Source organism: Semicossyphus pulcher, unplaced genomic scaffold (genome assembly GCF_022749685.1).
Source record: "Semicossyphus pulcher isolate SPU_LCO1_2020_fin unplaced genomic scaffold, fSemPul1.0.p SCAF_5, whole genome shotgun sequence".
NCBI lineage: Eukaryota > Metazoa > Chordata > Actinopteri > Labriformes > Labridae > Semicossyphus > Semicossyphus pulcher.
The window spans coordinates 21,738,048-21,810,136 of record NW_027211726.1 but is presented as its reverse complement, the minus strand read 5'-3'; the positions used below and the strand labels follow the sequence as shown (position 1 = coordinate 21,810,136).

Below are 72,089 nucleotides of genomic sequence, written 5' to 3'. Positions count from 1 at the left end.
GGCACAGACTTTATATGTGTGTGTGTGCGTGTGCGTGTGTGTGTGTGTGACACACATATATTTCCACAAGTAGTTAAACTCCCCCTGCTGATGTAGCCATTTCCTCTTCACATCGGCCGCCCAACAAGCCATAAGCAAAACTACACGTTCTACTTACCTTACCTCTCTCTCTTCCTCTCTCTGCCTCCTTTCCTTTTCCTTTCCTACCTCCTTCCTTTCCCTACCTCCATCTGCCACTTTCTCCTTCTCACTCCTTCATGCACAAGTTCCCTGTTCCCTCTCCATCTCTCTCCTCCTGCCTTCAATAATTCAGGCGGCCTTTCTTTCCGTGTACAGTAGTATGTGAGGTAAGAGTCCCTTCAGAGACACAGATCGAGAGCTTGAGAGCTCCAGCATCACTGATGGAAGAGCGAGTGTGCTCGGACGAGCGTGTGTGTGTGTGTGTGCTGCATGTTTAATAAAGATGGAGAAATGGATTGCAGGGCCTCTGATGCATGTATTTAAAAATACGTGTGGTCAGTGTGCAGATACTGCAGGCTGATGTGCTGCATTTTTGATGTTTTTGTGTGTGTTGGGATGGCAGCATGTGTGTGTGTGTGTGTGTATGCATGCGTGTGTGTGGTAACTTTGGATGTCGCTGGAGGTTGTAGAATTCATTTGGAAATATATTTTTATGCTGGACAAAAATTGGACTAAGATGACCTGTTTTATGTTTGAGCATGTGCAGCTAGATAGATAGATCATGCTTTATTGATCCCCAGGGGGGAAATTCAGGATAGCTAGATAGCTAGATAGCTAGATAGCTAAATAGATAGCTAGATAACTAGATAGATAGATAGATAGATAGATAGATAGATAGATAGATACTAAGCAGATTGAGTCATGCTGTGTTTGAATAAATCAGGTAAATCCGTTAAATCTTCCATATCTGTCTCCAAGCTTCTAAAGAGAGCGAAGGAAAGAGGAGGCATTCGAACGGAATGATGCAAAAAGATGAAGCCGAGGAACAAGAAAGGCTAGCATAATTTTCCTTTCATTTAAAGAGGGAATTTTAGGTCAAGTAGGAAAGCAGCGATGGAGTGCGCTTGTACCAGCCTCCAGATAATTCAAACGGGAAACCATTCGACTTGACAAGGACATTAAAATCCAATATATTCACATGATGAGGCCCGAGTGTTTCTGGGGTTATTTTGGACAGCTCTTATTCGTGCAGCACATACACACACATACACACACACACACACACACACACACACACGCACACTTAGCTTGATGGGCTGAAGACAGCTCTTCTGGAGTGTCATCAGTAATATTATTCGGGATTTGTCACTTTGGGCACTTCACTGCGATCTCAGTGACACTGTAAGCCCGATCACTCTTCATGACTGCTCGGCACATGTCGGTGTCTATAAAGGCAGACGGATCTGAGAGCTGGGAATGGATGTGACTGCACACACACACACACACACACAGAGAGAGAGAGAGAGGAATAAGTGTAGGTGTGAGATAGTACATCATGCAGGCTGTGACACAAACACAATCATTACCATGAAGAAGTCGATGACCGTTGTTTACAGCCGGCTTAGCGAGCCTTACGCCTGTAATGAATGGCATTAAGGTGCATGTTGGAGTCTCCGCACTAATGGGAGGGTGAATCTGACATTTCACCAGTCGGAGTATTACTCCTTCAATTACCTCTTGACATTTCTGCATCAGACTCATATTTAGGCCTCTCTCTCGCTGTGTGTGTGTCTGTGTGTGTCCAAAGTGGACGATTAATCCTCTTATTTACCGCCACTGCAAACATTTACAGCTGTAATTTCCCTGTCTTTGATAGAGTGGGCTGTCGGTGTATCTGCGTGGACTCAGGCTCCAAATCCCCACAACGGCCACAAACACGACTCAGACGGGCCTTAATCGAGTTTATTCCTCTATCACCTTGCTTTCATTTAAATGAGGGATGGGAGTCGTTTTTTAAGGGGGGTTTTTTGTGCTAAAGGCGAGAGAGTGATCACATAACGGCCGCCTGAGAAGCATTGATATTCCCTCACTTTACTAGGCTATAAGGAAGAAGCTGCTCTCAGTGTGTGTGTGTGTGTGTGTGTGTGTGTGTGAAGCCGCTGCTTCTTTTACATTGCCCAACTTCAAAAGCAGCGTCTCCACTTTAATCTTCTCTTCTCCTGCACTGCGGACCAGAGGAAAGACAGAAGAGAGAGACCCGGGCTCTTTCTGCCACTCCCATCCTCCCATCGCTTCCCTAAAGATGCCTCCTTTTCTCTCTCGGCTCTTCTCCCTCACTCTCTCTCACACGCACTCTCCCTAACCCGCAAACTCACATCCTCAGTGTCTAAACACACAGCTCTCCCAGGCTGGACTCTCCGTGACTTACAGTAATAGCCTCATCTTTCTTCCCCCCCCCCCCGCTCACACAAACACACACACACACAGTCACACTGCATCGCAAAGTGTTGGCGCAGTGAGGTGAATGTATCAGGCATATTAAGTCATACGAGGAGGGCGCAGAGCGGCGGGGTGGGGGTGGGAGAGAAGCTGGCACCGGCTCCTTGTGATTTCCACCACTGCAGTGTCAAAAATTGAAAAGCCAATTCCAATTGGACCCCAGTAATTAGAAGTGACCTGAATGGCTGCACTGAATATGGAATGAGATAGAGGGAGAGAGAGAGAGAGGGAGAGAGAAGGGCAGAGTGGAAACAAGGACAAATGACCTACTCCCTGAAAAGTATTGTTGCAATGGATGTTATAAATGAACCCAGTGGAAGCTAACTGTCATCCTAATGACCACATGATTATGTCTGACAGTCATATGGGTTACGCTCTCGACGATCTTAAAGGGATAGTACAACATTGTGGGGAAAACAACATATTTCCCAGAGTGAGATCAGACGATCGATGTTTATGCTAACCATGCTCACCATAAAGTCTGCAGGCAGGAAACAGCTGGCCTGGCTCTGTAGTAAGTTAAACTTCTTGTTGTCATAGAAACAAAACCAGCGTGCAACGTTTTTTCTCTCACTGCACAAACGCTTCATCCCAGCACTACCCCAGCGCCCTGCCAGCACTTTTCTGCCAGAAAAAGGCGCTCTGTGGACACAGGGCCTTAAACACAACACAGCCTCTCACACTCACACTCATACCTACGAGCAATTTGGAGTGTGGGAGCAAGCCGGAGTACCTGGAGGAATCCCATGCATGCACGGGGAGAACATACAAACTCTGCACACTACGTCCAGAAGTAATATATATTGAGTGTTATAATATAAGTTAGCAGACAAAATGTGTACAAAATTAATAACCATTTATCCATCCACACAATACTCTCAGGCATCGAAGGTTGCCAGGCACCAGGCACGACACGCAGCCAAAACTATCAACCTCTCTATGAAGACAAGAGTTTGAAAAGCTGCAGAGTCGCCAAGAAATCCATCTCATAACTGCCCCTAAACCCATAAATAAATCATAGTGTGAGGCAGTTAACTGAAGTCTGCTGCTATATTACATTACATACACACACACAAAATATGCATCATTTCCATCATGAGCCTGATCAGAAGCTGTCAGTGCTCTTCTAATTATTTTGCTGCAGTCCAGCCACCACATTGATAATCTAAAAGCTAGCTGTGCTAAGTCACTTGCTACTACTGCTGTCATCAGATAGCATTACAAAAGGCCCGCCTCCACCTCTGCATCCACCTGTCGGATTTGTCTCTACCTTCTCCAAGTTAGTATCATCATGCCCAACTCCCTGCAGTTCCGTGCTCAGGTTTTCTTTTGGAAAAGGACAGGGTAAATTCAGTGTGTTTTGGTTAGCGGAAGTGGCTACGGCTTTGTGCTAAGCTAGGCTAAAGAAGTCCTGAATCATCCTGCTGACCTAATAACTACATATGAGGTTGCTATTGATCTTCTTATCCTTTATTCCCCAAAAATGTTGAAGTATTCCTTTAAAAGCATCTCATTCTCAAATGTGGTTGTGTTTTTCATAAAGCAAAGACATTATCCCTCTTGTTTCTCAGGCAAATCAACCTTGTGTCATCAAAACAGGCATCTGTTTGGAAGATCACTTAGCTTCTATCAAACTTATGACACTCAATTTAGAAAAACCCTTCAAACTATCGTATCAGTGTTGCTGAAGTGGATTGATCCCTCTCTGTTGGGAAGTTAAACAGCTGCTTTCCAATAAAAATCATTTTAGAAACAGCACCACGGAAGATATTGGACTGAAAATTGTTGGGCTTAAAGGGAACATTGTCCTGCTATTACACCATCACCCAATCTTCTTCCCCCCTTCATTCCTCCCTCTCTTACCCTTTAATCATACCCCCTGCTTCACCATCCTCCTCTTCCTTGATTCATTCCGTTTCTCCACCGTCATCCAACCTCTCCCCGCCGACCTCGTCCCTCATCTCCCCAGCCCTCCATCACTGCTGACCCTTACATCTTCTCTCATTCTCCCTCTCATAAACTCCCTGATGGCTTCACCTTGACCCCTGACCTTGTCCATATACCTCCAACCCCCCCCCAAGACGGACAAACTGAAGCACAGACCCTGAAACCAGAGTCTGGACACGGGGAGAAAGAAGAGGGATCGGAAGAAATGGGTGAGCTAAGGAGGGAGGGGAGTTAGAAAATGTCAGGAGTGACTGACGGGGGAAATCACAGAGGTTGGAGGGGCAGCTATGTATAGATAGGAGCTGTGGGGTTGATTTTCAGGGTGCACACACACACACATAAACACACTTGAACCATCACAAACATACACACCATGCTACAGGAGCTGTCAAAGGAAGTGGTCACACTATGTCGACCAGGGTATAGCCACAAAAAACAACCTTATCGCTCTCTCAATACCCTGACGCGTTCACAAAAGCCTAACTCCATCAAAGAGAACAAACACTATTTAACGTCTGCACCACTAATAATTTGGTGGCTGCTAAATTACCTGCCTTTTGAAACGGACCTGAATCATTACAGAGAAAGTTGTGGCTCCAAACCTGCCAATGAATTATGTGAATAAATCACATTAGTCCACTGATTTGTGGTTTCACAGCTTGTAACAAGAGAAAATAATCAGTGTTATCCAATCAGTGTTGGTGTTATTGGCTCAGGTGGATTAATGCTTTGAGGAATAACACTATCCTCTTTAGTACTTAAGATCAGTGGTTTTCAGTTGGTCTTAATGGTCCTAATGGAAAAATGGTGTAGTTTGGACTTGAGATGAAACGAAACATCGCAGTATTTCAACTTCACAGAACACGACGAAATGACCAGCAGGTGGCAGTACACCAGAGGAAAATATTCCCTCTACAATTACTTTAATTAGCCGCCGTTTTTTAACAGAAATACACTGAAAAAGTGCAACATGAATGCAACTACTGTGTGGCTCATCACTTTTAAACAATGTAAATGTAGCTGTAGCTCGGATTACCCAATCAGTGGATACATAGAGTGTGAATGAACTACATTACTATTGCACACAGGTCATAGGGTCACACATCTGCGACCCACTGAAAACAGCTCAGCGACCCACTTTTGGGCCCCGACCCACCTGTTGAGAACCATGGCTTTAGATAATTTTATTTCCATGACTGATCAACTGACATCTTCAAAAAGCCTGTTTGGTCCTACCAACAGTGTAAATACCATAGACATTAAGTCTTGTATAGCATCATGCATTTACAAGTGCCCATCCCACATGGACCTATAAGACAGCAGAATACCATTGCGCTGAAAAATATTCAGAGGAATAAACATCTTTTATAGGCAATGCATTCCAAACAAAGAACTCTCTTTTTCTTTCTGCCTAAATCTCAACAAACACATCTGCCATCGAAAAGTTTCCCTCCCTAAAACACAGCTCAAGTTTTTGACACTCATTGTACCAGAAGAATTAATCAGAAACAGACATTTTACTCAAAAATGTAACCCTAAAATCATTGTGAAATAGACAATAAAATCCTCAATCTCTCCGACATCATATTGCAAAAGTCTTTCTCTATGGGAGGCCAGGAAACCTACCAGATTGTACAAACGATGTGTAGTGTAAATGTGCACAAATATATCTTGACTTTTGGTTAAAGACCAGCTCCAGTCATGTTTTAAGACATTAAAAATTACGATGACGGTTACAGCTGGCTCGCGCATCGCGAAAGTGGTTGCCAAAGGTAGCACATAATGATATGCATAGCGTCAACCCGTCCGTTAATGGGATTGGCTCCTTAGGTTTGTGACGTCTCAAACCTGCCAGTCTGAAAACGTGTTGTTCAGCCTGTCCTTGGTACACTGCAGTTTAAAAGCAGACAGGCCCAACCATGGAGATGACTGCTTATGTTGTCCCTGATATGTCTTGCAGCACATGAAAAACACCACATGGAGATGTTTACAAGGTTAAACACTTGATTTTCACTGGAGGGGGTCTAATTATGTTTCCCATGAGGCTCTTGAGTCATTTATTATCAGACAACACATTTGTAATTTTGTTGTTTGTACTAAATATCCGTCCATCTTCCAGGAACAGTTTGTGCTTAGCATCATGCATATTACACTGTGTACAGTTTAAATAAGAAAAATAAATCAATCATACAAAATAATGATTTAATCTCTCTAATCTGAGGACTTCCATGCTAAATGCCTCCATTACAAATGTTTCTAATGAGTCACCAGCTGTTCTGGCATATTTACAAGTCTGTTCCAAATTCAGTTCATCTCACATTTATGTCTTTCACATTTCCAGTGATGGCAAAAATGAATTAGAAAGTCCCTAAACCGTTTTAATCGCTCTGTAATGGACTGTGTTACAATTCAGATGTTCAAATATGAGGAGAAAAATGCAGCCCTCTTCAGCTGTTTATGACGGGGTGATCCCAGAGTCCAAAAAAGCAGCCAATCCCGTCATTTGAGAGGCTGTAACAATTTGTTCCTGATAAATCATTTTAATGATCCATCGCTTATCAAAATCGATTAACAGCCTTGCCAATGGTTTTGGCACCAATCTCCTTAACAAGATGGCTACAGGCAATCATCTCGACCACTGTACGCACATTCCTGCAGTGATCATTTGGAGAGAGTGCAGAAAAGTAAATGGATGATGAGCGCAGCCAACACCGAGGACGAGCTGGAAACCAGTCGCATGATACGGGCAATGATGTGGGAATACATGCATTCATGCATTACAGGCGAGGCCTTATTACTAACTGCACACACACATACATTCACTGAATGTGTAGCTGTATGCTATCTGCACACTAATGCTGAAATATACACACACACTCAGAGGGGTGTGAATGTATTCCATTAGTGGATGCTGTAGGTACCTGAACTCTGGCTGTGCTCGCTCTCTAATGGTCTCGGTCCTGCAGCCCTCCGGTGATCCAAGCAATGCAACCGAGTGTCACACAGGCAGGAGTTTGTGTGTGTGAGTGTGTGAACCTTGCTCGTGTATCTCCCCTGTGGAGCCTGTCTCTTGCCTGTTTATTCGCCTGCTGGTGTCACTGCATTTGCCCCCAATTTTTAAACAGTGAAGGGTCAGATACAGTGTTAGAACCCATAATCACAACATGAACTGTAAGTGTTAGTACTGCTTGAAAAACATATTACTTCTGCCGCCACTTATTCTGTTATCATTATCTCAGTAATAAAAGCAGAAATTAGTTTATCACTGCATTCAATTCTGTTCTCTTCTCGCTGAATTATTATTCCTATTCGAGTGGTCATTAGCCGTGGCTGTCGCATCGCAGACAGAGGTCAAAGTCCCTGAAGTATCATGTCGGGCTGCTGGACCTCTGTCCCCCCTGTACGTGGTCAGGTCAGAGCTGCGTGACAGCTGTGGATCCCTCCTGCTTCCCTCCTGGCAGCCGCTGCCGCCTCTGGCCATCCTCCAGACGAGCCTCATTTGACCCAAACTGGCCCCTACTAGAAATTAGCTTCCCTGTTATAATGACAAACTTGCAATTTTATGTGCTTTGTGCAAATCTGTTTTCATTCAGCTGTCAAGTTATTTGTCTAAATAATGAATTCCAACAGTTGGAAATGTAGCAAATAACTGCATTTATCTTTGTTTAGACAAATCAAAGAATGACAAGTAAATGGAGTAAGTCTGCCATGATTGATTAGCAAGTTCTCGTTGGAATGACAATGACACAATGGAAATCTATTTGGCAACATTATAGTGTCAGAAAAGTCCACCATTCGATTCATCGGTCTAGAAGACCGAGAGTCGACCTGCGTAACGTCAGTCTAATCTCTGCACTATTGTTTTTTTGCTGCGTTTTAAGAGCTATGCGGAAGCCACAGAATAGCCAAATTATCTACATATGTCTCCTTCTTTTCAACACAAATGGTGAATAAAACAAATAAAAAGCTAACTAAAACGGTCTCATGTAAAAATATGTATCTCTTCAACGCTCTAGGGAACACAGGAGTCAGGAAGGGCGAGCTGAGCTAGCTGCTAGCTTCTAGGTATAAGCTTGTAGCTAGGTTAGGATACGTTCACTGTTCGTTGTTCACAAGGTTCAAAACTGGAGCTAGCCACAGAGGTCTCCTTCTCTTCAACACAAATGGACATGGTAATTAATACAAATAAAGCTAAATAAATCTGTCTCATGTAAAAATCTGTGTCTCTACGGCACTCTTAAGCGATCACAGGTGGCAGGAGGGGCGAGCAGAGCGACTGCTAGCTTGTTTGCTATAAGCTCGTAAGTTACGTTAGGATTCCTTTGCTGTTCATTGCTTACAAGGTTTTTAACGGGAGCTGAATTATCCTCAGATGTCTCCTCTTCTCCAAAACAAACGACCAAGTGATTTAAAACGGTAAAAAATACTGAATAAAGCAGTTAAAGTTAAAAGTCAATATCGGTCTGTCACTCTTAATTCATGCTAATGGGTCTGCGAGCAGTGCTGCCGCTAACTTTAGCTCACTAGCTAGCTAAACTCCTTCATATTGGTAAATTATATAGGCTAGAAATAAAGGTGATGAGTCATTAAATAGACAAAATAGTCCGCTGGAAATTTTTCAACGTGGCTCTGGCAAATGTTGTTTTTTTAGGTAAAACATAGCAGGTATAGAAGTTGGGTGTGGCGCTGAACTAAAACAAAGAAGGAAAAATAATGCCAGAGCATTTTTACACGTATTTCTGGTAAAATGCACTGTGACTACATGTGACGCAGTAATAGATCCCACTTCAACACTTTCACAACACCATCCGAGTGGAGGCTCAGCATTGTCGGAGGTGTAAAATGGCAGCTTTTAGGGGCCTGTATTTGTCAGCTCTGGCGAGAACACCGCTGTCAGCCAACGCTCCCTCACACGCTGTACCACACCTCAGATAGATGGCAAAATATATGACAGGATTTTTGCTTCATCTACCTCACAGATTACACTCAGACTCACAGACAGACCCCCGTAGAGACAGAGAGGGGGGAGAGGAGTAAAAGACAGAGAGAAGATGTGTGATTGTGGATTGTGCATGTGTCTGCACATGTTTTTTTCTGTCAAAGACTTTTTGAAGGAGGAAAGAAAAACTCTCAAAACTCTCATTTAGTTTAGTCTCTTTGTCGTCCTCTCTCTGTTCCCTCGCCTCCGTCGCAAAGCACCAATCTCTCCATCACATCCCGGTGTGACTCAGCACCCCGCTGATCAAACACCGTCTCGTCCTTCCTCTCCTCCGTCTCCTCCACCTCCCTTCTCTTCTCTCCCTCTCAGACAGACAGTCGGAGGGAGCCACACGCAAACAGCTCCCTAAAATGCCCCCCTGAGGGACCAGCCCAGTATTCTTGAAAAGTGAGAAGCGCCCTCCAGGAGAAGGCTTTAAAGAAAAAAGTAGTGAATAACTAGCGAGAGAGAAAATAACAAGATAAGATCACAGTAACAACTCGCTCTATCTTCTTTTTCCTCTTCTTTCCTCAAGCACCAGTGCACAGCTCGCAGCCAGGAGACCAGGAGACAATGGGCCGTACTTTTCTTTCTTACAGCTCCACTTATTTCTCCTTTTATAATGTTTTCCTGCGACTTTTTTCTGCCAGACTGTCCCTAAAACTTTGAAAAGACTAAAAAGCACAAAAAGTCACAGTTTAGTCCTAAATGACATTCAGTCACATAAATCTGCATTTTAAAAAGAACCTGTTTTCTTTCCCTTTTTCGACTTGAGGTGTTACAAATCATGGCTCTTCTGGTAGACCAATTTTAGATGAGTGGCCCGACAGTCCAGAAGATTAGTGATCATGACAGAATGGATAACAATTATTATTAGTGCAGTGGATGCGGGAAAGTGAAACAATCACCCCTCTGATTATGTCTCATACGAGCATGACACAATCAGATGAAAATGAGAAGATAATGTGCATTAAATATATCCTGATTACTTTTAAGTGGATAAGGACTACATTTGTAGTCTTCTGGACACTTATGACACCTATCACTCATCATAGTGTAGATCATTGTGTAGATCATCAACGTGTTTCTGGTCCAATTTGGTCCAATGCTTCAATCTAAAACGTTAGCATGAAAACAGTTGCAGCTAGCATCACCTTTTTAGTTTTCAGCTCATAGTTTTTAATGACCTGTTTCAAACTACAATGTAATTTATATCCACGTGATGTTTTGCTCTAAACTATCCCAGTCTATTTTCCCTGTTTGAAATGATTCAAAGGTTTATTATGACAATCAATGTACTCCAATAAATGACTCTGCTGTGTTTTGTCATTTTCATTATTCCAAAAATGAATCTGGCTGCAGCAGCTATCAAGCAGGTGATGAATGACTTTTAAAATTGAGTAATTACAACCTTTCACCCACTTTTCACAGAGGATGAACTGGGTGTTTATATCCTTGGCTGTTAGACGGTAAGTTCACAGTGCTTGATTTCAGATTTGACTGAGCCCCAACATGCTTATTAGGTAACGTGTTGCCGGTACAGTTGACAATACTCATAACAGTGCAAAACAGGCACCTACAACCCACTGGACTCTTGAGACAGAAGATTTTGCACACATCTAAGCTCCTACCCGGCAGCTTTCTAACTAAATCAAACCACACCTTGTCCTTGTTCTTAATGATTTGACGTACCCGTATAAAATACAGTTTTGCCATCAAAGTCATCAGAAGGTTTTATGTCCACAATTAGTGAAATTCAGTCCAGGACTGCGGGAAACCACTTTGAGTGCTTCAGCGATCCCTGGCCTCATGTCAGTCCTCATAAAAATGACTCCAATTAGTTCTACGCAGTAAAGTTTTCAGATTTAAATTGAGGGGGAAATAAAGCAGGGGTTTTACTACCCTGAGTTGAGGTTTCATAATCAGTCTTCAGGGAGAAAAAGTTGGATCTCTCCATCTCTACTGACAATCTTATGTACCAAATGTTAGAGTCGTAAAGAAAGGCAAAAATGTAACATGCAGGAAGTCTCTTAGTACCTTCAATGTCTAAATATGTGTTCCTTTGTTTTGTCTATTTTGTAATGAACCAAATACACCATGGGCCTCATCAATATGTTGATACGGTTAAACAAGTCCTTCTAATTACAGTAAACAACAAAATAAGTAGTTTGTTACTGCTCTCACAATGACACTTCAGTCCTCTTTTGTCACTGACTTCTAAAACCATTACAAATTAATGTTGCCAAAATGAAACCAAGTTTTGGAAAGGACACACTGAAAGCTTTTGACTTGGTTAAGGTTATGAAAAGGTCATGGATTTGTTTGGAATAAATACTTTTTGAAGGTAAGGTGACCTTTACGGTGACTTCTAAAATAATCAAGAGGGAATGAGATGCTTGGATTAAAGCATCTACGGGTAGGCAATGGGAAGAGAAGAGGTGTTTCATGTATCAATGACCAATGTTTAGCTAAAGCTGAAACCATGCCGATAGTCCCGACCACCTCCCTCTGCAGAGTGTGTGGCTCTGTCACCATGGGGAAAACAGAAGCTTTGTGACACCCTTTTGTGTCTCATTTATACACACAACTTATTATTTGGCATCATAGATGCAAAATGTCTGTTTTCTTCCTGTTTCACACATGGTTAACGTCAAATGGCCTTTTTGGTTACTTGCCGGGAAAATAAATTACATGTTTCAGGTCAAGAAAACATCATGCGGTAGGTCAAACAATACCAACATGTTTCCTCTTCCTCTCAAAAAAAGGTCTCCTGGGTGAAGGCCTGATCAAAACCCCAAGTGGACATTATTCTATTATGTCTTTCTATTATGTCATTAACAGCTTTTAGTTAAAAGCGCGGTGCCTCTCAAGCCTGAAAAGTATCGTGTGTGTCTTTATGAGATGCTGAGTGCCGTGAAAAATTGTCGGTATTTGGCGACTTGGGAATGAGAACGTGCTGCCGTCACGCTTCTTCCCCCTTCGCTCCCGACGGACAACAGTCATAATTCCTACAGCTGCTGGAAAGCTTTGTCATATGATGTTCGACGACATGATGTCGTTTTTCTTTGAAGACATTCTCTTCAGCTTAAGAGTCAACTTTAAGTCTAAAGAACAAAGCTGGCATATATGGGGGGGGGAATAAAAATAACTACCACTGAGTCCCTTCCTCTCTCTTGATATCAATATTGCAGGCTGGGGAGCTGGCATATGCATGTCACCATCAGTGAGGCCTGGCAACAATGCCTTCAGGATCTCCTGCATTATTCAGAGAGCCCAACAAGCGCTCGGGCTCTGCCATTATCTATTTAAATCTGAGCGCAGGCATGTCCCACTGAAAGCATGTACTTGCACCGCCACCTGCCCCGCTTACAAGAGACAGAGGGGGCTGAAGAGAGGAGGCAAGGGACTGTTTGATGTAAAAGAGGAAGGGAAACATGAGGGAGAGAGGCAGGAAGGCCGGAACGTTATTGTTAAGAGGGTGGGGTGACAACGAGGTAGAAAGATAGAGGTCGCAGCGAGATGAGGACGCAGGAGGGGGAGGAATTACGCACGACAGCTATTAGAGTGAGGCAGAGGTTAGACAAATGTCGTGAAATAAAGATGGGAGGCATAGATGAGAAAATGGAGGCAGGGTAAGAAGCGAAAGGAGGCAGATATTAAGAAGGCATTAGGGAAATAGGCAGAAGATGAGATGGAGGAGGAGAGGAGAGAATGAGATGATGAATGAAGAGAAGGGGAAAAGGAAGAAAGAGGAAGGAAGGAGGAAGCATGAAAGAGGAGGGATGCAAAGTGAGAAATAAAAGCTGAAAGACAGGGAATAGGGAAGGCAGGAAGGGAGCAAGAAAAGAAGGAGAGAGGAGATGAAGGAAGGAATTTGTAACTGTGAAAAAAAGAAGAAAAGGCACAAAGAAATGTAGGAAAATGGCGCACCTTGAGGAGAGAAGGGAGGTAAATGAAATGAATAGCTACCACATGATGTAGCATTTAAAGACTACTCCTCTCTATCACATCACATCCATCTCCCTCCCACCTCGCTCCCCTCCATCATCCATTCATCAAATGAGTGCCATCCCTTCATCCTGAGTCATCGACGCAATTGCTCATCCACTCCATTAGGCCATCATCCGGCCCTCTTTTATTCCCGCTCTCCCCCTCCTGCCTCTCCATCCTCTGATCATCTTCAGGTAGAAAAACATCCCTCTTATAGTGCCGGCATGCCTCGACCATAAAAACATCCACTTTAACAAGTCATTTAATCTAGCATCAAGTCTGCTAATGTCATTCCCATTTAGTTGCCACAGGGGAGAAATCATTTCCAATCAATCATCTTGTTTGAATGATTTTCCATGAATCAGGCTACATGCTCTTGAGTTAGGGATCTATCTTATTCAGCCATGTTTTTTACAGTATAACTCCAGCGCCTGTGTCTTTCTTTTTGCGGAGAACCAAAAACGCTACAGTAAAGCTGAGATTTGATTTGTAAAGTGTGTTTATCTGCTCTTATACAAGCTGTAAACGTTGCATGCCTTTACAATTATCTCAGTAACTGCAGTAGTAACCCAGTAGCCTCCTACTGTTAAAGCCAAGGAGCAATGAGCTAACTATTTGAATATTCAAATAGTTAGCTCATATGTTGCTGTAAATGTTAGCACGCCTTGACAACTAGGCTCTCTCAGTAACTACAGTAACACAGTGCTACTTTTAAAGCCAAGGAGCAATACATTAGCTAGCCTAACTATGAATCATTTTCAAATTGTTAGCTGTTATATAAGCTGCAAATGTTACCATGGTTGCTAACCAGAAGAAGTGACCCTGTGCTACTTTTAATCCTAAGGGTCAATACAGTTGCTATGGATACTCTTCAAATAGTTAGCATACCTTGCGCCAAGCCAACAATTTTAATATTCTTCAAATGGTCGACTAACTTTTCACAAAACAGGGAGACAAGCCTGGTTGCTATTAGCCTAGAGTTATGTAGCTTAAATGATAGCCGCCAGTGTTGCCAACTCCTCAGTAAGGGAAGTAGCTATTGGCTGTCTTTAAAGTCACTAGAAGTCGCTAAATGACATCATCGCCTAATTTGCATAATTGTCCATTTGCATGTAATTGTAATGGACGCTGTAGAAGAGAGGAATAATGTCGTGGGAGAGACAAAAATTGAGTAAAAACCACCCTAAATATGTTTAGAACTATAAATGAACTTTCTTCTTTTGATTCTTTGTTTGTTTTTTTATTTTGCCATTGAAATAGGCAATCACTTCTCAAAATAACTTCATGACTAATGCTTTGTCTAGACCCACATTACATAAATCAATTTTGTCCTGTATTGTTAATTGTTAGAATATAAAATTTTTAAAAATCATTTACATTTACATCCCACTCTGTAAGCCAGGGCGGGATCAGCGGCGGCTTTGCGCACGCGCGATTCATTTGCAGTGTGGACGTGGAGTGGTGTGGGTCTCCTCGGCGCTCTGAGGTTTGGGACGGGGGAGGTGCTCACGGCAGCACCTGCTGATCGTTGAGGACAGTAACTGCAGAACGATACGTGCTTTCACATCAGAGTCTCCAAAACACAAGAAAAGTCTCCAATAACACCAGAAAAAGTCTTTAGATTTGTCGCCAGGCGCTTTTGACAAAAAAAGTCGCCAAGAGGATTTGGAAAGTCGCCAGATTTAGCGAGAAAGTCGCCAAGTTGGCAACATTGATATCTGTCCTGCTTTTAATTTGGTTTACACTTCAGCTATGTTAAAAAAAACATTACTGAATTTTTATCTAATTATTTAAATGTTAATTTGTTAACCTATAGTAAAGTACTTGGAAATTGTCTTGTAATGTAATGTAAATGTTCTGCCCTTAAAACAAACACAACACTGCTCCTTATGTCATCTACCTGGATAGTCAACAGAAGATGATGCTAACTTTTCCTTTAGAACATGTAGCTTTAGCCTATCCTCAACTTTTTAGCAATATACTATGTGTTTACCCATCATGTGCCTTTGTGAGGGTTTCTGTTTTAAAGTGAAGTGTAAATATTACAATATTAAATATTACATTCGAAGGTAACTCATGGAGCTAGCATTAAAACAATTTAGCTAATGCTAGCTAACACCTAGTGACAGCTGTCTTCTCTGCCAACAGAAATGAGTAATTTAGAGTTGAAGACTCATTCTTTCGGAAATTACTATAAGAACTTAAATTGGAGTGACGGGAGAAGAGTAAATTTAATTCAGAAAGACATTTAAATGACATTTAAAAAAAACAGGTTTAGCATTCTAATGCAATGACACCATGTGATCATGCTCACAAAGATAAACTCAATAAAGATGTTTCTTTTTTGTGTTTTCATGCATTTCATGACATTTTCATTGAAACGGCAGGCCTTATCAACGCAGCCATGCAGAAAAAGAATGTGTTTTTCTCAACTGGGTGCCAACTGCTAATATTATTTCTCCTGCACAGAACTGTCATGGGAAACGCTGCAGAACGCGTGTATTCCCCTTGACGATTTCTATAGAATATACAGAATATGTGGAGCAAACACACATCCCCTGGGTAGACTTTATCAAGCACAGCAGGAAGCATGTGTTACGCTATTAAGGGTTTCTATACGCACACAGAAACACACACAGGACTGGAGACATATTTTGAATAGTATATGACTTAATGGATGACTGTGGCTCGAGTTCATCAATCAGGAGATTCGTCAATTCATCAATCGCGACAGAAGGCAATATTGAAAACACACACCCATCCACGCACAAACACCCTGTCAATATATGAATGAACATATGCTAATATGATTCCTTTCCAGATCCACTTGTGCCACAGTCCTCAAATCAGCTTCTCTCATTCTCTGCGTTCCCTCTCTCTCTGATTTTAGCGTTAAATGCTCTGTGATCATTCTGCCGCAGTTCTCCATGCAGCCCATAATCATTGCAGTGCTCGCTCACTTATTCTGTCAGTCAGAGAGAAATGGAGAGGGCCAGCTGACACCCAACACCCACCCCATCCTCCTCTTCTCCCCCTGCAAACACACAACAAGCACTCAAATAAACACTCACACAGGCAAAGCAAACAGACAACCCGGGCGTACAAAGACACACATGCGGAAAGGCCAACTCGCCTGGCTGGGGATAGGCAATGGACATGGGCTCGGGGCTTGCTAGGGTGGAAAGGGGAACAATTTCATGCCCAAGTGCATCAGAGTACAGAGTACACGAGTACACTGGGAACACGAGCAAACATTTTTCCACCCAGATAGGTTACAGCAATTACCCGTGCCTCTTTAACCTCGCCGCTCGCCTGCGAGCTCTGTTTCAGGTCCCATCCACGAGAAGATCCGAACGCAGAGTTCGCATTGAACTGCTAGGAGGATTTATGTGTGTCTTTCTCTCCATTACATCATTTCGAGCTTGACGAGTCGTCCGTAGATCTATTGTGAGCGTGTACCACACGGATAGCGATGTTGGGTTGACCCTGCAATAACAGCTGTGATTAAATTCTCATCATTCGCGAGGAAATGTGTCAAAACAAGGTGCCAGGAAGAGCAGCTCGATTAAAGCGACAATGGGGGTTGGCATGAATACGAGGGGCAGTGCCGACAATTAAATAAGAAGTGTGAAGGTTATGAAAAAGCATCCATATAAGTGTGTGCATATGTGTGTGACACCCTCACTCCAACAAACCTGGATTAACAATACAGGCCTCGCAGTTTTATGAGTGTTTGTCCTGTCGCCAACACTGTGAGCCTGCCAACAGGGAGAAGGGAATAGAAAACCCGTGAGACAGAGAAGGAAAAATCAGCATTAATGTAACCAAAAACGCACTAAGTAAAGTCAAGGAGGCATTTAAGGACAATTGGAAAGGACATTACCTTTTTTTATAGAGACCAAATGCTTGCATTCATTGTTTTGCTTGTTAACTATGGATGTAGATGCATTATGAACCTTCAATAGTGTTGAAATACCCTAAGCGCTTCTAGCAATTTTAAGCCTTAAAGGGCCAGTTCGCCAATTTTCAACCTCAGTCCTGTCATGCTATTATGGGGAGCTAATGCCATAATGGAAGAATTTTTTTTTTACAAAGTTTCAAAAAAAATTGGCTCTGTGCCTTTGGAGGACACTATCCACTTCTCCAATGGGCCCTGGAAAACCTCAGACTACGTAAAACGCGTCATCTGTTGGAGGCCAGGGAGCTCGCTAAACTGCAGACCTGAAGGTTTTTTAGTCGACCCACCGGTATATTCTCTTCGTATTTCGGAACGCTCTGAGCCATTGTCTGCAGCGTTCAATGTCCTTGACTGGAAAACGGTAGTATTTCACTCCAGCGTCTCTCGCTGGGCCATTCCTTTCAGAGGGAGGGGCGCAATGCATGCTGGGTGTTGTAGGAATGTAGAATGGGCGAAACCGCAAGCTGTTTTTACAACTTTCTCCACAGCCATGGCGCCGATTTACAGCGAACACCAGCTTTGACTGACAGTGGCTTTTTCCAGGGGCGAATTGGTCCTTTAAAAATGGTTGGCTCACTTTATGCAATTGTATGCAATTTGCAATAATTGCCACGATTCATTCACCTTTGGATATAAGAACGGAACTGCTTCAGATTGGCTTTAGATCGTGGTCATGACTTACATTTGTCTCCACCAAGCTTGAAGGTTTTCATTCATTGCTTTAACCCAATACTGACTCCACTCTGTAGTCAACAAACTATGAATGTACCTGGTTATTTAAGCGTCAATAATGTCTGCAGTATCTCATCTTTGCAGGCCTGCGTTCACAAGGACAGTAATCTCCCTGCGTTCTCTCTGTGTGGCTCTGTGAGGAGAATTCAGCTGCAGGACGGGCAACATTTTAAATGACTATTGTTACACCCACTGATTAACTCAAAGGTAAATGTTGTACAGTTAATTACTGCAGGGATACTAGAAAGAAAGTCAAACTAGACCATGAATCAGTCAGGGTGGCCCCTGCAGAACCTGAGCGGAATAAATATTACACTGACAAAAAGATCGCCATACTGATTATTCAAATCATAAACCATTCCTCTTATCACTCCTTATTTGATCCTCCGAGCTGAACATTTGTCATTGTTATCGTACTTTGATTTGTCTCAACTCGGGTTTAATGACATGCTGCTCCTGTATTTCTTTGACGTCTTGATCAACCAGACGACATCTTTAAACCTCGCCTCGGTACAGCACATGGATGACAGACCGTGTTGTCCTTATACTGTGCATGAACGGCCACCAGTCTGCTGGTTGTGTCTGCACAAGTCCAATAAAAGCACCAGCTTAAGAGCTGAATGCTTTTTATTGATATGCAATATGCAAAATGGCCTCTTTATGGCTTAACACTCGGCGTGGTTTGCAAGAGTCGGGGCTGAGGGGCAAAGAGGGGTTGAGTGGTGAGCGGAAAACATGAGGGGAGAGAGAGATGCAGGGAGGGAAACATGTTTTCTGCATATGTTCAAAGCCACTACTGCCTTCAACGGTTCACATACATTAAGAATTTATATGAATACACGCTGAAAACATGGAGATATTTTCTTCTCCTCTGCCCCGCGTTTTCATGCAGCAGCTGGCTTTAGAGGCCAATCCAAAGCAATACAAAAACAATCTGAAAACAAAGCCTTTCACCTTGTCATCCACGCCACTACCACGTCCCAACTACTGCAGTATTTCAGCCCAGAGCTTTGATTTACTGCACAGACAAAGACAAAGTGCTTTGTTGCAAAGGGATACCCGATCAGTGCCAGCGTGCACGGGGGGAGATGAAGTAATGGGGAATCTAAAAAATGATCATGGCAGGGAAATCTGATGTTTAATATTTAAAAGATGCTCCACAAACTATTATTTATCTCAATAATGCTCAGTGTGTTCCAGTAAGCTAGAGCTTATCTTGGGTCAAGTCCAAATGAAGTTTTCCTTTTAAGTCTGGAATCATTTCATACAGAGAAGTAATGGTAGAAAATCGTGGCACTCTATTTTTTAGCATCACTTTAGTTTGGAAGGGATAGTGATTTTAATGTGTCAAACTGAGCTGCTTGTTTTTGCCGTTTTAGCAGCATGGCTAAAAAGCTATTATACAACAGTTATTGATGGACTGCCATTAAATCCTGTGACATGCATGGTCTTGTACTGACTTTTGGTTGTCCATCAGCAGGTCAAAATGTCCACTTATTTTGTTAAATATTATCTATATATTTTATTAATATACCTATTGGATGGATTGGCATGAAATATGCCACACCTCCAACCTCCCCTCCACTCAAGGATGAATTGTTAGAAAGTTTGACCTTCATCCATCTAGTTAAATTCTAAATTGGTCCTATACACCTGACCTATGACCTCATCCCTGCAAAACGTGGACTATAAGTATGCAGACGATCTTAACTAAGATGGAGAAAACCAAAGTTGCGTGATGTCAGCATGTTAGCATCATCGATGCGAGCACTTCAACCTGTTGACACTAGCATTTAGTAGAGATATAAGATAAAATGTTAACAGTATCGGCCATTTTGAGGGGACATATTTCAGCCATGCAATCAATGTTCTATTATTCTAACGTGTTTTGCTCTTCAAAGGTCAGACCGACTGGCCGACAGTATTTGGAGTGACCGCTTAGCCCCTCCTCCACGCGTGCAATCCCACATGGGGGATCGGCCGCACTGTACTGTCACTCCAAAGTTGTAGAGAACATGGCTGCTCTAGAATTGGTTATTCGGCCTTATATGTACAAGCCAGAATCACCAGGAGGTATCGGAATGGTAAGTTGAAATCTTGACTACAAGCTAGTGCAAGAAGGCAGCCTGACGTGAATGATGGTGAATGACGATTGGTCGATTTCAGTGAAAGCAAGGTTCTACATGGAAACCTGCAGCTGTTCTGAACGGCCCATTTCAGAGGAGTCCCCAAATGAATATTAGCTTATAAAACAGGCCACTAAGATATTTAATTATGTTCATGCAATGCGAACTATTGACTTTTCAAATGGATTAATTCCCTTTACTACACTCTTATGATGTGGAAGATCCCCCCTCATATTTACAGAATAAGTCTAATAAGTTCCTTATATCCAACAGCCAACGTTTGCAGAAAATAAGTATACATTTACCAGTAATGGAGTTGACAATCTGCTAAAATGAGTTGGAAAATATTGGAATATCAGAGAAATTCCAATATCCTGCATCTCGCCTCAGCTGAAATTGAGCCTCCAGGTGCCGTGAGCACTGTTGACTCTTGTTATTAGGTACATATGAGCAATGACTGAATCAATAAGGAGCACTGTCAGTTGATATTATAAGGTGTTTGACTTTGGCCAAATCCTAAATTACTGTCCGATACGAGACATTGTGCCACTTTTTGCCAAGAAACTGTGTCATCTCTCTGCTATAACGGTTCTACAAGAGAGATCCGACTGCAGGAACCTTAAAGGAGCAGTTCACCCCTGGAAAAAAACACTTTCAGTCAAAGCTGGTGTTCTCTGTAATCGATAGAAGCAATAATATTTGAAATTGGCGCCATAGCTGTGGAGAAAGTTGTACAAACAGCTCGTGGTTTCGCCCATTCTACATTCCTACAACACCCAGCGTGCATTGCGCCCCTCCCTCTGAAAGGAACGGCCCAGTGAGAGACGCTGGAGTGAAATACGACCGTTTTCCAGTCAAGGACATTGATCGCTGCAGGCAATGGCTCAGAGCGGTACAGAATCGGAAACATGACGAGCATATACCGGTGGATCGTCTAAAAAATCTTTAGGTCTGCAGTCTACATTTCAGACTTGACGATTTTGAATGAGACATGACATCACAGACGGGCGTCCTAGATTGAGGAAGTCTAGCGAGCTCCCTGCCTCCACCAGATGACGCGTTTTACGTAGTCTGGCGGAGGTTTTCCAGGGCCCATTGGAGAAGCGGATATAAACTGCCCCTTTAAAGACAACACTTCATCTTTATACATGGAGAATCATTACCTTGTCTCTCATGTGTTGGTGATAGGTCTATTGATGTAACAAATAGAGCCCTGCTAAATTCAACCCCACACACTGCAAGAGATCCCACGTAGCATATTCCTTTTTTTTTTTTTTGGCTCAGTTCAAGAAAGGAAAATCAATTTTAAGGTTGAATGAGACTCCATAAGTCACAGTGAACTGTTTGCGTTTTGATATCATATTGCTGACTTAATGCTCTGTATTTTCGGGTAAATGAAAAAGAGACAGTTTAATAAGCCGGAGGAGGGTTGGGATTCCTCCAAAAAGTTTGCAGGGGTTTTGTTTGTTGTTTGAAGTTTTTATTTACGCCCACAGCAAAAGGAGATGCAATTAAAAATGGAAATTTGATATAAATCGGTTATTTTCTTCAATGTGTATTGTATATTCTGAAGCTGTATGCTGTGACAATGTATTTAAGCTAACAAACTGTGTTAAAGTGACCCCTGATTACCATTTAAAGGACTCAATGAGCAGCAGTTCCGACTGTTTCCTGCTTTTTCATCACAGCATTCAAAACTGGAGCTGACGAAGGGGGCCTTCACCACTAACCAGCAGGACAGACTGAAGAGGATGCAGAAGGGACTTAAGCTCACACATTCACTCAGCATACCAAAAAATATCAGCTGGTTTGAAACATTCGGGGGAAGTTGGGTTTGAGCATTTGGGGCCAATGTGCTTCCTACAAAGCTGAGATGGTGATGCCCTGCTGTAGCATTAATAATGAATCACCCTGACACTGAAAGCTACAGTATCTGGTCAGTCAGTGAACACACCACTTTGTTATCCAATGATATTTTGTTCATGCCCTTAGGTTTTGGAGGCACACGGTGTTGGATGCAAGGATATTAGGTCAATGTACATCACACACAACATTAGAGCTCCACAGGCAACCTCCGCCTACACACACACACACACACACACACACACACACATGCACACACATTGGATTCCCAGTAATCAGGCAAATCAAGCTCATAATTAACTTAATATGCATTAGGTAAACACAACTCAAGTGTATACAATCTGTGGTTAACACATAATTTCCCACAATCATCCTTTAGATCCAGATCAATACAGCACACAGCATGAAAAGAAGCATCACACCACACCTGGCTGGCGTGGATGAGCCATGTTCTGTGCCTGATCCGTTTATCTTTCACACATTATCCAAATAATCCAACTAAAGCCAGGGGATGTAGTGAGGCGGTGCCAGAAGAGGGACTAGGTTGCAGCGGCGTGGCTGTATCATGCGGGGAAAGGGGCGGTGACTAACTGAGGTAATTCATGTGAAACCAGATGTTAGGAGGAAGAATAGTCAGCATCTTTTAAAGCAGCGCCAAACGCTTTGAAACCTCGCCTCCTGTAACCATCCCTGCTAGAGTAATAAATGTGCAGCATCCTAAACGACCCCCACCGCGCCATCCTCCTTGGAGGATTCCTGGACCGGGGTGGTCCTGGCTGAGGAATCATCTCCCTCCTGTCCCGAGCGCCATGCTCGCTGTGCGCGGCTCTCCTGTGATTAATCAGGCTGTTATGTGCACCTCTGCTGCACAGTGTAAACGCGATACTTCTGCAGCCAGCGCGAATTCCTCTCCGGGACATACACACTTGCACATTTAACACACACACACGTCACACACACGCAGATCACACGCGCGCTTTCACGGTCAGCGAACATTTACGCACGGATGAAACTCGGCGATCGCGAACATCTCCGAGTCTTTTGCATGTGTGTTATAAATTTGCCAGCCGACGACAAATTGGCTCTTGTGTGTGCGAGTCTCTGTGTGTGTTGGTCTATGTGTGTGTATGTGTGAGGGGGGTCGTCCTGCGTTCGCAAATGGCGCAACTTCCCATGTTTTTCCTGTCAAGTTGACACAGCTGGCAGCCCCGCTGACAGCCAACCGACCAGTCCGATGCTTACTGTCCGGCTGCAGCAGAACAAACCTGCACATAGTCGTCCTCTTCTCCACAGAAAGACAAAAAGCCACATGACACTGCTCGCGCTGCATGCACGGAGCGTTCAAAGAACAAGGTTTGCACAGGAGCACCTGCATTTTCAGCCTTTTCACCCCCACACAGCTTCATGAGTATCCTTACCTTAGAGTCTTAGAGTCGAGGTTTTCTCTGCGTCGTTTTCACGGGACGTATAATCTTCTCTGGAGGGACGGAAACAGAGACGCACGCCTATTCCGCAGCTCCGCGGTCGCTGTGTGGAGGAGAACGGAGTCTGGAGAAACAGCAGTGAAACCCAGCGGTGCTTCATCCGCTCGCTCTCTCTCTCTCTCTCTCTCCCTCTCTCTCTCTCTCTCTCTCTGGTTCACAGGCAGGGCTCCCCACTGAAATATTACCGCCAACCGATTGGTCCACGCGATCCTCGGCGGCCCCTCTGCGCTGCGAGGAGGGGCCAATTAAAACCAGTGGGGACTGTGAGAAGACCAACACACCACAAATTAATCAGTCACAAAGGCCATTCAGCTTTAATTTATTTATTTTGACAATATATATTTCCTCTGTAGGCATTCTAAATGCCACGTGTTTCCAATTTGCAGTTTGTGCACTGCAATGCAACACAAAAACCGCTCTAGGCGATCATATGGCTCATCATTGGTTCCCTGCAAAACTCATGACTTAGTTCTAAAAATGTTACCTCATCTTTACAACTTGCAACGTGGTTACACATTACAAATGACTTTTTTGCCCTACAATGATATAGAATAATGGAAGTCTTGTCATCTCAGTCATGAAGCTCAACTTCGCTGAGTTATGAGCTCTAGTTACTCTGAAGTAAAGATTTTTTCAGCTGCCAGTTCTGAATGTGGCATCCCGTCAAGCACTTAACTCAGGCGGCCGCGACTGTAAATGGGTCAGAGCAGAGAGAGAGAGAGAGAGAGAGAGAGAAAATAGAGTCGTTTTCAATGGGCCTGAAGGCCATTTCACGATTGCATGAGTGTTTTCATTGCTCGAGTGAACGGGCCGGCACCGGCTTATATGTTTGTTTTAATTATTATTTTGGCTGCTTTTCTGCTGAAACTTGACGTGCACGCGTCGCACGACAGCATCCTAAAGGAACAGAGGTCTGGCTCATGCGCGTCGACTCGACAGCCTCAGATTAGCTTTTTTTATCAGTCTCTACCGGGATCCGTCGTTTTCACACGCGCTGCTCGGCGCCTTCGGTGTTAATTTCTCATGATGCTGCGTAAATAAATTCAGCGCCGCTTCCACAGAGACAGACGCAGAGGCTCATCAGGAGTCAGAGGAGCAGGACCCACCCTGTGAGAAAAACGAATCTGTAAAAGTGAAGGTCATGTAGCCTACACATACAACTTAGGCTCTAACTTCAATAACACAGAGAGCTCCTCCACGCTCACTTTACTGCCTTTCAGGAAATCATGATATATTATAGTGCATTAAACTGCATATAAAGTTCTAGTATAAAAAATTATCTTCTGACAATGTAATTACTTTCTAACTGTTGGCCTACAGCTTGTTTTTCTTTCTGATTTTAACGCAGCCTTCATACAGTATTTCACTACAGCAGCACTTTTGATGAGGATCCTTCAGCTCTCCTTAAGGACTTTGTTATCATGAAAAGTGATATGCAAATGTATTACAGTTATGCCTAGTATTTTAATATGTGAAAGTCTGTATTAAATAGTCCTGTAGTAGCAGTGGCAGCGTGGAGCAGTATCAGCTTGGTTAGGTGCAGCCTTTAGCTTCAGCACCACGGTCAGTGACACTGCTGCAGGCCAGTGTGGGTATCTGTTTCTAACATACTGAAAGCAGAAATATGTGTGCTGTCAGTCAGGATGAAAAGTTTTCCAAGATCAGAGTTGAGAAAATATCCTCTTGCTTGGAATCAGAGTTTAATTTTTCAAGCTACGTGTCACGATCTGCCATTTCCAAGACAGTGAGAACACAACTGCCTTTGAGTTGGTGATCGTGTGCATCAAGGAGGCTGCTGGGAGCTGCCTACATGGGAAAAATATGGTTATGCGTGCTGTTATACACACATGCTTCCACACTCCAACCTCGACTGTAAGAAGGGCTTTAAGATATGTATTAAACATGCGTATTAAACATCCCAATACTGACACTGACATTTAGAACATCAACATGTAACTCTGCGCTCCAAGCTTTGCCATAGGCCGTGTGTTTTACTCAATCAGTGCATTACTGCTCATGGGAACTATAGGAGAGAAACTCCTGCTTTATTAGCCTCATTATATTTGTGGCGTCTCTTACTCTCCCACTCATTTGCACTCTACCTCAGCCGTGGCACACCATTTTCCTACATAACAAGGCCACTGAGATGTAGCCATACACTCTTTCTGTCGCGGTGCAAAGCAGCCTAATGAATATTTATCGTCTCACTGGGTCAAGGTGTAATATCCGCGCTTTCACCCCGACGCAAGACGCGTCCTCACCCCTCATGTATGTGGCAGGGCATTCGTCACCCAGGCTACAATCGTTTACAGCTCGGCCTTGCAGCACCTGCTTCACAACCTGCCGGCAGATCTGTTTGTATCTTCATTAGCGCTCGTCAGAGCTACGTTAAAACCACATGTCAGAGGGCCCTGACCTCGCCTCACTTTGAATAAAGTCAAGCCTTTGTTGCAGCATTATGCCATGATAGATTTTTTCCCCCTTCAGAGCTGCTACCTTTCTTCACATCTTAAGATTGAAATCCTGAATTGCCACGGTTACAAATAAATTGGAAATGCTATTTTCTGCTCTTCAAACATGGGCTGGATTGTTATTAAGAAAACCCACAGCCCCTTTAGAGTGATTTCACAGTCCAAGTGTAGGCAAAAACAAATATTAATCTTTCTCTCATAGAATAAGCTAAATTTAACTTCTCATTTCCTTAAGAAAGCAAATTAAATATACCACAAATAAGCAGGTATCCTGTGTTTTTATTTAGAGTAAAAGGTTATTAAATCATCAAAGTTCAAAATCTGCGAGTGAATTTCTGCCAATTACAGAACCACATGAAGGCCCAACGAAGGGTTCTCCTCCTGCAATGACTCATGGGTACCTGTGGTTGGAGTGCATAATCTCCACACATTGATCACCTTTGAAAAAAACGGCCGCTCGATTGATCCCCAAACAAATGTGATGAGCTCTGTCCATGGTTCATCCCCTTTGGGCCTTTTGATGTGGGGAAACTTGCTGATCCGCCGTGTCCTCCTTTTCTAATAAAGCTGTCATCAGCTGCCAATGTGCACTTTCATGGCGTCGCTCCAAGCTGGCTGAGATCAATAGCGGCTGTCAGGGAGCGCTCCCTCGGCGTAATAAGGCTGGGGGACACATGGTAAGTCGACCACAGGGGGGATCAAGGCTACGCTGTGACTGGATATGCACTCCGATTTCAACAGGGAGAAGTGACGCTGTGTTTACACATGGGGAGGGATGAGAAAGAAGAGTTGTGCATACAAAGATATAAGCTAATGGGAATTCTACTACAGATTACACGCCTGTGGTGACACTGAATTATCCACTAAAAGAAGAGAAACCTGATATATGAGATGCAGGAAAAGCTGTATTTAGTTTCTGTTGGCACCGCAGTGATGTCACACACCCTGTTACTGTAGTGTGATATCACTCTTCTCCCACCGGCCTGCCAGGCTTCAACACGTACTATATATATATATACATCCATCACATCAGAAGATCTACAGCTCTGCTAGCGTCATGCATATTTCATCAAACAACATGCAAGGCTGTGGAGCCCATAGCTCATGTAGCTTTGACATCTTTACTAACCAGGCAGCACTGATAGACACACAGCGCTTTCTGTGCTGCAGATTTACTGTTAATGTGACAGACTGAGAGAAAGAGACATTCTTTCAGGTCCCATGCAAACACACAGCACAGTGGTACAACACACGGTATTATGTCACGTGATGCGACCCCAGAATAACTAGGGATATTTATTCTTAGTCTTGCAGATTAATTTTGCATGATAAAACATGTCACAAGAACTCTCGTGTTCCTCAGAGACTTCTTTGTGTGCACAATCTGCAACGCAGCGCGGTTTAGAGATACACAGCCAAATGTGTTCCTGTTTCTAAGAGCACATCTTTTTATTTTAGAAAGAACATCACTGCAAACACAGTGCAATGTATGACTGTAATCCTTACAGGTGGTTAATCATCTGGGATATGATAAACAATACTAAAAGCCAAGGTTAGCATCTTTGCAGGGCTGTAATTGGGCACAGCTTTGCCTTAAGCTAAATGCTCTTATCAGCATGCTAATGTGCTCCCATTGTCAATGCTAACATGCTGATGTTTAGCAGGTGTAACGTCTTAGTTTGAGTGTGCTAGCAGTTACTGCTCACCTGATGCTGACAGGAGTGTCTTTCATTTGGCAGGTATTTGGTCACGAACCATAAAGTGAAGGTTTGTATTTAGTGGAAATTCATGCAAAATGGTAAGCAGTTGTTGGGATAGTTCAGTTAAACAGAAAATATAGGCTGAATATTATGGCGGTGTGGAGGCCCCCTTCTCTGGGAACCATGGGTGAAAATCTGGTGCCAGTCCATCAAGTACAAGATGTTGGGATATGTCATGTTTGAGCTGCTTGAGGCACTGGAGGCGAAGCCAGGGGATCATCAGTGAGGATTCATCCTCTGTGAACAATGAATGTCTGAGGGAAACTTAAAGACAATCCATCCATATTTTTCTACAAATTTAATAGAAAAACACAACCTCATGATGGTGCTAAAGGAACAATCAGCTGATTATCAAAGTAATAAGGATTCATCTTCTGGTGACTACTAATCTCTGAGGATGAACTGCATGGTAATCTATCCAAAAGCTGTCAACATGTTTCACAAAAACACCCCATGTATTTTACCTCATGATTGTGCTGAAGGAAAAATGATCTGATAATCTAAGTCGTTCGGATTGATCCCCTGGGAACCAGGAACATCTGTAGAAAATCTAATGGCAATCCATCCAAAAGGTGTCAACACTTTTCAAGTTCATACATATCAACGGTATGACGGCGCTGGAGGAAAAGTTGGAAGAGCACCAAATTCTGTACAATTCATCCTCTTGGGACAATGACCGTCTGGACAGAATTTTATGGCAATACCATGTTGAGATGTTTCAGTCTGGAGTGTTGGACCGACCAGTAGACACCCTACAGCCATGCTGCTAGCATAGCTAAAACTAGCAGTATTTTCTAGAACTCCCTAAATGGAGTGTTTTCTAGTTTTTCCACCACTCAAAGCATTTTGACACTACATATCACATTCACCTATTCACACACTGATGGCAAAAGCTACTATGCCAATCTCCAATAAGGAGATATGCCCATTCATACACCAATCGCTATGCCTTCAGGAGCTCCATCGTAGACTGTAGCAGTCAGGGATTGAACCCCTAACCTTCCAACTGAGAGATGACCGACTCTACCACTGAGCCACAGCTGCTCCTAATGTTAGCAAATTAAGGAAGGCTGTGGAGAAGGTGTTCTTGCCTCTTCGTCTGCCGGTGATGGTTGCAGTTAATCATTTAGCAAAGCGAGCCACGGTTGATTTAACATTTCCTGCATTACTTATTCATGTAAAAAACAGAAAACAATCACAAACATGGGCATGATTTGTTGGCTGTCACTATTTTCTTTTTTCCAAAGGGACCCAAGCTGTCAAGTTAATGGATCGGGCATCCGGTTTAAATTTAACCCATGAGGATACACCTGCCTGTGCGCTCATGATTTGAAGGTTTTACCAGATAAAACTAAGATTTTTCATCCTCTAACTCATAACTTGATGTTCCAGCAAATCTCTGCATAAATGTTCCCATTCCACAGTCAGACCTGCATTATTGAGTTCACCGATGTGTACCCAGGACTGAATCAGTCATAAAATACAATTGTGCATGTTTGAATGTGTCCAACAGTGAGGAATTGATTGAAGTTGAAGCTGACAATTAGTTTCATTGATAACTGTAGCGGCGGGGAGGAACACAGCGAACACAGGAAGACGTTAACACGTCCCCTGAATGGAAACAGTCCCATTACTCTGTGTCTGCCGTCCTCACTTCCCTCCTCGCCATTCATCTGCTGATATAATGACCAAAGAAAGAGCAAGACGCTGATCTGTCAGGATGATTCACTGTCAATTTAGCGGGCTTTTTACAAAGGTCCGCTCTGTGCAGCAGCCGGGTGGATGGGCCCAGCCTCCTTACTCTTCTTATAATCTACATATTGACACGTATGATGGTTCGGCGCTGATTGGGAACGACTGTGAGGAGATGACTTCTCAGAAAGAGTTTAATTTGACTGAGTGTGCTGTCAGAGGGTGAGATCTGGAATGGCCGTGATGACAAGTGTGGCTGTGTTTAAATTTGTGTTATCATGCAGAAAATGTATTTGAATAAAATTATTCTTGGTTTAGTCTCGCCTCTGCCAAAATAGATGTAAGGTATTGCATCTACAGTCCTCCAGCAACCTCTTACTTACATATTCTGTTTGCATCTACCAAAGAAGAAGAGCTTGTTTTTTTCTATCCGGTATATCGCCGAGACGTGCCTCAAGGTTTCGCATTACCCCTATATGCACCTGCAAGGAGCTGCATCTGAATTACATCAGCATCAGGGTCTTGCTTGGCCTAGCTGTACCCACACACCAGCTAACAAAGCCTGAGCACAGCCAGCCAGATGTCTGTCTGGGCCTTGACTAAAAGACTGGTGGCAGACTTTCAAACACACACAACAACAAGGTGAGATCCTGCTGCGTAGTTTGCATCGGCAAACAGAGCTCATTCTGACAAGTGAACTATCATCGACAGGAAAAGATAAAGTCCTCATAATAGGTAACTGCCCTGTCAGTAATACAATCACCCTTAAGCACACACACAATCACATACACAATAGAGCTGTAATCATTTGTTCTGACTCACGTTATTTAATTGTGCCCCACACGACTGAATTATATTTATATTGTAAACCTTAATGGGAGGTAGTTTCATCTATGTACAATACGTTTTACTGAGCAGCAACATAATAAATAACTTCATCCCAGAGGGGAAAGTGTTCAGATGATTTACTAAAGTAAAATGATAGAAAAAAAAACATTACGATCTAAGACATACTTTAATGTCATAGTTACAGTAAGTGAAGGTAATTTAATGCTTCTTATATAGCCAATGTTTTGATGTTTAAAGTTTGCTAAAGAGTTTGGACAAATCATGCAGATGTATTAAAGTTCGATGTTAAAGCTCCAACAGTGGACATAAAGGCTCAATTCTCAGGCTTCATTAATCGGCGCGTCATGTGCTTCCTGGAAATAAGGTGACTGGCGCCATTGCGTGGCGTAATGGAAAATTACAGTAGTCTGCATGGCAGCCACATAGTCCCGTTTATCATCATCTGGTAAGTGGAAAAAAAACCCCGAAGTTATGGAATTGTTAAACTGTTAAACTGCTGCAGAAAAATACAGGGGAAAATCTGGTTTAAGTTAATAAAGATTCATAAGCGTTTTTTTTAAATAAAAAAACACTTCTAAATTAAATGTACTTAACGTTTTCCAAAACGGACTTTTTAATTACATGATTTATTATAATGGTGCTGCACCGACTGAGAATGAACACGCATGTTTTTTCCTTTTAAAACATGACATTGAAGACCTCTTTCCATCAGTAGCCTATTGTCCATTCTTCCTCCATTTCTTAAGCCTTTCACCTCTAACCTTTAAATAACTGGAGTCAGGCGATATTCCCGCGTGATTAATGCAAACCACTGCTCTTTAAACAAAGTTAGACCCGGAGCAGCGCGCATTAAACCAGAAGTAGCTACTTAGAGTTCATCCATCCCATTTCCTGGACCCAAGTTCCTGAGGGAGGGACGCTGCAGCAGCGGCCATGGGAAAGTTCTCCCCACTTTTTCCGATTACATCGATTCTTTTTAAAGAAGGCAAACACGAGCCGACCCGAGCAGAAGACCTGAGAGCTACTGTGAGGAGCGGAGGGTGACGCGGAGAGGACACGGAGCGCTGAGGCCAGTACATCAATAAGGAGACGAAGAAGAGTTCACGAGAGAGAAAGGTAAGAATCTCCTTCAATTAGGGAAAATATCATTATTCATGTGAAAAAAACAACAAGAAACCAAATATTTGTTTATTATTCTTGTAAGGTGTCAGTATGTTATGTGTACATCTCCTAGGACATTTTTAATTGACGTTTTGTAGCTTTATTATTTTATAACTTTCTGTTTCTGTTTAGTGAATTACAAGGTGCCTGAACTTTTAAAGTCTATTATTTTGGTGTTTCAAAAGTAATAGTGAATCTAGTCCTCAATAATTGAGTTTTATGATTCTTTTTATACTTAGTTTGCCACATTGTACATATTTTTTAAAAGTTCATATAGTTTGCTGAACAAAATAAGAAGTTAGCGGTTAGCTAACAATATGGCTATTAAGTTAAAAATGAGTTTAAAAGTAGACTTGTCAATACTTCTTTGAAAAGATTGTGAGTTGTAGTTTTGTGGCACAAATGTCATCTTGATTGTAGTTTTAATTCTATTTCTATAGCAATATGTTTAGATTTAGAGTCCTATTTTAAGTGTTTTTTCCATCTCGTATGTTAAACTATAAGTCAGTCTGTATTCTGTTTGGTAGCGATAACAGTAATCCTTACGACAATAGACCCAGAAGTAGATCAGTCCTGTTCTCATTTTTCCGCCTGTTCAGCGGGACACAATCCCTGACGGCCCATTGTCTGGTCTCATCCTGTCAGAAGAGTTTGTCTCTTCACTTTTACAGTTGTTTTTTATTCTCGACAGGGAAGAAATAATAGAAAAACATAAGCAGTCTAAACAAACAGACAAGTGTCACAGCAGTGTCTCAACTCCCCCACACAGGATGTTTATTCAGATGTGTGTGTGCGTGTGTGAGCTTCCCGACCAAGCCACTGACTGTGTCATTCGTCATTATCAACTTCTATCAACCCCCCCTCAACTTTTTATGCACCCCGTCACAGTTTGATTCGCCTCAGCTTTAATTGATTCATAAATCTGGCTGTAAAAATGAGTGCGTATAATAATGCTGTGTAAAGTTAGAGGGGCCTCTTTTGGACTCATTTACTCGTTTTACTGTAACACAGTGGGAGCGTACACTATTTCCATTCATATTAAATGTCAACTTTAGTAGCATGTGTTTTTGTTTTAGTTGGTTTTAGTGTATAGGGGCTTTGTTTTGTACATCTTGGTGATGAGGAGTTGGAGCCCACCCTAAGAACAGTGTGAGCTCATGGAAGAACTAATAGGGGGGCTACAGCCCCGGTACAAAAAGACACCTCAATACTGGAAAGGTTGGAGAGACTGAGCTCATTGGTTGCTTATGGAAATCATTAAACACTTATGCATTAAATGTGTGTTTGCAAAAATCCTTAAGAATGTTGCAGGGCAAATAAAATGTAGCAATTAGGTGTTAAGTGGTATGTTCAAGCCAATATGTTCAACAATGTAGCAGTAAATGGAAAGTAAACTATAAGGCCTGCATTATAAGCACAGCCAGGCCTGCAGAGAGGCTCTAAGGGGTGGTAAGGTAGCTGTTTACCAGCCTGTTTACCTAAGGACACAGGTCTGTTTAGTATCACACTTTTATTATATATCCAGAAAATTTTACAACCCGCACAACCCCTTTAAAAGACCTTTGAGTATCCTCAGTTATATTCTGAAAAGTGCTGTTTTTCAAAATGTATGTCTGCTGAAAAAGGGTCTTTCAATCCCTTTTTTGTGTCTACCACCTGTCCCTCTCAGGAGCAGAGGATGTCCAGAGCTGACTGGTCCTTCCTGGAGCACCTGCTGGAGGAGGGCCAGGAGTATTCGACAGGCATCGGCCGCGTCTGGCTTACTGTACTCTTCCTGTTTCGCTTGCTGGTCCTGGGAACTGCCGCCGAGTCTGCCTGGGATGACGAACGAGACGACTTTGTCTGCAACACGATACAACCCGGCTGCACTGCCGTGTGCTACGACAAAGCCTTCCCCATCTCCCACTTCCGCTACTTTGTCCTCCAAGTCATATTCGTCTCTACGCCGACGATCTTCTACTTTGGATACGTGGCTATAAGGGCGGGGAACGACAAGAGGAAAGAGGAGGAGAAGGATGAAAAGCAGGCAGGAGAAGGAGACAGAGGAGGGATTGTGATTGAAAGGAAGAATATTAAAGTGACTAAAGACGTTGGAGATGAAAAGGATAAAAAAGAGGAGGGTGGGAGAGGAAGGAAAGCTGAAAAGGCTCCTCCTGAGGCTCCTAAACTGAAAGGACGCTTACTGTGTGCGTATGCATTTAGCATCCTGTTGAAAGTCCTTCTAGAAGTCGGCTTCATCTTAGGACTGTGGTTCCTTTATGATGGCTTCTTCATCGAGGCAAAATTTGAGTGCACAAGGTGGCCTTGCCCTCACATGGTGGACTGCTTTGTCTCTCGCCCCACTGAGAAGACAATCTTCACTTTCTACACTCAGGTGATCGCCGCCGTCTCCGTGCTCCTCAACCTGGTCGAGCTCCTGCACCTCCTCCAGCTCGGCATCTCGCAACGGCTGGAGAAACGCTACCGTGCCGAGCAACAGGACTACCTCCCTCGATCAGAGCGGGTAATAGAACTTGAGGAGACTCAAGAACTGCCGTCGGAGGTGCCACAGTCTTACAAAGCAGCCAGCCATGTTGACCTCCCCGGACAGGGCGAGGTCATCTGCTACCCAAACCCCTGTGAGAGCTACGGGGATCTGGCGATAGAGGTGAACTGGGGACCTGGGGCGACGGGGAGCGACGTGCTGCCCAGTTACGTGAACTGCATGGGGGCTATGAGGACGACACATTCCCCAAGGGTCCATTATAAGAAACACACACAACACACTAAAAACACTAAGGGTACCCATAAGGGACACACAAAGCAAAAGCATTATGTATGACAAAGTCAGATGGGGTGATGCTTTGGTTTGGTGTTTTCTTATAAATACTATCCTGCAGTGACACTTGACTATCAGCAGTGCACAGTGCGAAAACATTTAAAGGAGAAACAAAGACGAACAACTGTTACACTGTGAACTTGTTGCCTCAGAGGCTGGCTGACATTCAAAAGGAGATTTAGAAGATAAATGGACTGACTGAAAAATGAAATATTTAAAGAACACTCCCCCGTAGGCAATCGAAAAGAGATGCCACACTTAGGGAAGATTACAGTCATAAGATGCCTCTGTGTTACATTTGGTGCTGAAAGGAACAGTGGAAAATTACAGTGACATTTTAAGACCATAGTGGGAGGAGGAATCCGGTGCGTTTAAGCATATTCCTCTGAGATTTGCACTGTAGCCCCTAGAGTTCTTTGAAGCGCCCCCTCCCTCCCTCCTTCTCCCCATGGCTGTGGTCATTTGTGTTCAGTACAGTGGAATGTTCTGGTCTCTGGATCCCGCTCTGCTCCCATGAGGATAATGGCTGCGTGGCTGCTTGCATGCATGCATGCACACACACAAAGTACTTTCTCCCCCCCTTTCACACACTGTGTTTTGGTCACTTGAGTTGGGTCATGGACTGCGATGGAGAAGGGAAGCCGGACCATGGGAATTCTGGGATTGTACGTGACTTATCATCGCCTGTGACTGCAGTATTTAAGCTATGAATACAGAGGGAGAGAGGACCACAGCTGAATAATGGAGAAAGACCAACATCCTGTTTCAAACATGCATTACTGATTGCACATTATGTGGACTGAAGCGGTACAGAAATGTGCAAACTTAATGAAAGGAAATGATTACGTGAAATCTGTATTTAATGAAAGTATTGTGAAGAAATTTTGTATTCATCCATATTTATTATATTGTGGAAAATAAAGTTTAAAGAACCATAAACGTAGCACAACACCGTCAATTTATTAAACTATTGTCATAGGATTAAGTTATATGAAACACTAGTAGTGTGGTGGATGCAAAGCTCTTAGCTCACTCACCCGTGTGAGTCCCGTGGTTGGAGTTCTGGCCGGTTCTGAACTAGAATAAGTAGTTCCGGCGAGATGCCAGAGTCACGAAACCAAAAAGTTTTACACGCAGGCAAAGGTGATCCATTTCCAACACAAAATCATCATCCTAGGATTTCATATACTGCGCTGCTGTTTTGGCACTATTTTCTCTCTTGAACAATGTAGTATCACGACGCCTGCGACAGGCCGGTTTCTCAGGTAAGCTGACCTCGTAGCTGTATCACGTTGACTCTGACTGATTCATGTCATTGTTGAAGTAAACATGTCGGACTATGAAAGTGATGAGGAAGATTTATCTTTAACAACGGATCCAACGGGACCTCTTAAGGGCACGATCCGTGTCAGGAAAATGATGAAATACGTGCGGTGGAATATTTTTATTACTACAGCCAGGAAAATCACATATCACAATACATTATACATGTATTTCCGCTGTGACAACAACCATCGTCTCACAAGTTACCAATTCCAGCGTGTTCTCTTGGAAACAGCTGATGGATCACGTCACTTGAGAAACCGGCCTGCCGCAGGCGTAGTGATAGTGGATTTGTCAAGAGAGAAAATAGTGCCAAATAATGGCGCAGTATATAAATTCCTAGGATGATGTTTTTTTGTTGAAAATGGATCACCATTGCCTGCGTGTTGTTTCTGTAGGGTAAAACATTTTGGTTTCATGACCCTGGCCTCTCACTGGAACTACGTCCGGAACCGGCCAGAACTCCGACCACGGGACTCGGTGAGTAAGCTAATAGCTTTGCAACCGCTACACTACTAGCAAGTATTTCATACAACTTGGTGTCCAAAAATCTGAACTATCACTTTAATTCAAGTACTTACTGCTTATAATCCCTTTAAAGAAAATACTCTATTGCTGCCATACAGAGACTGCAAACCATACAAGTTGATGTCTTTTGTAAATAGTGGTTTTATCCTCCTCCTGTCTGAATACAGGGAGATGATTTCTGTGTGTAGAAAATGCCTCTGAAGTGCGTATTCCCTCTGAGTCCAACCGCACTCTTTCTGCTAGCCACAATACGGAGGCACTGAATCACTCAAGAGAAAGCACTTTGGGAATAATAGAACAGCGAAGGTGTGGGAAGTGGATGAGCCTTACAGGGAATCATGAGCGTAACCTCTAGAGGGAAGAGAAACGGGGAATAACTTTGATTTAATGGCTGTTTTCAGATCCATAGCTCTGCCTGTACAGGGAAAGAAATGCATCAATTATTTGCCAGTAAAAGTTCATATAAGGTGGAACAGCACTTTAAGTTGGCTCTATTTAATATCCCCTGGGGAGCACTGACTGTTAACGCTGTTTTCTCGGAAAGCAATTGATAAAATCCAGAACTCAGCACCTTCAACAAAGGTGCTCCCACAGGCTCTGAACGAATGTAGCCATATGTCTTTTCAGGGCGGCAGCTGCAGCGCTCTGTGATACTCATTTCCAGCAATTTACCGAACTGTCTCCATGATGATAAGCAGTTATCTAGAGCAGGAAAGGTGGTTTATGGGAGTTTTAAGAGAGAAATGTCATCATAAAAGAATTGTTTGAACTGCATGAGGCCAAACAAGACGTATTTTATTTCTTTTGCTGCAGTTTTGTGCAAATGTTTTGTGATTTTATAATGATAGGAAGCCTTTTTCTTAGTCTCGAGAGTGGAATGTGTCTTTATTGTGGGCAGCTCCTCCCTGCGTCGAGGATAAATTGGCACATCATGCGCAGAAAACAATCCAAACAGAGCCCGCTGAAGCTGCCCAGTTCAATGTCTGTTCACAAGAACTTGGCTGGCATCCCTGCGCGGTCTTGTTATCTCAGTCCAGGTGGGTGGGTGCATGTTTGCGCTCTTGCATGCATGTGTCAGTGTGATTGTTCATGTGTGTGTTTTGTCTAAAAGGCAGAGGGTCAGGGAACAGATTGCACGGGGCGACTCTAACGGCGCTCTGCTGCCAACCAAAGCCAGCAGCGGAACTGCGGAGCTCCCTTTAGCTTCCATCTTCCTTACAGCCGATCACGCGGGAGAAGCCCGACGCCCTGTGCTATTCTTTCCACAGAGTGAACTCTCACCTCTTGTTCAGTGGAGGATAAACCTTTAGGATAAAAACAACTGGGCAGGTTATTTGCTTTTTTATCTGCAGTCAATATCTTCCTGCTTTAGAAATTACAGCCCTCCTTTCAAGCCGCCTTACAGTGTAGATGAAAGTGGTGTTTTGGCTACGTATTCCTCTGTCAGGGCCACAGGAACTTAAAGGGATAGTGCGGCAACAAAGTCCCCATTCATTGGTTTGATGACCTATTATTCAGGTCTAGACTAGTTCCCAAACTCTGGGCAATCAAATAGGACACAATGCTTTTGGAGGATATGCAAATAAAAGCCTGACAATGGAGATATTTGTTTGTTCAAAGCTGTGCAAATAAAATCAGTGGGAGTCATTAGCTGGGAAGACCCCAATCTGTGTGACAGGTCATCCTTAACGGTCATACAAGCAACCTCTGGGATCTGCTGCCATTCTGGCCACGCTTCCTGACATTGTTGAAGTCACTGCTGATGCATTTCCTCACGCTGTTGGTGAAGCCACATGGGGCTGTTCACACACAAAGAAGGATCTTGCAGTTTTGTGAATGACTTGACAGACTCGCAGCTGGACAATACGGCAGGAAAAAGCTTTGGAAATGTAGAAAAATTCAGTGTCGTCAAGTAGCATCCACGTCATTGGGCAGCTCTTCTTAAGGTATGGTCTTAGAGCCATGCCGTGCCCCAGCTTTGAGTGTCTCTAAAGCGTCTACCTGGTCGCGTTGTTGTCATACTTCCTGTCAGCTGTACTGCAGAAAGCCCTGTGTTTCTCTGGGAAGCACCCTGAACAGGCCGATAAAGCAATCTCACACACACAAAGTCAAAAAGCTAGAAATGACCGTGACCTCACGGCACAAAACTCAGACTTTCAAACACACACACACACACACACACACAAACAATGAATATGCAGGGCTTAAAATAGACAGCTATGGGGTGAATGAGGTTATCAAAGTTATGCAACATCTATTTGTTTGGATGTAATAGGTGTCACGTGCTTCAGGGAGCAAAGACCTCTTTTCAGGGTGTAGTGTTTATGTTATGGTGTGTGTATGTGTGAAAGGCAGACAGCGTTTCGTGTGCCAGCTCCCTTTGTTTCACTCAGTATACATTTGCACAATACCACGACTTTCTTTGTATCCATAACAAAGTCACGTCCAAGCACCCACTCCTTAATTTGGGCATTTGTGCTCTGCAACAAAAAAAACACTGAAATGCTTCGAGCTGTTTCTAAATTTAAACTCTGGACAGGAAGTGGGTCCGTGTCTGTTTCCTGTTCCACTATTGTTTCTCCCCAGGGATCGTCGTTTGGGATTGTTCACCCTGACAATGGGGGCTGCAGTGGGCATTGTTGCATTGTTTTGTCCCGGTCCCGCGCGTGCAGTTGACCTCATGTCACGGCCGCCCCATCAAAGGCCAGTGAAGGATGAGGGAAATGGGTAGAGTGCCGGCTGAGCGGCTGGAGTCAATTAGGAGGGCTGGTACCACTTATAGCTCGCAGTGCGTGTGTGTATATATGCGAGGTGGGGTGTTTCAAAAATCGTGTGCATGATTGTTTGGCTAGGTGTGGTCAAGTTGAATAACAGTAGTTTTTAGGATTTGTTGTAATCCGAGCAAGTGAGGAGAGGAATCTTTTGGGGTTTTAAGATATTTAATAAAGAGCTGCACTTATCAGTATTTAAACTTATAGATATTCATTGCGATTTAAGAAATAGAAGAAATCATACCAGATAAATGCAGCGTTTTCATGTCTATTTTAACAATTAACAATCATACTGGTTATTTGGGACTTTTAAGTCTATGTTCTTCTAACAATACAAATCCCCCTTTCTTACCACTCTTGGTTCAGAGACTCTGATATCCACATACTTAAGTAGAGTTCACATGGAGCCACACGTTTCTTAAAATAAATAAATAAACTACGATTTCTCATGGTGTTTAAATGTGTGTTTAATCAGCGTGGCCAGCCCGTAATCTTTTGGAAATGAAAGCTTGCCGTATTCTACTTCCAGTCGGCACATGCATCCTTACGCCGTGTGTGTGCTCAACGGGCCACGGCAGTAAGCAGAAGGGACGAGGTGCAGCCTCTGATAGTCGGAGTACACGCACTCAAAACCTTGATCATCCCACCGACATGGCCTGTTACAGCAGCAGCGTTACATGCATGTTAACAGTTTACAGGCAGGTAACACACAGAATCAAGTAACAATTGTAGCAGCTTGACTTTCAGTTAATTTGCTTCACTATCGCACGCCCTGCGATGTGGTTATTGCACATGCACACATCACAATTGCGATTGTTTAACGATCGTTTAGCCCTAACGTGGGTGATAGATGTGACCCAGGAGCAGCTCATCATATCTTATAATGAACTGCACTGAGGATACACACACCTCCTAAAGTAGACGAGCATATATAACGCAGATCTGTTTGTCATGTGGATCTCTCTGCAGTAAGCAGTGGTTCATACCCTTACTTATAAACAACACAATTGTAGAGAAACATCAGGCTTCATAATCAAACAAGGTTCTTGCATTACATCATCACTTCTGTCCTTATACACCCGCTCTCTCTCTCTCGCTTGTCCTCGCGAGCTCTCTCTCTCCCTGCTGTGAGTCAGCATCACAGGAGAGTACATAGACTTTGTATTGTATTTGCATAAAGAGTGGGGAAGTGAGATGCAATCATAAGTGGTCACTGGAGATGCATTTGGAAACGCATGTTAATGCCGGATGTAAACAGCAACACTCAGAGCTGTCCACGTGTGCTCGGATCACCCAGGACGCATTTTGATACCAGGTCTAAACAGGGCCTAAATGTAATGTGAAAAGAGTAGCTAGTAGCAGAGTTACAATCCCACAGAGACAAATTGTCCAACTCTTCTGCCCCCTTCACTTCTGTGGAAAATCATTTTAGTGTCTTTAAGGTGATTGTTTTGTTTGTACTTGTTTCATTGCCATTGTTCTAATCAAACCAATTTCCAGCAGTTTTCAGTGGAAGTGTTCTGCAGAACGGACAAAAAGAAAAGTAAGCAACTAGCTGGGGAACAAAGCCAAACATGTAGAAAGTAAATAGGCAGATGATTTCCCTCAGGATTAGGTGGAGACTAAAATAGCTAAAGGAATCAACAATGGACTTCCATTAATTAGAAAGCCAGAAATACACCTGAAAATGAGTTATAGTGTTGCTCAGTGTCTGCTGGCCAGGACACATTTTAATACCATGTCTAAACAGGGCCTAAATGTAGAGTGAAACGGGTAGCTCATGGTGACGAGCCTCTCTTTCAGCCAGTGTTAATTGCTAAAAATAGATCGTTGATTATAAAAACTCTGACAACACATGTTTTTTTTCGTTTACAAGACAAGACGGGACTAAAATGTTAGTAGTGGACTATCAGACATTCAAAATGCATACTTTCCCCCACTGTGCATCTAATCTGTCAAAATACAAGCGATTCATTCCTGTAACTGGGTTATGGGTCACACGAAGGTGGTTGTGAACTTTCTCTGTTAACTCAGGCTCTCTGCTTCAGGCTGCACGCTCACAGAAAAAGGGCCGTTTGACACGTCATGTGACGCTTCTTCTGCACAAAAAGGAGCGATCATCGGCTGTCTGATTCAGTCAGACTGTTTAAATGAGAAGCGATGATGAAAAGCAATCTTCAGATGCTGTGTCCTCATCGTTCTTTTACTGTATGGATGATCTGCTGAAAGTCTTAATTTTACCTTTATTGACTAAAACAGGACTAAAATGTTTTGAGTTTTCATCGACTAAAACCTGACTAAAATGTGACTAAAATTAATAAGCATTTTCGTCTGAAGACTAAGACTAAATCAAAAATAGCTGCCAGAATGAACACTGCTTTCAGCTCGTTGTTTTGGGTGCTCTTGTTTCAACTTTGCTGAGATGTTTCGCTGTTATCATCAAACCTGTTTGCAGCAGTTTTCAGTGGAAATGTTCAGCAGAACAAACTTTATGCTCCCTGCCAGGAGCCAAACAAAAAGATAAAGTTAGCAACTAGCAGGGGAACAAATCAAAACATGTACCAAGTAAATTTCCCTCAGGATTTGGGGGAGACTAAATTGGCTAAATGAGTTGAAAATGGAGCTCCAGACAGACAGAAATATGCCTTAAAATGAGTTATAATGAGTTCTAATGTTGCTTGGTGTCTGCTGGGCTGTCTGTAAGGGAGCATTTCTGAAACAATAGTAAAACTCATTTGAAAAATAAAACTCACTACATAAACCTAAAGTATGGTTAATATGGGATTTTGTTCAACCATATAACATTTTTAATTCCTTAAATGTCCCTGCAAAAGTCAAATGTCTAGATCGAGACTCTTTATTAGTTCATGTTTTGGCTTCTTGTCTGTGTAAAGGTTTGATACACAGCAATACCTGTGTTCCTGGATTCTGTTTGTTTGTGTGTGTGTGTGTGTGGTTGTTAAATAAGGGATGTGGTGCCCTTCCAGCAGGCAGACGGCTCTATTGTTCCTGCTACAGAGGGAACACCGTCTCCAGCCTGTCCACTCAGGATGTCGGATTGAACCTCCTTTAAAGAAAAAAAAGAAAAAGGAACTGCCAGCATCACCCGCACCCATTATCCCTATCATCCAGCCAGAACAATGGAGCACCTCCAAACATCCCTTCCCAGGAGCCTCGGCGCTCGGTTCCCACAGTAGTGTCCAGTTCTTCTGCGCTGAGCCATTGTTAGACGTCCGACCTGTCCTCTGATTGTCCCCGGGAGGACGCACACACCTTTCACACACCTAAACATGCCACAGTCCTTGTTAGCTCTCTCTTTCTCACAGTTTAATGTAGCTGCAGCCTCACATCCACCTCTCTGTTCTCACTGGTTTCAGATGGAAACTTACAGCAGCTTGAAGCAATTGTGACTCTGGACATGCACAACACAGGTCAACCCACAGATAACAAACTAAAGAGCCGATTTCAAGCTGATGACTGCCGATAGCTCAGCTCTCACCGCTCTATTGCCAATGTAAATCCGAGCCTCGTAATCTTCCCCATTACACTCGCAGGCAGGGTAACGTAGCGGAGCCAATCCTGGCACACACGTCAGGTTATCATTTTTTCAGTTAGAGAGCTCCAGGGGCCCGAGTGAGAAGGACCTTTCTGTTTCATTATTTAACACAGCAGAGGCAGCAGGAGTGGAGTTAACAAAATAGGAGGTCCCTCTACGCGCATGTTAGGAATCACGTGAGAGGTTTAAAGAGCTTCATAAAGTTTTCTCATTTTGAAGCGTTTTATGACACCAATAACTTCTCCGTCTTTAATCAGACATGGACTCTTATTAAAGTTTTTCTTCCCCGACCACATCACTGCTCTTGTTTTAATAATGAGGACAATAAAGATTTTATTGATTGAATATGTGGAAACTTTTCCCTCTTATCTGCCTACAAAAGTCATGTTGGGTAACGACAACGTCTTCCTACATACTCTACCATTATATTATACTAAATGACAATAATGCCATGGTTTTGATCCTTACATACTCTGTTTAACTTTGACTAATCTGTAACTGGATTCCATAATAAAGTGCAGAAAGAACGCTGCCCTTAAAAGGAAGTTAATTCCAGCCTCATGTTGTGCCGATGCTTGTATCAGAAGGAATGTTATCACAGAACTATCTGTGTTGTTGTAACTCATTAGTAATTCACTTTCAAATTAACAGCATGACTAACTGTAATCTGCATCCCAATGCATTAACAGGGTAAGTACACACACTGTCAGTCACCACAGCAATGCTAAGCTTTTGTATTGTTGTCTGCCCAACAGCAGCGTAATTCAACTAGGCACAGATGCAGGTTTAACTGTGACAGACTCTTAACTTAAACGCGGCTGAACTAATCCAGGCTAACATGTCAGACCAGACTAAAATTATCCTTTTAATTGGGCTAATCATGAGAGGATTTTTCTTAGAATGGTGTGTGCTTGTTTTAAAATAAAGGAAACCTTAGAGGAGAATTGAAACAACAATTATATCACAATTGTCAGAGGGTTCATTGCACGATCAACTATCTCACTACTGGGAGAACTGGGTGTGCGTGGACTGAGTCGGCGAAAGGCAGTAAAGGAGACGTAAGACGAGGCAGTTAAAACAAGTCAGTGGATTTGGATGAGGAGAAATAATGCCAGTTGGGGGCCAAAACATATGTAATAGTAATCCTTTCTTCTATGACGTTGCTTTTTCGTATATAACATTAGCACCAGGAATAGTTTGATTTTTTGCAGAGGGATTTGAGGTTTTGATGGGCGGTGAGAGCTATCATGTAGGGCGGCCATCAGAAGCTATGTGGTAGGGTAGGTAGTATCAGCGTTGTCAGTGCCTGGAGCTTTGCATGATCGGAGCATGGGTCTGTTAAAGGTGGCAATGCTGCTTGGGTTGCTGTGACCACTAAGGGTTGTGGTAGGTTAATTATAAATATTGGGATGAGTGCACAAGGGGAGGGGTTTCTTCACTGAACGCGTATGCTTATTATTAGGGTTAGGGTTACCCCCTACCCTAACCTTAACCCCCCATCTTCCTTGCTCTCAGAATCAGAATCGGGGTTTATCGCCAAGTAGGTTTACACATACAAGGAATTTGTTTGCCGATTTTGGTGCAGAACAATTAACACAGAACTAGAATAAAAAAGAAGTAAAAGACTTAAATAGAATGAGTGAGTAGGGGGAGGTAGAGCATACACCCTGGTCCGGCGGGGGTGAGTGCTAGCCCCCGACAGGGCACCTCACCCTGGCTCTGCCTTCCCCCTCTTCTTTCTAACACACTTCTCTCTGCAAACTCCTCTCTCTACTCTCTATTTTTTCACACTCTTGTGTGTTTAATTCAAATTCACAAGTGAAGCAGTGCGAATATATGAGGCTAGTTTGTTGGGTGGCCTCCCAAAATGCACTGGGGCAATGGAGTCATTGAAGGAACGTTTTTTTATTTGCCCTTGCATTGTTACTGGTGTCATTATACAAGTAGTTATTATGAGTGATTGCAGTTACACAGTGAGGAAATTCAGCAATGACGGTTTTCAGGCAATTTTGGTGCTGATGTTTACATGATTAACCCAATTTGAAATAATGAATCCCTTCAAATACAATCAGTACTTCTGATACAAGTTAAAGCTTTCAAACATTATATCCCATCATCAGGGTATACTACGAAGTTTTCAGCACTACCAAGGTGGTTCACTTCTTCCCCTGGTAGATCACCATGGTAACTTATTCTGAACACCTGAATTTGCACTGGAGCAGGTTATGTTTAAGATGAGAGATCACCCTGTACTAAACACCACCTACTGACCAATCACGTCTCTGGATTCAGGAGCTCTATGAGCAGGTCGCGCTTCCTGGAGCTTTACTGATATACATCTACAAGAGACTGATGAATGCACTGAAGCCTTAGACTTGTATTTATAAGACATGAAAGTAAGCTTGTAAACTGTAGTTTTATATTTGTTCTATTTGCTGAGATCACGTCTAAATCCGTCATAAACGCCTCACCTGTGCATCGTATGGAATCAATGTAAAAAACAAGCGTTATTATAATCAATATATCATGCTCTAAGTATGGAGCAGTGATATTATAGACTTCATTTGCACATTTACAGTCTGTGTTTATGTTGTCCTTCCTGCATTCAGCAGCTGCAGCTGAGTGGATTTCAGTCTGGATTAACTTTTTTGTATCTTTCTAAAATCATAGTTTGATCTGAGTTTGTAAAACATGCCGGTCAGCTGACGGCAGACCTGTCTTTATGTGAACGTGCTCATAGAAACCCTGGGTTGACTTATCTCGTTGATAACCAACATTCTGCTTTGTCAGGGTTACTGTAGCCAGAAAAACAAGACACCCTGAGTATGTTGAACACGCTTCATCGTGCAGGCCCCATGTTATTCTTAATTCTCACTCTTTTTTTGGTACCATCTGCTTCTTAAGTCAACATATTTCTCATAGAAAAGGAATCATTTGTATGTAAAATCGATTTCCCCGACAGGCGTGTGGTTCACCCTAAATACACTTGGTCATGAATTAAGTATCTGTTGATAAGCCTGGTGATATGAGACTCTCTGAATCATCTTTTCCCAGAGGCAGAACGCAGATATTTCCACAGGTCACATTCCAAGAGGTGAATGAGTTAACCGTTTCCCTCATTTATCGTTGCTTTGTCTGACGTGTTCCCTCGAAAACAATTTCCTTCTCGAGCAGAATAAGCAGAGTCATTACTTCCTTCCTTTCACTCTGATGTAGCTTTCTGTCCTTGGCAGCAGCGGTTTCATGATTCCGTGGGATCAGATATTAGCTTGGAGATTAAAGTGAAACAATTCAGCTGTAACAATGAAACTTTACTTTGTTAGACAAAATCAGTCGAAGGAAGTGGTGACATCAAATATTATGTAGAACACAAAGTTCCTTTATTATCACATTTTTCAAAACACACATAATTTAAACTTTTAATGTACAAACCATCCAGACTTTATAAAATAAAACGTGTAGATGTTTCAGACAATAGGACTAAGCAGCTTAAACTTCCTGAGAGGCCTCCCACACTGTTGGTTTATTGTCACATACCATGAAAGGTAACACCACAAAGAAGAACCACAACAAAGACCCGTCCTCCTTCCTTTGCTTTCATGTTGACAATCAGAACTCCTTCCTGAACATTCACATAAGATTAAAGGAGAAAACCTGAACATCATCTATGTACGTCACGTGACATTTGTGTGACTTAACATCAAAGACGCATTATATTTGTGTCAAAGTATCCACAGCTAGATTTAAATGACAGAAAAGTACATATTCTGGTCAAAGCTTGGACATCCAAAACATCCATATATTCAAGATGTTGAAATTAGTGTCTTGCTTTTGGTAAATGGTCCTAGCACAAACAGGCATAAGCATCATGAAGGGGAGGGTCACATCCAGCACACACACGCCTTATTAGACTCAATAAAAGACCACTTGTGTATGTTTTTAATTACCCTCTAGCCTGTAAAAGGTGTCTGATGTTTACACATGATGCTTTTTGGTGACCAGGAGGGAGGATGTATGCCTGACGTAAATGGGAAGAGCGGTGTTTTCCCCCCCTCTTAGCTTCCTTTGCACTACTTTCCTTCTGAATTAGTGCAAACACGAGTCTTTCACTCTCACATACGGGTTAGCTCTTTTCAGGTCGGTTCCTATTCAGAGCAGCTTTAGGTGCAAACTCCAATTTGTCCTTCAGGCTGAGAACCTGTGTGCTGTCCATACCCTCTTGTTCCTGCAGCTTCCTCTCCTCCCTCAGCTCCGCGATGCCCTTCTCCTCTCGAGGTTTAGGGGTCCCTCTGACAAACCACTCCAGGTGGTAGCCTACTGCTCCCACCACGAAGGCCACAGGGAAGGTGACATAAGGGGCATAGGTGCGCATCGCTGTCCAAACAATAGGCCACATGACTGCACGCGGCTTCGGCTCCTAGATGCTTCACAAGGAAAAAAATAATTTGTACACATTTAGCTTACTTAAAGCATAATTACAGTATCATAGCAGAACAGATAAGTGAAGACACACTAATACATAACAGAGCATCTCATTTTATTACCTCACCTCACTTATTTTAATCTAAGATGCGACACGCATATTCTCTCAGCTGGTTCCCCCTTGTGGCTTAAAGCTGAATCTGATGGTGAACCTAATTTTGTACTACTACCAACATGCAGCTGACTTTAACAGCAGACTAATTCAATTAAAAATACTTGTATACATAATAACAATCACATGTTCCTTTCCATCAGTCCCAAACCACAAGGGAGAGAACTGAGATGTGCCTAAATGTGCTTTCCAAATCGTCAAGCCAAAACTTGAGGTAATACTAGTTTTTACAGACACTAAAGCATTTAGCTGTAGGTTGTTTGAATTGTTGTGAAATCAGAATGCAGAAAAATAACTTTGCTCACACAAGTGCAACTGTATTTATGCCGCGCAAAAGATGTCAGAAAGCATATTTAAAAACTTGTCTGTTCTTTTAATGCCCTCTTTATGCCCTCTCATTCTCTCTAGGCTCCATCTTGACTATTACGCTTACAAAACTAATGGCGGAATCACCAAGAAGGCCGGGAGCAACAGTTAAAGACCAAAGAAAGGTCACGAAATACAAGTACAACTGAAACAGGACCTTACCAACAGTGTCAATAACAGATGAGCAGTATTTCCAAGGAATGCAGGTATCTCTAGACATATAAACGTGTACGATAATTACTGTGTTTGTTGTTACTTTCGGCCGAACTTAAGAGCGCTTCTCCTCTAATCGGACAGTACATTTATTCATGTTTGACGCCGCATGGTTTACTTTGTACACAAGCAAAGAAAATTAAATTGTCACATTTATAATGGAGTTTGGCATGACTTTGGTCAACTGTCAAGCTAGGACAATAGCGAGGAGCAGAGCTCGTGAAAACTTAACATATCTATAAATATGGAAAAATACAGAACATTTCTTTATGACTTTCATTTAGTATTGTATTATGTAACTACGGTGAACTACCTGGATGACTACCTAAAAGTCATTTACTGTTACTGCTTTTAACCGGCTTTTTTTATTGATACGTTGGTGGTAGCAATGCCACTCTTACAAAGCAAAACCTGCAGGCGTTTCGTGTGCTACTAATACAAGTCTGTGTGATTTGTATACCTCTAATTATTGTATATTTACATTTGTTTATTTAAAAAGTCTTCACTCACCTTTACCGTTAGCACGTTGGTGCTGCAGTGAATTACGTAATATCCGTGTGACCGTCTGTTTCCTTCCTGGTTAATCCTCATTGGCTGATGAGCCTCACTTTGCTGTAACCAAGAGGGTTTACCTGCCGCTTTCTCGGTGTTTTACCGCCGCCTAGTGGTGAAAATAGTAAACTACTTTCAGATGAGCACAGCTAAAAAGTACATTTACATTGACTTGTAGGTCTAGGGAAGGGATTCAACAATGTCTTTATTAATAAATGGCACTGATAGAGGTTAATACAAATTTGTTGCGTAATATTTGATAATAATACCATTACAAGATTCAAATTAAGATTTGCATTGTTTGTTGTTTTTCTTTTCTTATTGCAACAATAATGAAGTGATTTTAAATTCTCAGTGTGGATTTAAGCAACTGAAACAACAATTTCCCAACAATGATTAAGAGAATTGTATGTCTTACTGAGCTGCATCAGTATCACACACACTGTGTGATACTGATGCAGTAAACTGAGAGGCACGTGCTTTGAAACAAGTGCTTCTGTGACTGGCAGCCATAAAAATACCATCTCTCTCTCTGTGTTCATTAATTGCATTGTTGCACAAAACCCGCCTCTCAAGGAATACTCATGAAAGGGTGACAGATCCGTCGGCAGTATTGTGTCACACGATGACAAGGCGTCAGCCACCCATCATGGATGACAAGCCCCTCAAGAGCGGAGATAGTTTTCTTTTTTAAAAGCACATTTTTGGCATCAGCACACAGCACACTTTCAGAGGAATGGTATACTGCATAACACAAACATTCTACTTTTGTTTTGTTTTTTCCAGCTCATGAAGGATTCAGAGAAGTTACCCAGTCACCCAGCAGGAAACCACAGATTGTAGAGATGACTACAGGGAGAAGAAAATCTTCCTATATGCGGCTGTAGTTTTTCTGGGAAGTGGGTTGGTAAGTGTTCTTTGCAAACTTGATATTTCAACTCCCAGGCACAAAAGTTTGTCATGAAACTATACCAGTGTAGTGTGCAGAGCATGGGGCTGATATATAGAGACTGGAACGCAGCCTGTCATGGAGCGATGGCCAGTTCTGACTCATTGGTCATCTGTGCAGAATCAGGCAGCTGAAAAATAAAAAGAACCGAGTTTTATCCAAATTTTTATGTTATCATAACTTCAAACGACTGCTGAAATTATTGTGATTAATAGAGCTCTGTGTGGGTGATAATGTGTCATGCTTCAAAGTAATTCTTTTAAGCACTTCCTCCCTCTTTGCTGTCCATCCTGTAGTTGCCAGAACTGGCATTTGATCAGTCCTGTCAGATAAAGTAAAATGTGCTCATCCCCTGCGGTAAAACAACATTACTAGTGCCAGGTCTGCTTAACCAGCTACCCCCAGCAGTGCCAGGATTATTTCATCAGCTCCTGTTTATTAGTAAAAGAGATTTAGAGCTGCACTTGCCAAAATTTGTGTGTAAAAATAACACCATGTTATCAATCCAAATCCCAAACTGTGGCTGACAGACTGCAGCATCACATCATCACTAACTGAAGCCCAATAGCCCGGCTCTATTTGCCCGAGCTAATTACACATGTCAGGCATGGTCAGTGGTGGGAAATTTCCTCATTACACAGGAAGTGACAGTCAGGTCTGAGGTTAAATCACTGCTGGATCACATAAGCCAGAAACAGGCTGTTGCAGTGCTCTCTACGTGCTGGAAATTTGTAGCATGGTGCACTTTTGGTCACATTTCTTAGTCCCCCAAGTTCAATGTGTTCAGGTGTTGTATTAACAGAACAGTGGACTGCAGGGAGAATGAGATATAAAGTTTGCTTAAGGACACTCGGTCAGGTGAGTTTAGCTTCACATTAAGATGGAGAGAGCGGGGTAAGGAGGAGATGCAGGTGGAATATGAGCACCAAAAAGATGCACAAGAGAATTTGATGGATTCCCTCTGATTTGGAAAGCGATGGGGAGAAACAGGAGGACTCTCGACACAGACTGTAATCAAACAGAGTAACAGATGGTGAGGGAAGGAAGTGCCAGATGTGGAAGGGGGAAAACAGAGGCTCTTTTGCTGTTTTTGTGCAGCCAGTCTGTCTGACAGTGGGTGAACTGATTTTTGGGCATTTTGAGGTCAGAGGTCAGGAGTGAAGTTTGGCTGACTGCTTTTAAAGAAAACACAACCGGCCGCAGTAACAACTGCATTTCTGCTGAGTTAAATATGAATTGTTATTTGCTTGATTTAACTACTTAGTTATCTACTACATAAGATTTGCAAATCTACCTGCCAATACAAACAAATAATGATTCTATGCTAGCCTTGCTGAAGTGTTTTAAAGATGTTTAATCATGAATGGAGTTAAATTTCTTGAATCTCAACGAAAAGACAACCTTCTCGTTTGGATTATTGTAACTCCCTGTATGTTTGGTGTAGATCAGTCATGTCTTTTCGCTTACAGCTGGTCCAGAATGCAGCTGTGTGTCTTCTGACGGGGAAGAGACGACAAGATCACATCACACCAGTACTGGCTTCCTGTCAGTTTCAGGATCCAGTTTAAGATTGTATTACTTGTTTTTAAAAGATTTAAGAGTTGTTGCACCGTCATACTCCAGTCAGAGCACAGAGGTCAGATCAGATGCTCCAAAATCCAGGCTCAAAACCACAGGAGACAGAGCCTTTGCGGTGGCTGTATCAGAGCCGCCCAGACCCTTGAAAGTTTTAAATCCTTGCTTAAGATCCACCTCTTTGCGTTGGCTTTTAATTCCAGTTGAGCATGACATTTTATTATACAACCACATTTTACTTTTATTTATTGCGTTTTTATTGTTCGTGTTACTCATATTGGTTCTTTTCTTTGATATTGTGTTTGAACCCTGTACAACACTTGAGTTTAAATGGGCCTTATAAATAAACTTTGACTTGACACACACATTTTATGCATAGTATGTAGCTTTCTACTATATATGAGAAAGTCTTAAAAACTTTATTGAGAACTTTATATTTGTATCATTGTAAATGACCTTCAAGTCAATGAATACGTCAGAAAATATGAAAGAAAAGCATTTATTTGTTTTTGGCATGAGGAACCATTTTGGCATCTTTACAGATTTCAGATCATATAAACCTACTTCTTTTAACATCATTTGCATTTGTGGAGTGTATCATCTGTTAAAGTACTGGCCCCGCAGTGACTGAAGATCCCATTTCATTGAGATTAAAGTGACACTTTTAAGTGCTTTCTGGTCCTTAATCTTTTGGCCACAGATACTTGTTTATAGTTATTATTTATACTGGCTTACAGGAGTGCATTTCAGCAAGAAATATGAATTTTTTTTTTTTCTTTAACATTCAAAAATTATATTGAATTCAAAATCTTTCACCCCTAACCCTAACACCCCGCTGAGCATGTTTCAATACAAAGTCAATGTTTAAATCAATGGGCAACCATTGCATGGAAATACCGCGTGTAAATGCTGACTACTCCTGAGAGTAAATTGAAATGACCTGTGTGATGTTATGTGCGTATATTCACATGATGAATTTTCTGTTCCACATTATAACTCTCATGCAGTGGAACGCAGATAAATGATCTCTGGTGGATTTAGTTGTTATTCACCTTCTATGTTTCCTCCTCGAGCAAATACTTTGGACTCATTCAGTCCTCACAGGTATGCGATCAGCTGTGTAAACAAGTCTCCATAATTATTTATCAATCATGATATTGGTAAACAAGAGACTTGCAAACTGTCAATAAGGCGGTAAAATTCTGACAACTCCGAGTCAGCAGCAGTACATGGTGACTGATACTCAAACTTAAGCCATCGATGAAAGGCTTCAGTCACCTTAATAATGGCCCCTGAACATCATTCAGGTGCATTGTGTTAGGCTTTATCTACTTACAGCAACAAGCTATGGAATAATGTGTATTGGCTCATTTACTGTATATTGGGGATCTGAGCCAAATATGACCTGAACATGGAATGATTCTGTGAATCAGCAGAGCAGATGAGCTTCACATGAGCCTGTTGATGGTCCCAGAAAGGAAGTCCTCGTAGCTGAGGCGGACATTGCCGGTCATGGAGGTGTCTCTCTCCCTGAAGACCTGGGTCATGCTCTGGAGCTGGGTGCACACCTGGATGAAGCGGTCCAGCTGGATGCCGGGTCGTCCGCCCCGGACGGTGAAGCGGCGCACCAACGTCTCGGAGAACTGGGGGCTCAGGTTGTAGCCCATCTGAGCGAGGGCTGAGGAGAAGAGGGGGAAAGAAAAAAGTCCTGGTTAGTATTTCAGTCTTTGTATAGACCACAAATTGTAATTTCTCTTTACAACTGTATCTTGTGTTTATTATAGTTAATCACGTCACAGACAGGTTACCTTGGTGCAGCTCTGTGCCGCTGATACAGCCTGAGCGGTCTCTGTCGAACTGCTGAAAGTGCGCTCTCCACCGCTGCAAGAACTCCCACAGTGCAGAGAAGCCAAACAGGTCTATGCGCCCTGATCGCGTCTTGTCAAACATGTCTAACAGGAAACACAGAACAAGACACAGTCAGCCCAATGTCACTGTTTTCTGCGGTTACAGATCCAAGCTCTTGCCCAACACAGAAATGGATAGTGTATTTTTAACTTGTTTCCAGTTAGCCCATCGCCATCACCTGGAATCTGCTCTTTGTTTTATCTTAAGTTAGCACACAGAAGTCACACATATCTCATTATGGTTAATAGAAGACATTAGTCACTGCCTGACAAATTCAGCTGGAATGCGGGGACACTCGTGAAACTAAAAGGCACAGAGACAAACATGACTCACTTATCTTTAGGTTGACTTCTGCCTGCTTAAATTGAGAGATTTCTGTTTCAGAGTTTGGAGATTTAGGGGCTTCTTTAGTAAGAAATAAAGCCTCATTTCTTTATCCCACACTTCTTTATTCATTTGTTATTCCTAAATAACTTCCTCTCCCACTTTGCTGTAGCCATTAAGGTCTCTGACAGTATTTGTACAACTGAAAAATATGTCTTATTGCCTCAGGACACACTGTCAAAGCATTTATAAGCAACACATCCACACAAAGCTACCTCGCACCCTGTTGAGGCTGCAGCTGTATGACTTACTGATCATCATGAGGCAGGTCTCGTCATTAAAGGCAGAATTGTTGGAGTTGACAAGAGCCTGTTTCAGCTCCTTGAGGTTGATGAAGCCGCTGTGGTCCGTGTCCACAGTCTGGAACCACTGGTGCGCCTCTGGGTTAACACCAGGAGGGATGTTTGCTACGGAGAAGAGAAATAAGAGTCATAATGGGATATTGACGAAAGAAGCGCCGGTTCAGACTCACTTTGAAGATGCCCATCACTGCAAGATTGTTTTCTTCATTCACTGTTTTCCTCTTCTTCTACTTCAATCTCTCGGAGCCGACTTGTTTGATTTATTTTCAGTATAATTTCCTGTCCTCATAGTTTCAAACAATTGTTACTTCACTGAAGCTCTCAGACTTTGAGGAGTAAGAGATATGTGTGAGGGGAAAAAGGAAATAGATTGAGAGCAAAGAAAAAGGACAGTGAGGATTCCTGGAAATGAAGCCGCAGCCCCGTTCTGATGCAAAATAATTACTTATTTATTAGGAGATAAAAAAACAGAATTTGACTGTTTGATGGTTGAAACTGTGCTGAATCTGTCTCGCCGACACTTGTTCATAAAAAAATAAAACATCTGTGCTTGACTCAATCCTTCGGCTTTGGTGCTCAGAAGAAACTGATTTGGAAAACGGCAGAGTATATAAGGACAGTAACATAAAATATTCTTTATAAGTGACGTGCCAAATAGTATTACTACAACTAAGTACAATCCAAAAACCTTTAAAGGGCCAGTTTGCTGATTTTCAACCTCTCCTCTCCTCCTATCATGCTATTATGGGGAGCTAATGCCATTATGGTCGGGAAATAAATGCAGTCTCGCTCTGTGCCTTTGGAGGACGCTATCCACTTCTCTAACGGGCCCTGGAAAACCTCCGCCAGACTATGTAAAACGCATCATCTGGCGGAGGCCAGGGAGCTCGCTAAACTACACTTCCTCAATCTAGGACGCCCGCCTCTGATGTCATGTCTCGTTCAAAATCGTCAGGTTTGAAATGTAGACGGCAGACCTGAAGATTTTTTAGACCATCCACCGGTATATTCTTGTTGTACTTCGGATTCTGTACCTCTCTGAGTCATTGCCTGAAGCAAAAATGGTAGTATTTCACTCCAGCGAGGGGCGCAATGCACGCTGGGTGTTGTAGGAATGTAGAATGGGCGAAATCACAAGCTGTTTGTACAACTTACTCCACAGCTACAGCATCAATTTTAAATATTATTGCACCAGCTTTGACTGACAGCGGCTTTTCCCAGGGGTGGATTGCTCCTTTAAGTCAGTAGACACAGTGATGACATGTTACTTGCTGGCAGAAAGTGTGCATAAGGGAAAAAATAATACAGTTGTGATCGCCGTAAATAATGTCTAATAACTACACAATGTTTCCAGTAAGGCAAAAAACACTGCATTCAAGAATGAGAATATCTAGATCATTGTGTATTCTGCTAAAGAATTCCACCCCAACCTTAGTTACACATGCTCAGTGTTTCATAAGGAGCACGGTGTGAAAGAAAAGCTAGCTGCAGGGTCAAAGGTTGAGGAAAAGTCATCTCAGCGAGAGGGAGACAGTGTCAGGGCAAGAGGCCATTACCTGGATAGATAGAGGAACATGCATGGAGTGTTAGAAAATATGGTGTAAGAGGAGGGGAGGAGTGGAGGGAGGCCTGATTGTCATAGAAAGGAATGGTTCGAAAAGGACAGGTGACACTCAGGCCAGACCCTGATGGTTTCTGCCCCTGTAGGGAGTGATAGCTACATACGCGATGAGGTTTTGAGTTGCTAAAGGAAACAGTGTAATCACACATACACATATAAACACAACTGCACGCACACACACACACTCTTTACCCATCTGTCTCTTACTCTGTTTAGCCCTCACTCAGTATTACCAGAGTCATCACTCCAACCGTGTAATCCTGCTGAGGGGCGCAAACTGAACCCTGTCTCTACATGAATGTCTGGGAACGCAAGTCATTTTCTATCCATCATCTCACCAGAGAGAGGGAGAGGAAGGGAGAAAAGAGGGGGGGAAAGCAATAAAGAGGGGGAATGGGAGCCCATCTGCAGTCTCTCCGTGTTCAGAATATTCCTGTTTACATGCAGAGGTATAGCAGAAGCTTACACAGCTCCAGGCCCAGCTTGTAGTTACCTGCAGGAGCATGGTGTCCATAATGCCCTCCATGAGGTTGTGCCCCGTAACCTCCATACTGTGGAGCGTGGACCCCCGCTTGTGCATGCCCATAATGCCCTCCATGACCAGGGGCTCCGTAAGCTACTGGTGCACTTCCGTATGCAGACTGGGGATGCCCATAGGGAGCACTGGCTCCCCTGTATGGAGCACCTGGTGGTGGGTTGCCTCCTCCTGGATAGCCCTGCAGGTACAGACATGGGCATAGTTCACTAAGACTGTGCTATAAAAACAAAGAATAAATAGGTTGTGTGGCTAGAAGGATAGCTAGACTTTGAGTTTCACAGTTATATCTATAAATGTAATTTTGATGCAATTTTAGTATACTTAGTATAATCATGTTCTACTACTTTGCTCTTATTTTTTAAAGAGAAACATTCTTTTTACACCCCTATAGTTATATGACAGCTGCAGTTACATGTAGCCTAATTAGTGTAAAACATATAGATTGTTACATACATGAAGCTACCCAGGATAAGGCAAAACCTTATTCCGAGTTCCTTCAGCTGTTTACAGATCAAAATTAGTAATACTGACCAACCAACTGTTACCAAATGTTTAATATAGTAATATTAAAGGCTAATAGGGACTCTGAAAGAGTCTAAACACGCGAAGTATGCTCTCGCGATATTTAATAACAACATTACTGGCACGTTTACTTCCCCGTTAAGATAAACATTCAAAACCCCCCTGGTCAAATAAAAACGTTACTGTAAAAGTTGCAAGCGGTTTAACTCGAGAAATATGTTAGAAAAACACACTGCTACATAGGCTATTGAATGTTAACGTTGTTTATGCTGACGTTATCCGCAGCAAGACAAATTAATGGTTACTTTTGTTACCATGACATACAGCATTAGTTACGTTATATCAGATAAACAAAACAGATAACACGGTTATTAAAAGATAGAAACATGTTATTGTAATTAACATATATAAAAGACAAAACGCAGAATTTCTGTACCTGGCCGTAGTGAAAACTCATGTTTGACTGACTTTACTTCCTTCAACAAGGGAGCAGCGAAGGCGGATACAGCTCCGTCCGGCTCGGGGGAGCTATTGGTGCATTTCCGGGTCTGTCAAAACCGCACCCGTTTCCCCTGCTCCTTATTGGACAGCAGAGTGGAAATCTCAACACGTCAGAACAAATAAGTATGATTCACTTTGTCCGTCACTCCCATGACTATAATCGAATAGTTAGCGAGTTAGTCACTCTCTTTGTAATCTTTTAATAAATATAGGGATTAGTGGGAGTCTGAGTTTTGACCTTATTATATTTTAGGGATTCTTGTTTCCACAGTACACTGGTGTGATATGGGACCCTTTTTTTTTTTTTTTTTTTTACACACACACAATGTATCCTCTGAGTTAGACAAAAGCCTTTGACAGAGCTATAAACAAAGTTAACTGTGATTTTTTTATTAAGAACAAAGGAGACACACACTGACATATATCACTTGAGAAAAAAAACTTTATAGATCACAACAATAAATACAAAATGTAAAACAAAATATATTATCTGAAGTTTACTTCATTCTATTTAGAAAAATCTATTCAAAATTTGTGGGTGATTTTTTTTTATCAGCGCTAGGAGTTTCTTTTTATATATAAACATCATGAAGCAACTGATTTAATAGTGTTTAAACATCATATCATCAGGAGTCAAAGTAAATCCTGAACAAGAGAGAGCATTTTCTTCATATCTGATATCTGATTACCCCTACAAATGCTTTCTGCTGACTTTGTTCCCCTTATAGAAGTGCTCTGTGTGCTTTATTATGCTTTATTAATTAGCGTGTAGCCTGTGTGTTCAGGGGAAGGGTTTACTCTCTCTCTGCTGCATTTACTTCACCTGGGATCTTTCAACATTTCACACATACATACAGTTATATATAAGTACCTGATAGCTTAAAAATAGTACTGGCAAACAATGCATGAACAAAAACACAAATACAGACATAAACACTTCAACAATCTCACAACACAAACCAATTCCAAGACATACTTTAAGCCCTTTAAATCCCTCTGTAACCAGTTTGTTTGAGGGGTTCATTTGCATGCATAAGGTGTGCGTTGCTGCAGAAAGTCATTTAACAAGACAATATTTACAAAACGCTGTCTCAGAAGTCCCCGAATTGATGGATATCTATGGTGTTGAGCAGCAGTTCTCAATAGAGTCTGATGAATTTGTTTGCTTTGTCCTTTTAGAGGACTTTGTTCAGTTTATTAACATGGCCGCTGCCGCGTTGTATGTTATTTCTTCCTAGACGGCTTCTCCTCAGCCTTGATGTTACTGAGGTTCTGGATGGACGCTGTGGGATCCACTCTGATTGATGTTTTGGATCTGAACTCTGACCTGGGAGCTGCCAGAGGCGCCATCTCGTGGCTCTCGGCGAACATCCTCCTGTCTGCCTCAGTTTTCCTTTTGATGAGTTTCTGGATGCGTTTGCAGATGAGGTAAATCATCTCACAGATACACATTAGGATGCAGAAAGCAGAGGAGACCACCATGAAGATCGTGAAGATCCTCTTCTCTGTGGGACGGGATATGTAGCAGTCCACTGTGTTGGGGCAGGGGTCCAGGGAGCACTTGGACAGGCGGGGCATGTCGTAGCCATCATAGATGCGGTACAGGATGTAGAGGAAGCCGGCGTCGAAGCCTGCCTTGAAAATCAGACTCACCTGTAAAGAAGATAAATGAGGGTTAAACTTGGAGACACATTTTTCAGGAAGTGTATAAAAAATATGGCACAAGTTTATTTTCCAACATGATCTGATAAAACCTGGAGGGATGACACATTTTAAAAGTACAGGGATTGACTTGATGCAGGATCTATGATGAAAAGATAAACATTTTATAACTACTCGAGCTTCAACCCTGTTTGAAATAAGGTGAGACTTGTTTCTGTCTGAGCCTTGGGATGCTTAAAAAAGCTGTCAAAACTGTTTTTCAAATTATCTGGAAAAAACAAATCATTAACAATTACCAAAAATGTTGTCTCCTCTCTTTTGTACAACGCCGCACGTCCACGGCAATTATTTTTGACATTTCTGACAATGAATAACTTCAGTTTATCAAAACAGACGCACTGCTGAGTCTGTCTCCTGTGTGTGACCACGGATTGTATGAAAGAATTGGATGAAGCCTCTGTGACATTGCAAATTGGTTTGTGCAGCCCCTTTTTCTTTTTAAACCTCGCCATTTGAACCATCATTATCTTGTTTTTTTTTGTTGTTGTTGCAACCAGATGTGACCAGATTCGGATGATAGGGTGGATACGCATTACTCAATCCTGATTGGCAGGTAGCCACACCCTAGAGCATATCCTGCTTTACCATCTAGTTACTAGTTACTCTAAATGGGGCCATTATTTACATAATGAACATGAACCAGTCTTGAGGAATACTGGACAGTATCTTTTGAGACCATTAAGTCATTAGGAAATTGTTTCATGAGGTAATATATCTGGTTTCATACAGTCATACTTCTTTTTGCAACCATCTAGATCAGCCCCTGCTGGCCATTGAAGGAATGCAAGTACTTCCACATTGGCTTCCCTTTTGAAACCACACTACATCCACTTCTTAAGCCCTTTTCCCACTGATCAAAAAACCCGGGTAACTATTGCCTCAGCTCCGATCAGCATTGATTGGAACACAAAAACCATGTCGACGCACTTATCTCTCGAACATCCAACATCGTTCCAAGTTTGATAAATAGGCTAAATGAGTAATAGATAGACCTAACCCTGTTTCGGGTGCATTTGTGACGTCAGACGGTAACGTCCGACAGGAGTATACTCCACTGGTAAAGGGAAAACCAACAGTTAGCATCCATAAGCGGTCTTTCCAGAAACCTCACACACATTATTCATGTCAGACTGGTAAGTAAGTTCAGAAAAAACTTCCAACTCTTTGCTTACCAGATATGTCCACCACAGCCCTCCACGTTTCTTCCCAGGGTTGGCATACATATGTTTGCCCTTGTGCGAGGCGGTGTACTGCATATCCTTCTTCTCGCGGTACTTGACGTGCCCGACCACCATCAGCGACGGACAGGTGACGAAGATGAGCTGCAGGGCCCACAGGCGGATGTGGGAGATGGGGAAGATGTGGTCGTAGCACACGTTGAGGCAGCCCGGCTGGGCCGTGTTACAGACAAAGTCTTTGCTCTCATCGCCCCACACTCGCTGCGCCGCCACCACGAACACCATCACCCGGAAGACGAAGACCATGGAGAGCCAGATGCGGCCGAACACGGTGGAGTACTTGTTGACCCCACTGAGGAGGGCCTCCAATGCAGACCAATTCATGGCTGCTGCCTTAGAGGTTGAGGACGAAGAGAAAGGAGCTCCTTAGGAGACCAGGTGGGATGAGGTTCTTGATGATCTCACCTTGAGCAATGGAAGAATGACATGGTAGATTAGAAAAGGGGAAGTCTACAAGGACCTGAATGCATTCATTAGATATATAGATATTTCATCTCTAATTTCAAGTCTCTTTCAAAGCAAAGCATGACATTCATTTTGAAATGATGGTCCCATTTAGCGTCAAATCTACTACAACAGCAGGGTATGGTTGAGGCGGTGGCTACCTGTGATTGACAAGTTACAATTTATGGCCTGCCAACCTGTGATGTAACAATGCGTATCCTCCCTGTCGTCCAAATATGGTCACCTCTGGTTCCAAAAAAAACAATATGGTGACTGCCAAAAAGTGGAACCTGAGGCCTTAAAGGGGTGGATGCTTCCCTTTCTTTTATACAGTTTGTCACACACCTGGTGAACACCCACATCTTTCAGACTCAACACTGTCTGTTAATAAGGCAGACTTTCTGTTTATTGTCTCCAGCTTACATAACGCTGATGGCACCACGATGGCATCATTGGGATTATTGCAGAGTCTACAAAGGGCCTCCAGCGCTGCAGGAGATCACACAACTGTTTTCTTACACTGAGTTGTATTCATGCACATAATCTCAACTTCATGTGTAACCCTTTTACATCATCTGTGCTTTATGTCAAATACAATATAAACCGCATTTATAATACAAGTTCTATGAAGCTACATCCTCTCCACTGTGTCGTTCCAAAAGCTGAAAAAAAAACTGTCACGAACAAAAAAGCAATTTTGAAACGATGAACTGCTGTTAGGAAACAAACAACCAGACATCATTTTCACAATCATAGCCTGTGTCACCGCTGATCTGTGTTTACTGAGTGCTACCTTTTCAACACAGACTCATTACGCATCAATGAGGGAGTCATCAATGGAGCCTCCCTGCGTCGAAAGGACAAACCAATACTGTGCACTCTATTAGTCAGCTATTTGAACAGTGCGGGGCTCTCTGTAATCCTGAATGTCCATTGCGGCCTTTTATCTTCAAAGGACTGTTAAGGGATTCAATTGTGAATGTTAAGCATGCCATGATCGTTCCACGGCGCCCTGCGCTCTGAGAGAGAAAGGGGAGTTTTAGCTGAAATATTACCTTGTGGATTTAATGGCCCGGTCGTGTGCGGACTTTAAAGATGGAGCTCTTTTGGATCACCTGCATAGTTAGCTTGCTTTGTGTGTGGAGGTCGTTAAAGTTTTACTGCTGCATGTGCATCCCTTTTAAATGGGTGCTTTATGTAGTCTTGTGCATGCATGTGTATTACAGAATGTGCATTTTTAATTTAAGATGTATTGGCGTTCAAATCTGCAAGAGACTCACAGGTTAAGTTTGGATGTCTGGTGCGACAGGTGTGACCGTAAAGGGAGGGTTGGAAGAATCGTTGAAATAAATATCTGATGTTGGTGCATAAGTGTAGACATAAGGAAGCTTTTTTTTCTATTTCTAAAAGATTTCTTTTCAGTCGCAGAAAAAAACAAATCTCCTCTTCTGCATTTACATCTCATTCTGGTGGAAGCTCACAGCCTGACACAGAGCAAGCTGGATAACAGCCGCGCTGCTCACTGTTCCATTTCGGCTCTGTCTCGTCTAATCCCGAGCATTTGAATTCAGAAACACTTTCCTTCAGCATTTCAGCATCACTGTAGACAAATTGAGCTGTCAAATCAGCTGCTATTTTCTCTCTCATCCAGCATTCCTGAGTATTAAATTACAGAGCATAAAAAGACTTGACTCAATGAATGGCTTCAGAATCACAATATAGACAGGTTAAATCACTGTCGGTGTTACCCGCACTTTACCTTTTATTTCTGGGTGGATGAAGCAGATTCTTTTATTTTCTTATATTTGTGGACCATGATATAGTTCAACAAGAACAAGCTGTAAAGATGCATCCATGTTTGAGTCTTTAATGTGCAGCAGAGGCCTCACAAACACAGAAATGGACGTATAGCACGGTTGCTTTTGGACAAACCAAAAGGCGGAAGTGATTTATCAGTGTGATTTCTCCCTCAGTTTCATACAACATGCACGCAAAGGCTACACAAACTCCGGGGTGACATTCAGCCCCGCATTGGAGACAAATAAACCCAGAAACAACAGTATGTCTTGTGTCTGTGAAAAGGCAAAGCCGGACCACAATTTGTTTTCCTATTTGTAGTAGATTGTTTCCTTCCCTGCCGACAGCAGCCAGCCTCGTCTGTCTTATTGCTGCGTGTTTGTCTTCCTCTTTGTGGTGACAGACTCGAAAATATGACGCTTTCTCAACTGAGGAAACTCAGATTCTGAATCCAGCATCTATTTATTAGCGCTTTATTAGCAGTCGGACGGTTGGTACGAGGGTTTTGATTGTCCAAATGTGCCAACTTAATTCTGGGATAGAATCAGCCCTCTTTACTTGTTTTGAACCTCAGTGCAGATCTCCCCTCTGTGTGCACCTTGTGTACACACCGCCTCCTCTACAACAGTGATAAATCCTCGCCTGCGACTTGCTCTACAGGTTGAGCTAGTTGCAAATACTTTTCTATCCACCAACCGACTCCTCTGTCACTATGAGTCAATGCTCCCGGCTAACAAGGTGGGGTTGAAGTTCTCCTGTGGCTTTTCTCCCTTCTTCTTCTACTTCTTCTTCTTCCCAGCTCATTCTTTTTCTGTCATTTGCACACCTCGCCTTTTTACCTTACCAGCCTGACTTTATCCCATTTTTCAAGGGAACACGACTCAGCCGGAGGAGTAAAAGCACGAGCTATGCGTGTATGGTTTTATTCTAAGCGCTTCCAGTTATCTGTCTTTACAAATCTCATTCTTTTGTAGGCACCGGGGCTGAGCTGTTTTCTTGACATACAAGATCTTCCCCTTGTTGTATGATAAAAAAAAGGAACAGATGACAAATGTTCTTGCCCTTTTACTGTCCCTCTTTCTTACTCTCTCTTCTGTTCCTATGTATCCCTTTAACTATCCATCTAACATCAGATAGAAATGCTCAAAAATCCATCTATGTTGAAACATTTTTCTTGATCTAACTCTACTTTAAATGCAGAATAAAAGCACCTTACCTTCGTCACAGAGACTCAGTATCACAGAGGTGACTCCTGTCTGGAGAGGGAGTGCTTCCCAGCTGTCCTCGTGTCAATGATAACTGGCTTCAGTATCACCTGGATACTTTGAGGGGGTTGGCTGTGAGGTGTGGACTTGCTGGAAGAGTTGAGGAAGGAAGGATGGGTGGAGCATCACACACAGACTCTCACACACATTCGGCAGTTCCTATCTGGACTTGTTTTGCATGCCCAGACCTGCCGTGGGGTATTTGAGGACTGACAGAGAAGTGACAGAGAGATAGCATCAGAGAAAGGAAAAAGGAACAGTTTTATTGACATGAGAATGGAAAATGGTGTGATAATGAGAATTAGAACAGAGGAGAAGGTAAGCAACAGGTCGGCGTAGTAAATGAAACTGATGCAAATCAAGATGCAAATTCAGCAGGAGCACTTTGGTCTGCTTTGGTTTCAGGTGTTTTTAACCTTTTAATCCCACTTTGTGTCTGCTTTATTACGGTGCATTTACTGCCCTACAAGTGTGCACTGTGATGACTGTAATCAATCTGTATATATTCAAAATAAAAGCGTGATAAACATCCAAACACATTCGGAATAAAAAGTGCAAGAAATAGCTAAAAAAGAATAATGGACCTGCTGATGTCATCAAAAACACACCCTAAAATCCCCTATGGCATTATATTCACATTCCAGTATCACTTCTGTCTCACATTTCCTCCGTCTCACCACCTAAGGAACCAAAAAACAAAGCACATGACAGCTAATCCTTGTAGGAAGCAGTAAGATGTGTCCTCACGGCAAACAAACCCACACATTCCACAGGAGGGAGGGATCTCTTAGTAGTTGCAGACCTGTCGGGTTGTTTTTCCTCATTGTTTGTTTGTTTAATTGTTTTTTTTGTTAGTTTCCAAGTGACATGCAGACACGCCCATGTGATGGCTGGGTATGATATGAATGCAACAAATACATCAAGTGGACAAATGTGCATTTTAGGACACATACATGAATAAGAGGAAGCTTATTGCAACATTAAATATGATCTAAAATCTTTTAGAGAAGTTATGTCAAATAGTGAGACAGTGAAAAAGAATGACAGGCCTCAGGGTAATCGGGAAGTTCAGTTAGGGAGTGGCAAAGTAATGTCAGGTAACCGTACCTGTAACATCCTCAGAAGCCACAAACAGGTTTTCTTATTCGGTTCCTGTTTTCACATTACTTTTCAAAATAAAAGTCACATTGTACCTCGCTCAGAATAATGTGCACAAGGCTGAGTTTGGGAGGAAGCAGACAAGAGGAAGATCACACAGAGGGGAAGATGAATGCCTTTCTACAAAGAGTATGTCATGCCCTGAATTGGCCTCTAGAGAATGCTGATGCTCCATCGTTTCATTACAGAGGGGTGTTTTTTTTCAGTCACAGCGAGGGGGGGTAAGAGAGAGAGAGAGGGAGGGAGAGAAAATGTTAAATAGACAGAGAATCTCATCTCTCCTATTAAAGCTAACCAGCCGCATCATCTGTGATAAAGAAAGAGGCGGCATCCATGCACAGCTACAGAGTTCAAAAGTGGTATGAGAATACTGTCCAAAAACAAGATGATTTCAATGCACTGACCAACAGATTTGTATGTAAAACACAGGCTGCCGCCCACCTCAGCATGCAGAATATATACATGCACATGCTCGGCCAATCAGAGTGAGTGAGAGACGCAAGCAATGCACTCCTAGCTGTTTCTTGATATGTGTAGGAAGCTGGAAACATCTGGCTGATTCAATCTTGACCTGCAATTAACTTTTAAGTAAAAAGCTCCCACACACCGTCAGTGCTGAATCTTAATACTGAATGGCTACAGTCAGGCAACTTTCTCAGACAGTTTATTTATTCTGCAATGCACCTGTGTGAACACAGATGTGCAAAGATCCTTTTTTATTGAAAGAAAATATATAGAAAGTTTCGAAGGCCTGCAGGCCTTGGCAAAACGAGCAATGATTCACAGCTCTCTTTAGTGTTCTTAGGGCCTAAAGAGTGAAAGAGAACTCCCACTGAGAGCTGGAGGAAAGTATATCAATGGATGTTCCCTCCTAAATCCAAGCAGGAAACAATTTAGGTGAGTGTGGCCAAAAAGCAACTTTCACCTGGAAACCTCAAGAACTGAACCAAATGCACTTGTTCTTGCTTGTGGTAAGCTGCAATAACATGTATACATTAAAACAGTAGATTACGTCTCTGAAGCACAGATAGTCTGCACAATGACACTGGCAATTCTACATGCACAGAAGAGTCTTGTTACCTTTCAAGTACAACATGATTGGCTGAGCATGCACATGAATCTTATTGTAATGTAATTAAATGAGTGGCTAACATAGACGGTAAAAATAAAATGTGGTCATACCCTCTGGTTTCAAAAGAGAGGTCTACAATCAGCCTTTTTCCAAATGGCCAGCAGGGGGCGACTCCATTGCAAAAAGAAGTCAGCTTGTAAAATAACTTTTTAGTTTATTAATTACCTCAGCGAACATTTTTTGAATGAGTTTTTGTCTCAATAGCTGGTTCCAAGTTTTGTTCAATACAGCATGATGATCAATTCGTTAATTACTTTATTGACTGATTTAGGGCGTGGCTACCTGTGATTGACGAGTCACAACCACGGCTGCCCTTCAACCAGGATAGACACGTAACAATGCTCAACCATCCTCTCGTCCAAATATGGTCACGTCAAGACGGTGGCAGCCAAAATGGGTCTTGCGGGTTGTCTCTCACTCAGAAAGGGGACTCGATTCCTGAAGTGTCCTTGGGAAAGACACTGAACCCCAAACTGCTCCCAAATGCATAGCTGGTCGGGTATGAATTAGCAGAGATCCTGATTCGTGATTTGCACTTAGGCTTTTGCCACCAGCGTGTGAATGAGTGTGTGAAAGCCGTTTGAGTTATCGCAAGTCTATGAAAGCGCTATGTAAGTACAGTCCATATACCACTTACATTGTTCAAACATTTAAACAGTTGATGGCAAAGCAAAACAGGCAACGTGTACCAGATATCCTGAAGGGGGCATTATGGAAGGTTTTTACTAATCAAGCAATCATTTATCTAAAGTCTGGGATTAGCATCTAGGTCACATGATTTACTTCAGGTTATCTATCATCGTTTAGCCAGCCTGATTAGAATCCATCATGGCCACCAATGGTGCAGGACATGCTTCCCATAGGATAAGATCATGTTGAAGTCCATCCATCCATCCATCATTATCTATACTATTTAGCCTGTTTAGGGTCACGGGGGGAGCTCTGGACCCTACCCTAGCATTGGGCATGAGGCGGGGTAATGCGCTACAAAAGTGAAGGAAATGACAAAGGTCAAAACAGGTCACTGGATAATGTAGAGTAAAGAAACAACAGAGCTGACTGTTCTCCTGCCTTGAGTTTATTCAGAGCTATCACTATTCATTTGACAATGATGTAGTGATGTTTAAAAATGCTACACACAGCTTTTCACTTGTCAGGTCTGAACTGTTTAACTTCAAATATCCAAACTGCTGCATCCATCCATGCTGACACAGTCATCCTGTCCAGTCTTATGCCTTGTCTCTCTGATCATCCTCAACAAACCTCACCCTTCCAACTCACCCCTGCACATTCTCCCTCTCTCCCTCTGCCCCTCCCCCAACCACCCCCCCTGTCCCAGAGACCTGTCCCATTACTGTCACAGTCATTGCTCCAGCTTAGGTCATTCCCCAGCGTGTCGGGGCTGGTGACACTGAGCCGGCCCCCCCTCGCCTTGTGTTGTGACAGCGCCGTGTCTACACCGCCACTGTGGATGATGTCAGGATGCCCCTGCGAGGAGGTCACCATCTTTTTTTCTCTCTCTCCCCGCCAGTCTTTCTCTGCCCAGTACCCTGACTCTACGGGATCCTGGTGTGTAGGAAGAGGTTTGTCAAACAATCTGGGAATTTTCTGGAAAAACACAAAACTGTATGTGAGCTGATTCACGCCAAGAGCTGCTGATTCAGACCAATCAAATCACTGTTAATGTACTTGATGTGTTCTGCATAAAAAGAACACTTGTGTTGCTTGACTCCATAGGTACCTGACTTACAACTGGGATAATAATCACCTATGCTTTTAATAGTAGGAACTTGTTGATGAAGCCCTCTGAATGTTTGAGCTGTGAGAAATTAATATTCAAACCACCCACTTATCTGTTAACTCTGAGGCTCAGTCAGGCTTCTTATGTTGTACGTTAGCAAGCATTAAGATGTCGGTTAAGGACAGGGCAAAGCATCTGCTGACCTTAGGTGGCACTTCCAACAGACTTCACACAGCAAAGAAGTGACAGTAGGCCATGTTTGTAGTTCTGTTTCTAAAAAAATGTTTTGTGCGCCAAGGTCACACATGTTGCTAATTGGTGACTGAGCTGGAGGTGTATTTGAATTAAAAGATGTGTATACCCCACACTCTTAAACAGCAATAGTCCAGTCACAGCTTAGCAACAGTAACCAGGCACAGCAAGCCAGTAAAGCTTTTAATTTCTTTGTGTGGGAGTTTGCCCGAGGCTCTTCAGTGATACTCGGTGTCTCAAGAGTTTGGCAGAAGGTGTCTTTTTTTAGCCTTTACAAATCCAAAACACGAGGCCACGAGTGTAAGGAAAGGATTAAAAGGTTTGTTTATCTGCTTCGTTGACAGGCTGGCAAGCTAGCAGACTACCTGTGGTAGTAGCTCTTTTTTACTAAGAGATTCTGCAACAGCACCGCCATCTTTAGACTTTTACACTGAACCACACAATGCTCTCATATTGCTGTCACAGTTTTGCCTCTGTTACTACCGCCGCTGATAGCTTAACGGCGGAACGACTTTGCCTAACCGTTCCGCCAACAGACCTTTTACACGGATGCCGAAGCTAACAGAGTTATAACAGTCCCGTCTTGAACAGGCCGTGTAAACAGGGCTAGTATTAGGAATGGAAGATGGTACTTGGCAATTACTCAAAACAACCATCTGTTATCTATACTGCTTATCCTGTTGAGGGTTGCAAGGGGGCTGAAACTGATCCCAGCTAACATTGGGCATGACACGGGTTTATAGCCCGGACAGGTCGCAAGCCAATCACAGGCTGACAAATAGATACAAACAATCATACATGCTCACATTAACACCAACCAAATAACCTCACAATAATGTCTTTGGGCTGTGGGAAAGAACCTGGAGAGGAGCAAAACACCTCACAGAAATACGTAAAATGACACAGCATTAACGTGGTGGTTGCACGATATGTGTTAAAATCACACGCCTTGAAACAATGCAAAATGCTTGTGGCAAAGAAGACAGCGTTTTTGCTACATATGGCTAACGTGAAGGGGTTGGTTAGGTCTAGAAAGTTGAGCAATCATTGTTGAGTCCTGTGTTTGTTCGACACATCCATATCCCCAGACTGCACCCTTAACAATATTTACACTCTTTACACTTCCCATCTCTGTGAAGGATTAGTGTGTAATCAACTCTCAGTTTAAGATTTTGCATTTTGGCTAATGCCAATGAAAAAGCTCACGTTAGCTAGGTACAGCTAACAGTCTGAAGTCTGCTTGTGACAGCTGTTATTTCACTGGACAAAATCTGCAGTAATTGACTCTAAATGAAAAACATATGATTTTGTTGGTACTTCGGTGTAAAATCTAAGAGCTGCTATTGAAAAATACCCATCTTCAGTGGTGAATCTGGCAGTTATCAGTGGGTCATAGCCTCAATCACCATTGTGTTACCTCATTCGGTGATACACTTAACAGACATCTATTGAAATGAAAATCTACGAGATTATCACTTTAAATACATGTGAGAGACTTTAAGGAAAGTTCTGTGCTGCTACTTTAGCACATGCCATTGTCTTTTCTGCCACTTTGAGTAGGTCAGGATTTGTTATTCCGGAGAGCAAGCGTTCCTTTTTGTATGTGAGTCTGGCAGTGATGGTGGTGTTTGAGCGAGCAGTGAGCTGCATGTAAAACTACAATGTTTTGTTGTCTGCCATGGAGCAGGAAATTTGCCTCTTTGTGATTAAGCAGTTAATAGTCTGAAGTCTGCTAATTATTGGAGGACTGCTAATTGGATGTTGATTATATAATTGTTGACCCTGTTAATGTAGTTTATTCAAACTTTAATTGTTTTTGTGATTCATATTTCACACGTAACCTCTCATTTATACAAATTACATGATTTTCAGAATAATCAATTATCTGGAGAGTGATGCCTTAAGCTTGTGCCTACTTAACTGTGTAGGATGATGCACAACAAGTGCTATTGTGGGTAGATCTTGTGCAGAAAGTTGCCTCTCCTTGGGGGTTTCTTGTTCCTATCTGTAGGCCAAATTCACTGTAAGAAGATATTCATGATCATTCCACAAACATCAGAATATAACTAGCATCCTACACTTTGTCAGAGGCCAGCTGCTCGTGAGATTGAGGTGAACATCACTGAGCTCTGTAGAGGTGTCTTGTTAGAGGGGGTCAGTGGAGGCATGTTAAATAGAAGGAAAGACCATGAATGGAAAACATGCAATAAAAAAGCAGCTATACCACTACAGCTTTACCACTACATTAGAGGCCATTTAAGTAACTTGAGCCAAGTACATTCTGTCTTTTGCTCCATTTTATTTAAATGTGATCTTAAGCGTGGCAGTAGCGGGTGAAGGTGTGGGAGACACCACAGACTGTGCTCAAGGCCCCAGTGACGTGCAATTACAGATTCTACATAGAAATGTAGAATCCGTGGATTTCTGGTGTTCTGGTTTCCGTTTGTAGTACGCTCGTAGTCCGAGGCTGGCTGCAGCAGGCTGTGGCGTATGCAGGAAAAACAATCCGTGTGGAGAGCAAAAGGAGGCGGAACGTAATCTGCCGTAATGACATCCCGGCTTCCAATGTGCGGATCTCTGACGATGATTTAGCTTCTTATTAATCTCTATAAACAGACATCTGCATGCAAACAGCTAACAATTCATTCTAGAACATTCAACTTGAGATAAATTCCCTGACACGTTGTCACCAAAGCCATTCAGCGTTTAGATTTCCCGACTTCCTCGAATGTATCAGAAATCATCGATCTGACCTCCGTTCAATAAACGAGCATTTTAAAAGTAGTTTTCTCCTCTTGAGGACAGACCTGACAAAGCTTAATTTTACTTTGTACTAATCTGCATCATGATGCTGCAATTTTGGCAAAGGTAAGACCCTTTAAAAAAAAGTAACTCACAAGAAAAATTGTTTCTTTTTCTACAAACAGTGCAGCTTATGGAAAAGGAAGTCTTGACTGGAAGTCAAGATTGCACACCTTACTTAAACCATTATTGGCATTGTAGCCATAAATCTTTTTTATCTGTTGTTGTTGTTGTTGTTGTTTTTTGTTTCTATCCAGCTCTGTCTTTCTGCATCTCCATCTATCCCACCTTCTGAGCCCAACACAGTCGCAGCAGATGGCTGTTCACCATGAGTCTGGTTCTGCGCGAGGTTTCTGCCTGTGTAAAGGAGGTTTTTCTTTGCCAATGCTGCTAAGTGTTTGCCCATGGTAGATTAATGTTGGGTCTATTTTAAATTCTTGAGGCCCCTGGTCTGGATGCAGTAGTTTATTATGTAGCAGCCTCTTTGTTTTTTCTTTACATTCATTTTGCCAAATGTTAAATAACACATTTCATCTTCTTCTTTGTCCCAGCTTGACATAAAACATAGAAAGGGCTGTAACAGAAACATAAATAACACTCTTCAGAATTTGCCTGAGAATAATCAGTCACAGTTTTTTCAGTATCAGAGTTTTGTATTGTTGTCTGTACTTCCATGGGTACATGGCAGAAAGGAACTGCTTATAGCTAACTTGCATATTTTTACTTTCTGCATCTTGATAAAAGCTACAAGCTACAGACAGACGGATCGCAAAGCTTTCCCATGCCATATGTTGGTTGTCATATTTTCAAGTGGTAACAGGTGTTTAGAAACTAAAACATCACAGGAGCGTATCTTAAACTATGAGGAGTTTACAAATAGATTCAGTAAAATCAGCAAGCTGCTGCCTTCAGTGTGGGTGTTAAAAAAGCTCAGGATCTACAGAGGAGCAAACTTGGCTTTGGTAATGTCTGATCCGAGTGCATTCCAAAAAACAAACACAGAAATGCATAAAAATAGCCATCAGTTTGACTAAACGAGCAGGGCTCATAAATGAATACCAGTTCATACCCTTAGTTAACATTTTAAAGGCACAGTTGATGAGCTTTTACTGGGTTCTCAAATAGATCGACAATAAATGATGGTGTCTGCATGTTTTGCAGCAGAAAAATGTCTTTGTTTCATCACAAAAGACATATACCTCAATGAGCTGAAAAAAGATTTAAAGGTAACAGGACTAGCAGCTCTACCTGCCCAGTGATTCACTGTAAAATACAAGGGTTTAAATAACAGGAGGACCGGTGAGCTCACGGAAATACACTCGGTAATTGTGGCCGTAATTACTACCAGGGTGGGACTGAAAAATTACTCCTACTACCATGAATCGTACAGGATCACTGGCCATATAGTACCACCTCACCAAAATATATAAATTCTTTCTGAATGAGCTGTAAGTTTAGACTACAGGTTGGGTTCTCTGAAAAAAGAAGTGATTCATAAATAGTGTTTCTGACCAAGTCAAACCTGATCTGAACAGCCACACTCCAAGGCAGCGTGAAAAGCCGGATGTCATGGAGAGTTTGAAAATGGGGTTGACGGGGGTCTCTCCAGGTAAACAATAATAGTGTTGCACACATGAAAGGTGCTACAAATGGTTGAGGGGAACAAAACCTGAGAAAGAGAGAGGTGTTCAAAACAAGAATACTTTCTGACCTGCACAGCTGGACGACAACGGCATGGGTGTGACTGGAGTTGTGGAGTTAAAGTTATGTTGAAAACTGTGTGAGGGAGGGGAGCTCTGATAAACCTGCTGGGTGCACTTTGAGTGAAGTCAACTCGTCTCTCTCTAAACCGTTTTAATGTTTCCATTGGTAAAAGTTACCTCATACTTTTGGCTGAGATTCCTTGCGAGGTCAGCCACTGATTGGTTGGAGGAAAATGGTTTTGATCTGATATTGGGGCTAGATGAAAAGTAAGAGCAGCATCAAAGTGATTACAATTCACCCAAAGGTGAACACAGATGTTCAATTTTATGACAATCCATCCAA

The 72,089-nt window shown here is 42.5% G+C and overlaps 4 protein-coding genes across 5 annotated transcripts; 1 reads left to right on the top strand and 3 right to left on the bottom strand.

The window, feature by feature from the left end:
- The first annotated feature begins 31,290 nt into the window (after positions 1-31,290).
- On the top strand, positions 31,291-35,213 carry gja4 (gap junction protein alpha 4). Its single transcript, XM_069681821.1, has 2 exons — positions 31,291-31,426; positions 33,141-35,213. The coding sequence occupies exon 2, from the start codon at positions 33,150-33,152 to the stop codon at positions 34,290-34,292; it is 1,143 nt and encodes a 380-aa protein (XP_069537922.1). The 5' UTR covers positions 31,291-31,426; positions 33,141-33,149; the 3' UTR covers positions 34,293-35,213.
- A 10,638-nt stretch (positions 35,214-45,851) lies between these two features.
- Positions 45,852-48,187, bottom strand: smim12 (small integral membrane protein 12). Of its 2 annotated transcripts, none has more exons than XM_069681878.1 (2): positions 48,151-48,187; positions 45,852-46,891 (listed from the first exon to the last, which is right to left on the bottom strand). In XM_069681878.1, the coding sequence occupies exon 2, from the start codon at positions 46,861-46,863 to the stop codon at positions 46,591-46,593; it is 273 nt and encodes a 90-aa protein (XP_069537979.1). In that variant the 5' UTR covers positions 46,864-46,891; positions 48,151-48,187; the 3' UTR covers positions 45,852-46,590. The 2 variants fall into 2 exon arrangements, with proteins under 2 accessions (XP_069537979.1, XP_069537980.1); XM_069681879.1 differs by having other exon boundaries at positions 48,157-48,172.
- A 3,012-nt stretch (positions 48,188-51,199) lies between these two features.
- Positions 51,200-56,576, bottom strand: pef1 (penta-EF-hand domain containing 1). The gene is made up of 5 exons (XM_069681092.1): positions 56,428-56,576; positions 55,425-55,647; positions 53,260-53,415; positions 52,525-52,668; positions 51,200-52,394 (listed from the first exon to the last, which is right to left on the bottom strand). Exons 1-5 carry the CDS (start codon positions 56,446-56,448, stop codon positions 52,165-52,167), a joined length of 774 nt encoding a protein of 257 aa, XP_069537193.1. The 5' UTR covers positions 56,449-56,576; the 3' UTR covers positions 51,200-52,164.
- A 336-nt stretch (positions 56,577-56,912) lies between these two features.
- gjb9b (gap junction protein beta 9b) lies at positions 56,913-62,984 on the bottom strand. The gene is made up of 3 exons (XM_069681091.1): positions 62,910-62,984; positions 59,387-59,857; positions 56,913-58,145 (listed from the first exon to the last, which is right to left on the bottom strand). Exons 2-3 carry the CDS (start codon positions 59,774-59,776, stop codon positions 57,717-57,719), a joined length of 819 nt encoding a protein of 272 aa, XP_069537192.1. The 5' UTR covers positions 59,777-59,857; positions 62,910-62,984; the 3' UTR covers positions 56,913-57,716.
- Between the last annotated feature and the right edge of the window lie 9,105 nt (positions 62,985-72,089).

Bases quoted from the DNA above. Each gene is read 5' to 3' on its own strand.
- gja4 (XM_069681821.1), top strand. From the start codon at position 33,150: ATGTCCAGAGCTGACTGGTCCTTCCTGGAGCACCTGCTGGAGGAGGGC.
- smim12 (XM_069681878.1), bottom strand. From the start codon at position 46,863: ATGTGGCCTATTGTTTGGACAGCGATGCGCACCTATGCCCCTTATGTC.
- pef1 (XM_069681092.1), bottom strand. From the start codon at position 56,448: ATGAGTTTTCACTACGGCCAG. The intron at 53,416-55,424 runs GTAACTACAAGC...TCTTCTCCGTAG, and splicing joins TGGACACCATGCTCCTGCAG to CAAACATCCCTCCTGGTGTT. The intron at 52,395-52,524 runs GTAACCTGTCTG...TCTTCTCCTCAG, and splicing joins CGGCACAGAGCTGCACCAAG to CCCTCGCTCAGATGGGCTAC.
- gjb9b (XM_069681091.1), bottom strand. From the start codon at position 59,776: ATGAATTGGTCTGCATTGGAGGCCCTCCTCAGTGGGGTCAACAAGTAC. The intron at 58,146-59,386 runs GTAAGCAAAGAG...TCTTCTTTACAG, and splicing joins GGCTGTGGTGGACATATCTG to GTGAGTCTGATTTTCAAGGC.